A 72,089-nucleotide genomic window follows, 5' to 3' on the forward strand; every position below is an offset into this window, starting at 1 on the left:
CCATTTCTACAGGGACTTCTCAGACGCTTTACACACACACCTTCACAACAACAGAGTTGACAGAGAATGCAATGTCAGGGAAGCTTGATTGACATGTACAGTATAATGCAATGATCATTTGCAGGATGAATGCCAAGACAAATCATCCAAACCTAGCAATCGATCATATTCATCTATTTGCACAAAAAGTGAGTCAATGTATGGTGAGTCCATGGATGCATTTTCTTTTAATGCTGCAGGATTGGGATCAACGTGTTTGACCTACTAGGATCAACAACACATAACTAACCCTTGTTTCTTCTGAATACATCAATATAGTATGTAGAGAGAGAAGTTGCTAGTTGAGATGACTGGCTCTCGCTGGTCTCTTACGCGCACACAGTCCAGTCTCAGTCTCAGTGTGGCAGGAGCCGGCTGCTGTCCCTGTTATGCGGGTGAATGAGGACCCAAAAGCGACTTGGCGAAAACAGAGTCTTTAATCCAGTAAAGTAACTTTACAATCAAAAGGCATAATTCTACTCGTAATGACGAGAACAGACTGGAGACTTGATCAAGAACTGCAGGTTTCCTCGGGAAGGCACGTAGCAGACTCAGACACCTGCTCACCACGCAGCATCTGAGGGAAACACGACACGACAGGGCGATACATAGACACAGCACGGTGAACAATAGACAAGAATCCGACAAGGACAGAAGTGGAAAACAAGGGGAGAAATAGGGACTCTAATCAGAAGACAAAATAGGGAACAGGTGTAAAAAGACTAAATGAGTGAGTTAGGAGAATGAGGAACAGCTGGGAGCAGGAACGGAACGATAGAGAGAGGAGAGAGAGGGAGGGGGAGAGAGAGGGATAGAAAAAGGGAACGAACCTAATAAGACCAGCAGGGGGAAACGAACAGAAGGGAAAGCATAATGACAAGACAATATATGACAAAACATGACAGTACCCCCCCACTCACCGAGCGCCTCCTGGCGCTCTCGAGGAGGAACACTGGCGGCAACGGAGGAAATCATAGATCACAAACGGTCCAGCACGTCCCGAGAAAGAACCCAACTCCTCTCCTCAGGACCGTAACGGAAAAACGAAAAAAAAAAAGAAACTAGGGTACTACTCTAAAAAAAAAATGAGACACGGGTAGAGAACTGAAAGCTTTAGAGCAAACAGGACCAAACAGGCCAGGAGAGTAACAACTAGGGACAGACTGAGACCCAGCAAGACCAGGAGCAGAAGCAGAAAAAAAATTACCAGACTTCTGCGCGCAGTCCGAACACGCAGCCACGAAACGGCGCGTGTCACGCTCCTGAGTAGGCCACCAAAACCGCTGGCGAATAGAAGCAAGCGTACCCCGAACGCTGGGATGGCCAGCTAACTTGGCAGAGTGAGCCCACTGAAGAACAGCCAGACGAGTAGAAACAGGAACGAAAAGAAGGTTACTAGGACAAGCGCGCGGCGACGCAGTGTGCGTGAGTGCTTGCTTAACCTGTCTCTCAATTCCCCAGACAGTCAACCCGACAACACGCCCAACAGGAAGGATCCCCTCGGGATCGGTAGAAGCCACAGCAGAACTAAAGAGACGGGATAAAGCATGAGGCTTGGTGTTCTTAGTACCCGGGCAATAAGAAATAACGAACTCGAAACGAGCGAAAAACAACGCCCAACGAGCATGACGCGCATTCAGTCGTTTAGCAGAACGGATGTACTCAAGGTTCCTTTGGTCAGTCCAAACGACAAAAGGAACGGTCGCCCCCTCCAACCACTGTCGCCATTTGCCTAGGGCTAAACGGATGGCGAGCAGTTCGCGGTTAGCCACATCATAGTTACGTTCCGACGGTGACAGGCGATGAGAAAATACACAAGGGTGGACCCCATCGTCAGTATCGGAGCGCTGGGACAGAATGGCTCCCACGCCCACCCCCGCGTCAACCTCAACAATAAACTGTTTAGTGACGTCAGGTGCAACAAGGATAGGAGCGGATGCAAAACGCTGAGATCAGAACAACAATCATACGACCGGTGAGGAGGAAGGGAGTTGGTTCTGGACCGACTGAAGACCGTGCGCAGACCATGATATTCCTCCGGCACTCCTGTCAAATCACCAGGTTCCTCCTGAGAAGAGGGGACAGAACAAACAGGAGAAATAGCAGACATTAAACACTTCACATGACAAGAAACGTTCCAGGAAAGGATAGAATTACTAGACCAATCAAAAGAAGGATTATGACACACTAGCCAGGGATGACCCAAAACAACAGGTGTAAAGGTGAACAAAAAATCAAAAAAGAAATGGTCTCACTATGGTTACCAGATACAGTGAGGGTTAAAGGTAGTGTTTCATATAATATACTGGGAGAGGACTACCATCCAAGGCAAACATGACCGTGGGCTCCCTAACTGTCTGAGAGGAATGTCATGTTCCCGCGCCCAGGCTTCGTCCATAAAACAGCCCTCTGCCCCAGAGTCTATTAATGCACTGCAGGAAGCTGCCGATCCGGTCCAGCGTAGATGGACCGGTAAGGTAGTACATGTACTTGACGGAGAGGACCGTCTAGTAGCGCTTATCAGTCGCCCTCCGCTTACTGATGAGCTCTGGCCTTTAACTGGACATGAAATGACAAAATGACCAGCGGAACCGCAATAGAGACAGAGGCGGTTGGTGATTCTCCGTTCCCTCTCCTTAGTCGAGATGCGAATACCCCCAGCTGCATGGGCTCAACACCTGAGTCAGTGGGGAAAGACGGTAGTGTCGGAGAGAGGGGAGACACAGTTAACCAGCTCTCTTCTATGAGCTCGGTGACGAAGATCTACCCGTCGTTCAATGCGAATAGCAGTTCAATCAAAGAATCCACGCTGGATGGAACCTCCCGAGAGAGAATCTCATCCTTAACCTTAGCGTGGAGTCCCTCCAGAAAACGAAACGCCTGCTCGTTCCAGTTACTGGAGGCAGCAAGAGTGCGAAACTCTATAGAGTAATCCGTTATGGATCGATTACCTTGACATAGGGAAGACAGGGACCAGGAAGCTTCTTTCCCAAAAACTGAGCGATCAAAAACCCTTATCATCTCCTCTTTAAAGTTCAGATAATTGTTAGTACACTCAGCGCTTGCCTCCCAGATAGCTGTACCCCACTGCCGAGCCCGACCAGTAAGGAGTGATATGACGTAGGCAATCCGAGCTCTCTCTCTTGAGTATGTGTTGGGTTGGAGAGAGAACACTATATCACACTGGGTGAGAAAGGAGCGGCACTCAGTGGGCTGCCCAGAATAACATGGTGGGTTATTAACCCTAGGTTCCGGAGGCTCGGAAGAACCGGAAGTAGCTGGTGACACGAGACGAAGACTCTGATACTGTCCTGAGAGGTCGGAGACCTGAGCGGCCAGGGTTTCAACGGCATGCCGAGCAGCAGACAATTCCTGCTCGTGTCTGCCGAGCATCGCTCCCTGGAACTCGAGAGTAGAGTAGAGAGAATCCATAGTCGCTGGGTCCATTCTTGGTCGGATCCTTCTGTTATGCGGGTGAATGAGGACCCAAAAGCGACTTGGCGAAAACAGAGTCTTTAATCCAGTAAAGTAACTTTACAATCAAAAGGCATAATTCTACTCGTAATGACGAGAACAGACTGGAGACTTGATCAAGAACTGCAGGTTTCCTCGGGAAGGCACTTGAACGTAGCAGACTCAGACACCTGCTCACCACGCAGCATCTGAGGGAAACACGACACGACAGGGCGATACATAGACACAGCACGGTGAACAATAGACAAGGATCCGACAAGGACAGAAGTGGAAAACAAGGGGAGAAATAGGGACTCTAATCAGAAGACAAAATAGGGAACAGGTGTAAAAAGACTAAATGAGTGAGTTAGGAGAATGAGGAACAGCTGGGAGCAGGAACGGAACGATAGAGAGAGGAGAGAGAGGGAGGGGGAGAGAGAGGGATAGAAAAAGGGGAACGAACCTAATAAGACCAGCAGAGGGAAACGAACAGAAGGGAAAGCATAATGACAAGACAATATATGACAAAACATGACAGTCCCCATGGTAACACGTTTTCGAACTCCAAGAGAGCTCCATAACCATGACTGGATTTTGTGAGAAAACAGAGAGGGGAGAGGGGGGGGAGAAACAGAGAGAATTTGTAGGCGAAGGTCGAGAACCATCCATCCTCCAAAACACAACCCTGCCAAGTCGCACAACTGGCAACCGAAATCAGCGTGCATGCCCCTGGCCCGCCACAGGGTTCGCGAGAGCACATTGAGACAAGGACATCCCGGCTGGCCAAACGCTCCCCTGACCCGTATGACGCTGGGTCAGTTGTGCACCACCTCATGGGTTTCCCGTTCACGGCTGGCTGTGAGACAGCCTGGGATTGAACCCGGGTCTGTAGTGACACCTCAAGTACTGCGATGCAGTGCCTTAGACTGCTGCACCATTCGGTAGGCAGGTTCTGAGGTGCCCTCTTCCCCCTTCTGTTGGAGGAAAAAGTCAGTCACAATACTTTTTGGATACTTTTTCTAGTGTAAGATATGACCAAAGCACTTCTAACTTTCAGTGAACCTGACCCATCTTCCAATCTCTGCATAAGTTAGTTCTAAGTGGATAGTGGCAACAAGAATTGGAGGGCTCAGTGCAATGCTAGATGATTTCTAAAGAAACGGTTGCTTGATGTCCTCAATCTGCATTACATTCATTAATGGATGGGCTTAACAATATAATTGCTCACATTGTTGAGGTTAAACCCTGCACTGGTTAGCACATCGTCAATTGATGAATCATATTTCCGGAATGTAAGCAATGCTCTGTAATTTCCCTTTTCCATTCACCACTGAGCCTCAAGACTTCCACGTGTACTTGACTGAATAATGGGGATCAGGGGAAGAATGAGAGCGTCCTTCAGACTTATTCTGACTCAGCCTGCACACTCTGTACTGTAATAGCACTCAGTCCTGAGACTGAAAAGGTAGACCAATTAATAAACGCTGAGGTCATTTGCTCACTCATTGGCCCACTGGCTTAATCTGGTTGAAAACTGGCTGCAATTTTTACCATGGAGGCTCCAGCGTCATTTACAGTAGAACTATATCCGGCCCTGTTAGTTATTGTGTGCTAGCCTGGGACAGAACAGTTCGGGCAAAATGCCCTAGTCCTTGTGTAATGACTTCACTATGTTTCCATCATTGAGATATATTGCCATCTGTGTGTATATGTAACAATTGGTTTCCTGAGGGTTATTTTTGGCACCCACACCAATCAGTATGACCGAGAACCATGAATAGGTCGCCCACACCCCGTTGGGCGGATCCCATTCAGACACAAACAACTTGGTAGGGGAGAGAATGAAAAGAAATCCACCCATTTAGCTAAATTAACACAGCTACACAGACCAAAAATAGATTTCTTGCTTGTTAAGAAGTCTACAATCACCAGTGTATTTTTCTTAAAGATCCCGAACAGTCATTCTGAAAAGCACTTTTTCTGTCATGGCTAACTACCAGGATGTTTGAAAAGACAGGCAGATTGGGCGGGGAGCTTATATTCATGAGCTCGCTTTGACTGACAGCTCTTTGAAACGCCTATGTCAAGTAACTTGGATGCAGTGTTGCAGTAAAATTATCAAGTGAATTTGGTGATATACAAACCAATATTGAAATTGCATCAATGCATCATTTGCATCAATGTAATGTTATTTTTTTCTCCCTTACACATCTCCCATTTGGCATGTTTCTTGTGATGCGGTTCACAGCAGTGCTAACAGATGTGTTGACAACTCCCCCCCCCCCTTTTGTTCCATGCTGGATGAAGATCTAGCTAGCTAACACCAGACATAAATGAAATGTGAAACATAATTAAATTTGCTGACACAGTCACGTTTTAGCACCAGCAGAGTAGATATCTAGCTATGTAAACCACACCCCTCTGCAATCACACCTTCTCTGATGTTGGTTACAACAAGGCAGTACTTATTTAAATGAGTTAAGAGAATATCATGTCACCATTGATGTAATAAAATGAGACTTAAGTTAATAATGAATCCAAGCATTTGCCATGGGGGAGGGGACCAGTAACTTTATCAATGTAGAAGCAAAAGTCATTTTCATACTTTGATCTGGTTTCCTAAAAATATCATCAAATTGCATGAAAAACACGATTGACTGTTCATGACCCTTTTAGAGGTGTCATCCAAATGGAATCTCCAACAACACGGCAAAAGGACAGGTGCCCAAAATCAATACATTTACAGATTGGGTAAAGCAATAATGGTAGTAATGATACAAAAATACACTTGTTAACTTGTAATACACCAGTAGTCTGGCTAACATCTAACTCTCGAAGTCCTGACTTCTGGAATGGCTCTTTGATGTTGTCGACACAATGTGCAATAATGAAGGGGGCTCTGCATTTACTGGTTGGCTCGCCGCTGTGTCTTTCTCAAACTCAAACAGCCAAACAGCACCTGAGCGCCGCCCCTTCCATTACAACAGTTGGATTTTCAAATCCAAACAATGACAGGTCTCAACCCCTAAGGAAACAAATACATTTGAGATAACCAATCAAACCCGTTGCTCAATTCCTGAGCAACTAATACAAATGGCCGTCTTTCCAGACTATTGTGTCACAGCTCTCCCTGCACTGTGAGTCACGTGGGTCTCATCAGCCACCAGCAGCCCACGTAAAATGTCCCTGGACTTGGTATTTATCAAAGCACAATGCAAGACCCAGATGCAAACACAGGAAGTCTTACAATGTTTAATAATCCAAAGGGGTAGGCAAGAGAATGGTCGTGGACATCCAAAAGGTCAAAACCAGATCAGAGAAAATAAGCGACACCTAGAGGGGGTGGAGGCAATCACAGGAACAGGTGAAACAGATCAGGGCATGACAGTAACCCCCCCACTCCAGGGACGCCACCTGGTGTCTTACGCCACCTGGTGTCTTACCTGGGCGCATACCCATACCTGGGCTGACCGGGCTGTTGGCGGTGAAAATCAGCGATGAGGGCCTGGTCCAACATGTCTGTAGCAGGGACCCAGCACCTCTCCTCCAGACCATAACCCTCCCAGTCAACCAGGTACTGGAAACCCCTGCCCCGTGATCGAACCTTCAAGAGGCATCTCACCGTTTACGCTGGCTGGCCACCGATACGTTTGGGGCAAAGATGGGCCTGGAAACAGAAGACAAAGGACAGTGAGACACAGACTTAATCCTAGACACATGAAAGGTAGGGTGAATACGGAGGGTACAGGGTAACACAAGACAGACAGCAGTGGAACTCAGGACTCTGGAGATGGGGAAAAGGACCAATGAACTGGGGAGACAGCTTGCAGGACTCTACCCGAAGGGGCAGATACTGAGTGGAAAGCCATACCCTCTGCACAATGCGGTAGCGGGGAGCTGGGGTCCGGCGGCGGTCGGCGATACCTGGAGTTGGTCTTGAGAAAAGCCACCCTGGCTCTTCTCTAGGTACGTCGACAGCGACAAACAAACATCTGGGCCGAGGGTACGCTGACCCCCTGCTCAGGGAAAATTGGAGGCTGATACCCCATGGTGCACTCGAAAGGGGAGAGTCCCGTGGCAGAACTGGGAAGAGTGTTCCGGGCATACTCAACCCAGGCCGGCCAGTTGATGGCTCCAGGTAGTGGGGTTGGTTGAGCCTGGGCATCTCAAGGTGGTTTCCAGGTCTTGATTGGCCCGCTCAGACAGGCTGGCCGACAACCCAATAAGGGTGCAGAATGCCTTCCAGAACTGAGAGGAGAACCCCAATCGGAGACCATGTCTACCGGGAGTCCATGGATCCGGAAGACATGCTGCACCATAAGGAGAGCCGTCTCCTTGGCAGAAGGTAGTTTGGGGAGAGGGATGAACTGGGCGGCCTTGGAGAACTGATTGACTACCGTCAGAATGACAGTGCTGCCATCAGACGGAGGGAGCCCAGTGACAAAGTCCAGAGGTACATGACACCTGGGACAATGAGGAACCGGTAGTGACTGCAGGCCACAAGGAGCGTGCCGTGGGGTCTTGTTCTGAGCACACACTGTGCATGTGGTGACAAAGGCAGAGAAGTCAGGGACCATTGTGGGCCACCAGAAACGTTGTCGGAGGAAGGCTAGTGTATGACGGGACCCTGGATGACAGGTCAGCCTGGAGGAATGATCCCATTCCAGGACCAGACTAGGGACAAACAGCCGGTTATCCGGGCCCCCTTCAGGTCAAGGCTGGGAGCATTGTGCCTCGTGGACCAGGTTCTCAATACCCCAATCCACAGTGGCAGCAAGGCATGAGGTAGGGAGAATGGTTTCAGAGGTAAAGGGTGTGGCAGAGGAACTGTATAGGCAGGAGAGTGTGTCAGGTTTCACATTCTTTGACCCTGGGCGGTAGGAGATTGTGAAGTAAAATCTCGTGAACAGGAGGGCCCACCGGGCCTGCCTGGAGTTGAGGCGCTTGGCTGTACGGAGATATTCCAGGTATTTATGGTCGATCACCAGGAATGACTGTCCTGCTCCTTCCAGCCAGTGCCTCCAGTCTTCCAACCCCATCTTCACCTCCAAGCATTCTCAGTTGCCAACATTGTAGTTCCTTTCAGCAGGATTGAGACGGTGGGACAGGAAGGCACAGGGATGAAGCTTTTGGTCCTGAGCAGATCGCTAGGACAAGATGGCTCCCACTCCAACATCTGAAGCATCCACTTCCACCACAAATTGACGAGAGGGGTCCGGATGGATGAGGATGGGTGCTGTTGTGAACCGATGCTTCAGGTTCACAAAGGCTTTGTCGACAGCTGGAGACCATTTGAACGGTACCTTGGGAGAGGAGTGCCGGGAGGAGGGCCGCCAAGGTGCTGTAGTCCCGAATGAAACGGTAGAAGTTTGCAAACCCAAGGAACCGTTGCAACTGCACCCTGGACGTTGATTGAGGCCAATCCACCACTGCTTTCACCTTTCCAGAATCCATCTGAACACTGCCCTCAGCAATGACATATCCCAGAAAGGTGATTGTAGAGTGGTGGAACTCACTTCTCGGCTTTCACGAACTTCACGCTGAAGGACCTGTCTGACATGAAGAACATGTTCTTGTGCAGATCAGGAAAAAAAACAGGATGTTGTCAAGGTACACGAACGCAAACCGGTTTAGCATGTCCCGAAGCACATCTTTGATCAAAGCCATGAAAACAGCGTTGGTGAGTCCAAATGGCATGACCTGGTACTCATAATGTCCACTGCCTGTGTTGAAGGCTATCTTCCACACACCCCCTCACATTTCCGAACCAGGTGGTAGGCATTTCGAAGGTCCAACTTGGAAAATATGGTGGCCCCCTGGAGAGGTTCAAACGCCGAGGAGAGGTAGGGGGGGTAACGATTCTTGACAGTAACGTTATTAAGTCCCCGGCAGTCAGTGCACGAACTCAGGGTCTTGTCCTGAGAAAAACCCTGCCTGGAAGAAGATGAATGGCACAATCATAAGGATGGTGCGGGGGAAGGGAAGTAGCACGTGCCTTACTGAACAATTCCAGGAGGTCATGGTATTCTGTTGGGATAGCAGAGACATACACAGTCTTGCTAACATCCAGAGGAGATGACTTGAGGAAGGCTGTGCTGCTTGAAGGCAGTGGGAATGGCAAAATGGGCTCCAACCCAGGATGGAGCTTGTGGTCCAATCATGTATGTATACCATGCTCCGAAGCTATCGTGGCCTAAAACTCATCAGCCCCAGAGTCAATGAGCAGTCGGAGAGACTTAGATTGGTCTCCCCACATCACAAGAGCAAAAAGGGGTGTGCGGGTGATGGGAATTAGAGAATTCACCTGACTCACCATAGTACTGGTACCCACTAGAGACAAGGGTTTCCTAATAGGGCAGGTAGCTATTTAATGTCCTGCCCCTCCAGAGTACAAACAACAGTTATTATTCATTCTTCATGAGCGTTCCCCAACTGACAACCTAGCTCTTCCCAATTTCATAGGCTCAGGAGTATCCAACTCACCTGTCGTAGATTCCCAGAAGAGGGCTCGGGTGGCTTCGAATCCTCTTAGAAGAGCTGCCTTCTGAAACTTCCGGATTCCCTTGGAGGTGAACGCGCCATAGCGGGTGCACGAGTGTGCCCGAGACCAGACCTTCCCTCACTCTTGCATTCCCTTAGGCGTCCATCAATTTTAATGGTAAGGGTGATAAGGGAGTCGAGATCCATCAGCAATTCTCAAGCAGCTAGCTCACCCTCACCTCCTCAGATACTCTGTGCAAAAAAGTATCGAAAAGAGGTTCCGGATTCCAGGCACTCTCGGCGGCCAACGTGCAAAAATCAACCGCGTAGTCTGCAACACTACGTGAGTTTTGAAGTCAAACAGTTTACTGGCCGACTTTCTCTCGGAAACTGGAGACTCAAATAACTTTCTCACTTCTGCCATGAATCCTTCCAGATGACCACAAATGGCAGATTGTTGCTCCCAAACTGCCATAGCCCAGGAGATCGCCCTTCCCGACATTAGCGTAATAATACATTCTATCTTCAATCTGTCTGAAGGAAACAAAGATGGCTGTAGGTCAAAAATAAGCACAGAGAAAGAAAACCCCGGCAGGTACCAGGACTCCCAGAATATCGCTCCGGAGGAGGCGAGCGGGGTTCTCGGGGAGCGGGATAGGCAGTACAAATTCACCACAGATAGGGGGGGAAAATACTGGGTGATTGGAGTTTTTCCAGTGGTGGCAGGCAGCCTCTAAGCCAACTCCCTGATTTGCTCCATAATAGCCTTTGACCCATAGTCGTGGCGTTCTGTCAAGGACCTGAGCCCTTCCAAAAGGCCCTGTAGCAAATCCTCATGTCTGCCAATGGTGGCTCCCTGCAGGGAGACAGCTTGGTGGAGTTGGTCCAAGTCTGTCATGGCCAGTTCGTACTATCAAGGCACACGGCAAGACCCAGATGCAGACACAGGAGGCAGATGGTTGGAGTCTTACAATGTTTATTAATCCAAAGTGGTAGGCAAGAGAATGGTCGTGCATAGGCAAAAGGTCAAACCAGATCAGAGTCTAGGGGGTACAGAGTGGCAGACAGGCTCGTGGTCAAGGCAGGCAGAATGGACAGGCAGGCAGGTACAGAGTCCAGAAACAGGCAAGGGTCAAAACCAGGAGGACTAGAAAAAGGAGTACGGAAGAAACACACTGGTTGACTTGACTAAACATACAAGACGAACTGGCACAGAGAGACAGGAAACACAGGGATAAATAAACTGGGGAAAATAAGCGACACCTGGAGGGGGTGGAGACAATCACAGGGACAGGTGAAACAGATCAGGGCGTGACAGTATTACATAATTGTACTCCTAAAGCAACCTGGCACCAGTTATCCCTCTTGTTTTGTTTTCCATTCATACAATGTTCGGTTCTCTGACAGACAATGCTGATATCCAGTCCCTGTTCCAGACACTGCTTCATTCCGCTGCTCAAAACTTTTCCCCCTCTGCTGTCATACCCACATCAACCCACCAGAAGACAAAAATGTCAGACACATCAACCCACCAGAAGATAAAAATGCCACGACTGTAAACACAAAGACGTTTTGTTGTGTGGGAGGTTTGCAGTCAGAGCAACCCACCGGTAGTGAAATTCTCCCCCTGTTGAGTCTGTTGTTTGGATAAGGCCGAGCATGAATGGCAGGAAGAACGAGGCAGGCATGTCAGCACCATCAAAGGAGGAATGACTGTTCATTCATAAAAAACAAACACGTCAAGTGCTGAGAATGTATTTTGATGTTCCATCCATCTTTTGTCAAAACAAACCACACTTGGATCATCCAGCAACCCAAGCATGGTTTGCCTTGACAAAGGATGAGCGATAAACGAGTGAAGTGAAAAGTGTTTGTGTTTAGTTTAAAAGGTTTCACCACAGTGAGGGCATTAATGAGTGGCGCATTAAATATGTGTTGTATTTGAATAACAAGGAGTCGGTTGCGTGTTTCTATGACAACGCAGGTCAAGATTCAAGTTAATCAAAATGTTGTTTGAGTACCGTACCTAGGCCTACTTAGTCTTCATTCACCTGAGACATGAGAGAAGAGACAGGTTGTCTACTGTCCCACTAAGCAAAGTCTGTTGAATTAACAAAAGTCTCTACTTCTCAGGTCCTCTGTGTCTACAATTAGTTTAATTGGAGATCCAGCCAGACATAGTGTTGAATTGTGTCCAGCTGCTGCACGTACAGATAATTGTGTAGCCTAGAACGATTTTCTAGGTTAGCTAGCCAGCTATTGTCGTTCTTTTAACGCAACGTAACGTAAACAACACTACTAGCTAGCCAGCAGCACTGTAGAAACTATTACACTCAACGGAACGACTTGATTAGTGTAGTGTCAACAACGCACCCACTGCCAGCTAGCCTACTTCAGCAGTACTGTATAATTTTAATCATTTTAGTCAATAAGATTCTTGCTACGTAGCTTAACTTTCTGAACATTCGAGATGTGTAGTCCACTTGTCATTCCAATCTCCTTTGCATTAGCGTAGCCTCTTCTGTAGCCTGTTAACTATGTGTCTGTTTATCCCTGTTCTCTCCTCTCTGCACAGACCATACAAACGCTCCACACCGCGTGGCCGCGGCCACCCTAATCTGGTGGTCCCAGCGCGCACGACCCACGTGGAGTTCCAGGTCTCCGGTAGCCTCTGGAATTGCCGATCTGCGGTCAACAAGGCAGAGTTCATCTCAGCCTATGCCTCCCTCCAGTCCCTCGACTTCTTGGCACTAACGGAAACATGGATCACCACAGACAACACTGCTACTCCTACTGCTCTCTCTTCGTCCGCCCACGTGTTCTCGCACACCCCGAGAGCTTCTGGTCAGCGGGGTGGTGGCACCGGGATCCTCATCTCTCCCAAGTGGTCATTCTCTCTTTCTCCCCTTACCCATCTGTCTATCGCCTCCTTTGAATTCCATGCTGTCACAGTTACCAGCACTTTCAAGCTTAACATCCTTATCATTTATCGCCCTCCAGGTTCCCTCGGAGAGTTCATCAATGAGCTTGATGCCTTGATAAGCTCCTTTCCTGAGGACGGCTCACCTCTCACAGTTCTGGGCGACTTTAACCTCCCCACGTCTACCTTTGACTCATTCCTCTCTGCCTCCTTCTTTCCACTCCTCTCCTCTTTTGACCTCACCCTCTCACCCTCCCCCCTACTCACAAGGCAGGCAATACGCTCGACCTCATCTTTACTAGATGCTGTTCTTCCACTAACCTCATTGCAACTCCCCTCCAAGTCTCCGACCACTACCTTGTATCCTTTTCCCTCTCGCTCTCATCCAACACTTCCCACACTGCCCCTACTCGGATGGTATCGCGCTGTCCCAACCTTCGCTCTCTCTCCCCCGCTACTCTCTCCTCTTCCATCCTATCATCTCTTCCCTCCGCTCAAACCTTCTCCAACCTATCTCCTGATTCTGCCTCCTCAACCCTCCTCTCCTCCCTCTCTGCATCCTAATAATATAATAATATATGCCATTTAGCAGACGCTTTTATCCAAAGCGACTTACAGTCATGTGTGCATACATTCTACGTATGGGTGGTCCCGGGGATCGAACCCACTATCCTGGCGTTACAAGCGCCATGCTCTACCAACTGAGCTACAGAAGGACCACATCCACATCCGCATCCGCATCCTTTGACTCTCTATGTCCCCTATCCTCCAGGCCGGCTCGGTCCTCCCCTCCCGCTCCGTGGCTCGATGACTCATTGCGAGCTCACAGAACAGGGCTCCGGGCAGCCGAGCGGAAATGGAGGAAAACTCGCCTCCCTGCGGACCTGGCATCCTTTCACTCCCTCCTCTCTACATTTTCCTCCTCTGTCTCTGCTGCTAAAGCCACTTTCTACCACGCTAAATTCCAAGCATCTGCCTCTAACCCTAGGAAGCTCTTTGCCACCTTCTCCTCCCTCCTGTATCCTCCTCCCCCTCCCCCCTCCTCCCTCTCTGCAGACGACTTCGTCAACCATTTTGAAAAGAAGGTCGACGACATCCGATCCTCGTTTGCTAAGTCAAACGACACCGCTGGTTCTGCTCACACTGCCCTACCCTGTGCTCTGACCTCTTTCTCCCTCTCTCTCCAGATGAAATCTCGCGTCTTGTGACGGCCGGCCGCCCAACAACCTGCCGCTTGACCCTATCCCCTCCCCTCTTCTCCAGACCATTTCCGGAGACCTCCTCCCTTACCTCACCTCGCTCATCAACTCATCACTGACCGCTGGCTACGTCCCTTCCGTCTTCAAGAGAGCGAGAGTTGCACCCCTTCTGAAAAAACCTACACTCGATCCCTCCGATGTCAACAATTACAGACCAGTATCCCTTCTTTCTTTTCTCTCCAAAACTCTTGAACGTGCCGTCCTTGGCCAGCTCTCCCGCTATCTCTCTCAGAATGACCTTCTTGATCCAAATCAGTCAGGTTTCAAGACCAGTCATTCAACTGAGACTGCTCTCCTCTGTATCACGGAGGCGCTCCGCACTGCTAAAGCTAACTCTCTCTCCTCTGCTCTCATCCTTCTAGATCTATCGGCTGCCTTCGATACTGTGAACCATCAGATCCTCCTCTCCACCCTCTCCGAGTTGGGCATCTCCGGCGCAGCTCACGCTTGGATTGCGTCCTACCTGACAGGTCGCTCCTACCAGGTGGCGTGGCGAGAATCTGTCTCCTCACCACGCGCTCTCACCACTGGTGTCCCCCAGGGCTCTGTTCTAGGCCCTCTCCTATTCTCGCTATACACCAAGTCACTTGGCTCTGTCATAACCTCACATGGTCTCTCCTATCATTGCTACGCAGACGACACACAACTAATCTTCTCCTTTCCCCCTTCTGACGACCAGGTGGCGAATCGCATCTCTGCATGTCTGGCAGACATATCAGTGTGGATGACGGATCACCACCTCAAGCTGAACCTCGGCAAGACGGAGCTGCTCTTCCTCCCGGAGAAGGACTGCCCGTTCCATGATCTTGCCATCACGGTTGACAACTCCATTGTGTCCTCCTCCCAGAGCGCTAAGAACCTTGGTGTGATCCTGGACAACACCCTGTCGTTCTCAACCAACATCAAGGCGGTGGCCCGTTCCTGTAGGTTCATGCTCTACAACATCCGCAGAGTACGACCCTGCCTCACACAGGAAGCGGCGCAGGTCCTAATCCAGGCACTTGTCATCTCCCGTCTGGATTACTGCAACTCGCTGTTGGCTGGGCTCCCTGCCTGTGCCATTAAACCCCTTCAACTCATCCAGAACGCCGCAGCCCGTCTGGTGTTCAACCTTCCCAAGTTCTCTCACGTCACCCCGCTCCTCCGTTCTCTCCACTGGCTTCCAGTTGAAGCTCGCACCCGCTACAAGACCATGGTGCTTGCCTACGGAGCTGTGAGGGGAACGGCACCTCAGTACCTCCAGGCTCTGATCAGGCCCTACACCCAAACAAGGGCACTGCGTTCATCCACCTCTGTCCTGCTCGCCTCCCTACCACTGAGGAAGTACAGCTCCCGCTCAGCCCAGTCAAAACTGTTCGCTGCTCTGGCCCCCCCAATGGTGGAACAAACTCCCTCACGACGCCAGGACAGCGGAGTCAATCACCACCTTCCGGAGACACCTGAAACCCCACCTCTTTAAGGAATACCTAGGATAGGATAAGTATTCCCTCTTCCCCCCCCCCCCCCCCTTTAAGATTTAGATGCACTATTGTAAGTGACTGTTCCACTGGATGTCATAAGGTGAATGCACCAATTTGTAAGTCGCTCTGGATAAGAGCGTCTGCTAAATGACTTAAATGTAATGTAAATGTACAGTACGATCATTGGGCTCCCGAGTGGCACAGCGGTCTAAGTCACGGCGTCCCAGTGCTAGAGGTGTCACTACAGACCCTGGTTCGATTCCAGGCTGTATCACAACCGGCCCTATGGGATTGGGAGTCCCATAGGGCGGCGCACGATTGGCCCAGCGACGTCTGGGTTAGGTTTTGGCCGGGGTAGGCCGTCATTGTGAATAAGTTCTTAACTGACTTGCCTAGTTAAATAAAATAAAAAAACATTAATTGACTAATTTGCACCTGGTTTTTCGGCAGGCTGTGGGATTTGATGGAAAATGTGTAATCATTCCAGTGCACTGGTTGTGTGTCACATATATGGCGAATCACGATTTTCCAGGGGGTGCATCGAGACCTGGCTGTTTGAATTTCAGAAAGCTTGGCGATAGACTTGCTTTTTAGTCATCTTATCCAGAGCGACTTACAGTTAGTGCATTCATTTTAAGATAGCTAGGTAGGACAACCACATATCACAGGCATAGAAAGTACGGGTTTCCTCAATAATGTAGCTGTCAGTGCTATGGGGGAGGGGGAAGGGGGGTCAAGTGGAAGTGCTGGTTAGGTGTTTTAAAAAAAAGGTTGAGGTGAGGAGGATTATTTAAGACAATGTTTGAAGAGGTAGGGTTTCAGAGAGGAGGGGTTAGAATTAGCTACCAGAGAGGATCCGTGCTGGTTCTGCCACTCTAGTCCAACATCTCAACCTCTCCCCCCAGAACGATGCAAGATATGGTTCTGGGAAACATATCAATGACGCATTGCACCTAAAGTAAACTTGTTTGAATAATGATTCAGACTTATACATCATTCATTGGAAACATTAGCACATTGCCAAGGTTCTTTCAACAAACAAAGTGGCCGCTAATCAAATAAACAAAATAGCCAAATAATGGGATACTTTTCTGTAAACACCTCCACAATTTGTTCCTTTGTCATTATGTCCTCTATAGATTGTGTCAGTTGAGTTCATTCTTTCCATGAACGGCTCACCTGAAAGGGACATGCTCTTGAGCTCTGGGTCCATAAGTGTCAAGCGTCTCAAAGTAGCAGTGTTGATCTAGGTGTAAGGAGTGCGTACTGGCGGAAGAGAAGTCAGACGCAGGAGAGGGTTTCAAACGGCGTGGTTTAATAACAACAACAAAAACACTGGAAAACAGAACAATCAAATAATTGGTACATAACCTGCCGCACACCAGGACAGAAGTGCACAAGCACTTACAACAAACAATCGCCGACATGGACATGAGGGGGAACAGAGGGTTAAATACACAACATGTAATTGATGGGATAGGAACCAGGTGTGATGGAAGACAAGACAAAACCAAAGGAAAATGAAAAAGAGGATCAGCGATGGCAGAAGGTCGGTTACTTCGACCGCCGAACTCCGCCGGAACAAAGAGAGGGACCAACTTCGGCGTGACACTAGGATCAGGTCCCTCCTGTAAATTTGATGTTAATAATTATTACCTAAAAGTGATCCTAAAATCAGCACTCTTTCTCGGAGACACTTGATAAATACGGCCCCTGGACTATCAGTATCCAAGATGTCCACGGAAAAGTATGTTGTTTGGTATCTATGCGACCACACAGTCTTCACACAGACGTTGGAATACTTTATGAGAGGGTGCATAATTCATTGATTCATAGGCTGCACAGGTCACAAAACAATGCAGGAGATGAATGGGGGTGGGCTCGGCCCCTAGAACTTTCCCTCACCTGTGCCAATCATGTCTCTCCTGACAACAGGCCTTTACCTCTTGTTCAGTTTACAGTCCTGCAATGAGCGTGTGAACTGCTTCTTGTGTTCGGACAGATGCCAGCAGTATGGTTGCTGTCATTTGTGAACTACAAAATCAACCCTCCCCAATTGCAATCTCTATTGTTCATTAATTCTGTATACTCATTGTCTTAGCCTTGTTATTTCTAAATAAATCTTATTTGTTTCGTAAAATATATTCTGTCTCCAATAACGCATGCCTTATTTTTAGAACTGAATTGACTTCAGAATGATAAAATAACCGTAGTTATTATTATGAACTATTTCACAGTTTCTTCCTGACTTTTAAGTAGTGCCCCATTATTCATTTCATAGTATTAAGTGTACACACTCCCTTACTCCAAGGACTACTGTCTGTACCACTATTGTAGTTATGAATTCAACGCCATGCTCTCATGTCCCCAGAGGGCACAGCGCTTCCTGTTGCTTGGGGGCGCTAATTGGGCCATTGGCATTCTGTAAAGGGCAGCCGGAAGCTGAGGCAGCACCAGACGGAAATTGTTAATATGAGCCGTTGTAATCATAATGTAACAGGGACCCTGTGAACTCCTGTCGTCTGAGTTTAGGATTACGCCACGTCCATTCAGAATGTATTTCTCTCTTCCTTCTCTACTCCTTCCCTTCATGAATTAGGGTTGTTTAACAAATATTGCATCTGGTTAGGGTCATTTCATCTCTCTTACAAACGGATAAATAGGTAGTAACTTTTGACATGTACATTGAGTATACACTATGTTTACAAAATATGAAGAACAACTCTTTCCATGACAGACTGACCAGGTGGAAGCTATGATCCCTTATTGACGTCACTTGTTAAATCCACTTGAATCCGTGTAGATGAAGGGGAGGAGAAAAGTTAAAGAAGGATTTTTAAGCCTTGAGACAATTGTGAAATGGACTGTATGTGTGCCATTCAGAGGGTGAATGGGCAAGACAAAATATTTAGGTGCTTTTGAAAGGGGTATAGTTGTAGGTGCCAGGCACACCGGTTTGTGTCAAGAACTGCAACGCTGCTGGGTTTTTCACACTCAACAGTTTTCTGTGTGTATCAAGAATTGTCCACCAATTTCAGTTTAATCCACCAGAATAGACAGAACAAATAATACAAATGTTATTAACAAATGTTATGGCTAAACTCAAATATACTAATTGATTAAAAACATTTTTTTAAAGGTATAATCTTTTAAATCAAATATACTAATTGATAAAAAAATATTTATGATAACATAAATACGACTGGTGGAGTTATGTCACACATACAGCTAAGAAAAGCCCTACCCCAAATTACAACCAACTAATTGCGCCACTACTGCAAAAATGGAAGAGGCAAGTGGAAGGGTGAAAAAGTAAGGAACTTGTCTGTCGGCCCTCCGTTAAAGACCAAAATTGTTTAAAGAAAATTGCGATAAATAAAAAAGTATACCAGTTTTATTTAATAACTTCTACGGGATCGGTGTCCCTCCACCGGGACGGTTGAGCTAACGTGCGCCAATGTGATTACCATTACGTTGTAAGTAACAAGAACATTTCCCAAGAGATAGACATTTCTTATATGGGCAGAAAGCTTAAAGTCTTGTTAATCTAACTGCACTGTCCAATTTACAGTAGATATTACAGTGAAAAAAATACCATGCTATTGTTTGAGAGTGCACAATAACAAAACACTTTTCACGGCAACTGGTTTGATACATTCACCTCTAAAGGTAATGTACTTACATTCAGTAATCTTGCTCTGATTTGCACACTGAGGGTCGCAGGGATAAAATTTAGAATAATATTTTTGATAAAACCAATTTTTATAATCAAATGTAGGAACTGGGTCCTAAAGTTTGAAACCCTGCAGGTTCTGGCCCCACAACCACCCCGCCCGGCCATCTAGATGTCTGAAGGTTAGTTTATTTTCTGTAGAGAAGCTAATTTTCTAATTAGTACTTCTAATTAATACTTATTTTCCACCATAATTTGCACAAAAAAATCATTAAAAATCCTACAATGTGATTTTCTGGATTTATTTTAATTTTGTCTGTCATAGTTGAAGTGTACCTATGATGAAAATTACATCTTTTTAAGTGGGAGAACTTGCACAATTGGTGGCTGACTAAATACTTTTTAATGTTTGGTATATTCCATGTATTGGTTCTGTCATTGAAATGTAATACAGTATCATGCGGCAAAGAAATGTTCCCTTAGATTCACCTACAATTTACACTGCCTTTATGTAAGTAGTAAGACTAAGCACTGTGTAGCCTGTATTGAGAATAGAGTTGGGTGATGTCCAATGACAATATTATAGCCTAGATGTGACTGGGACACAATAATCCAGGTTTTCTAAGGTACAGCCCAAGCCTCCTCAAGTACCTCTCTACCCATTTGTGCTCACTTTACCTGGTGAGAAAATATGTTGCTGCATAAAGGAAGTTCATTACATTTAAAGTGATTACATATTGATTACAAACGTATCCACAACCCTGAATCAATACATGTCAGAATCACATTGACAGCATTTACAGCTGTGAGTCTTTCTGTGTATGTCTCTAAGAGCTTTGCACACCTGGATTGTATAATATTTGCACATTGTTCTTTAAGCTCTGTCATGTTGGTTGTTGATCAGTGCTAAACAGACATTTTCAAGTCTTGCCATAGATTTTCAAGCTGATTTAAGTCAAAACTGTAACTAGGCAACTCAGGAACATTCAATGTCATCTTGGTGTATATTTGGCCTTGTGTTTTAGGTTATTTTCCCGGTGAAAGGTGAACTTGTCTCCCAGTGTCTGTTGGAAAGCAGACAACCAGGTTTTTCTCTATTTTTTTTGCCTGTGCTTAGCTCTATTCTGTTTCTTACTATCCTAAAAAACTCCATAGTCCTTGCTAATGACAAGCATACCCATAACATGATGCAGCCACCACCATGCTTGAAAATGTGAGTGTTGTGTTGGATTTGCCCCAAACATAACGCTTTGTATTCAGGACATATAGTTAATTTCTTTGTCACATTTCTTTTACAGTTTTACTTTAATGCCTTATTGCAAACAGGATTGATGTTTTGGAATATTTTTATATCCTGTACAGGCTTCCTTTTCAATCTGTAATTTATGTTAGTATTGTTGAGTAATTACAATGTTTTTGATCCATCCTCAATTTTCTCCGATCACAGCCATTAAACTCTAAGTGTATTAAAAACACAATTGACCTTTTTGTAAAATCCCTGAGCAGATCCTTTCCTTTTTGGCAACTGAGTTAGGAAGCACGTCTTTATCTTTGTAGTGACTGGATGCATTGATACACAATCGAAAGTGCAATTAATAACTTCACATTGCTCAAAAGGATAGTCAATGTCTGCTTTTTATTTGTTTACCCATCTACCAATAGGTAAAACCTCCCTGGTCTTTGTGGTTGAATTGGTGTTTGAAATTCTGTGCTTGACTTTGACAAGCCATATTATGTCAAAGTGGAATTTTGTTTTTCGAGATATTTACAAATGAATTAAAAGTAATCCATTTTAAATTCAGGCTGTAACACAACAAAATGGGGAAAAAGTCAACAGGTGAGAATCTAGTGGACAGTAATATTTATCATGTATGATATTATAAATGAGCTGGAAAATTAAGAACTTTGAAAGTTTCTTCAAGTGCAGTCGCAAAAACCATGAAGTGCTATGATGAAACTGGCTCTCATGAGGACCGCCACAGGAAAGGAAGACCCAGAGTTACCTCTGCTGCAGAGGATAAATTCATTAGAGTTTACTGCACCTCGGATGGTAGCCCAAATAAATGCTTCGCAGAGTTCAAGTAACAGACACATCTGTACATCAGCTGGTCGAATTTCTGCAAAGAAACCACTAATAAAGGATACCAATAATAAAAAGAAGAGTCTTGCTTGGGCCAAGAAACACGAGCAATGGACATTAGACCAGTGGAAATCTATCCTTTGGTTTGAGTCCAAATTTGAGATTTTTGGTACCAACCACTGTCTCTTTGTGAGTTGCAGAGGAGGTGAACGGATGATCTCTGCATGTGTGGTTCCCACCATGAAGCATGGAGGAGGATGTGTGATGGTGTGGGAGTGCTTTGCTGGTGACACTGTCTGGGATTTATTTAGAATTCAAGGCACACTTAACTAGCATGGCTACCACAGCATTCTGCAGCGATATCCCATCTGGTTTGCGTTTTGTGGGACTGTCATTTGTTTTTCAAAAGGACAATGACCCAACACACCTCCAGGCTGTGTAAGGGATATTTGACCAAGAAGAGTGATGGAGAGGCCTCCACATTCACCCGACCTCAACCGAATTGAGATGGTTTTGGGTGAGTTGTACCACAGAGTGAAGGAAAAGCAGCCAACAAGTGCTCAGCATATCTGAGAACTCCTTCAAGACTGTTGAAAAAGCATTCCAGGTGAAGCTGGTTGAGAGAATGCCAAGAGCGTGCAATGTTGTCATCAAGTCAAAGGGTGGCTACTTTGAAGAATCTCAAATATATTTTGATTTGTTTAACACTTTTTTGGTTACTACATGATTCCATATATGTTATATCATAGTTTTTATATGCCCAAACGGTTTTGGATGGGAAGCACGCGTATGACTTAAGCCCTTTCTTTGCTGGCTGAACTGTGAGTTGTGTGGTGGACAAGACATAGCAATACAGGACTTCTAGTTAGGATACTATGACCAAAAACATTTATTATTCCAGAGTTCTTTTTGGAGGACTGAGCAAAAATACTATTCATGTGAAATGACTCATGCTCTCCGTTTCTTTTACTCTTTCTCGGGCGAGAGAGGGTGGAACGGGACAAGAAACTGTTAGATATCTGAGGGTCCGCATTAGATCCCAGTCTAAAAGCAGATATGGCATTTCCTTGTGTGAACTGTAGTTCTATATTAATGTTGTGTTCATTTTTTCAACATGGCAAGCTATTACTGTGCTTTGTACCTTCTAGCAGGTGCCACATCAAGGTTCTACTTCCTTTCACAGTCCCTTATGAGACACTATTACCAGCTGTTACCAGAGTCCAGCTGTTCTCCTGCCTCTGTGGTCCCGGTGTTCTTTCCTCTCCGTTGTGCGTCATTCGAAAGTGTGTGCCTTTAGCGTCGACCACTCCTAAGCTTCTGCCGTCCTTGATTTGCAGCATCTGTAATCATAGTGGACAGGCTCGTATTCAGGCCTCACACATGGGCTGGCTCTAAAATAAAGGGAACGATTTATGTTTTGGACATGCCATTGATGGCCAAAGACAGTACAGTTGATTGGGGTGAACAATTTGTCATCTATCTATATTTAGTTAGCCACCAATTGTGCAAGTTCTCCCACTTAAAAAGATGAGAGAGGCCTGTAATTTTCATCATAGGTATACTTCAACTATGGCAGACAAAATGAGAGGAAATAAAATCCAGAAAATCACATTGTAGGATTTTGAATTAATTTATTTGCAAATTATAGTGGAAAATAAGTATTTGGTCACCTAAAAACAAGCAAGATTTCTGGCTCTCACAGACTTGTAACTTCTTCTTTAAGAGTCTCCTCTGTCCTCCACTCGTTACCTGTATTAATGGCACCTGTTTAAACTTGTTATCAGTATAAAAGACACCTGACCACAACCACAAACAGTCACACTCCAAACTTCACTATGGCCAAGATCAAAGAGCTGTCAAAGGACACCAGAAACAAAGTTGTAGACCTGCACCAGGCTGGGATGACTGAATCTGCAATAGGTAAGCAGCTTGGTTTGAAGAAATAAACTGTGGGAGCAATTATTAGGAAATGGAAGACATACAAGACCACTGATAATCTCCCTCGATCTGGGGCTCCACGCAAGATCTCACCCCGTGGGGTCAAAATGATCACAAGAACGGTGAGCAAAAATCCAGGACGGGGGGACCTAGTGAATGACCTGCAGAGAGCAGGTAACAAAGCCTACCATCAGTAACACACTACGCCGCCAGGGACTCAAATCCTGCAGTGCCAGACGTGTCCCCCTGCTTAAGCCAGTACATGTCCAGGCCCGTCTGAAGTTTGCTAGAGAGCATTTGGATGATCCAGCAGAAGATTGGGAGAATGTCATATGGTCAGATGAAACCAAAATATAACTTTTTGGTAAAAACTAAACTCGTGGTGTTTGGAGGACAAAGAATGCTGAGTTGCATCCAAAGACCACCATACCCACTGTGAAGCATGGGGGTGGAAACATCATGCTTTGGGGCTGTTTTCTGCAAAGGGACCAGGACGACTGATCCGTGTAAAGGAAAGAATGAATGGGGCCATGTATCGTGAGATTTTGAGTGAAAACCTCCTTCCATCAGCAAGGGCATTGAAGATGAAACGTGGCTTGGTCTTTCAGCATGACAATGATCCCAAACACACTGCCCGGGCAATGAAGGAGTGGCTTCGTAAGAAGCATTTCAAGGTCCTGGAGTGGTCTAGCCAGTCTCCAGATCTCAACCCCATAGAAAATCTGCTCTAGAGGAGATCTGCATGGAAGAATGGGCCAAAATACCAGCAACAGTGTGTGAATACCTTGTGAAGACTTACAGAAAACTTTTGACCCCTGTCATTGCCAACAAAGGGTATATAACAAAGTATTGAGATAAACTTTTGTTATTGACCAAATACTTATTTTCAACCATAATTTGCAAATAAATATATAAAAAATCCTACAATGTGATTTTCTGGATTTTTTTTCTCATTTTGTCTGTCATAGTTGAAGTGTACCTATGATGACAATTGCAGGCCTCTCTCATCTTTTTAAGTGGGAGAACTTGCACAATTGGTGGCTGACTAAATACTTTTTTCCCCCCACTGTATATAGGGCAGCAGCCTCTAAGGTGCAGGGTTACGTAACCGGGTCGAACCGCGTAGTGACGGCTATTTAACAGTCTGATGGCCTTGAGAGAGAGAAGCTGTTTTTCAATCTCTCGGTCCAAGGTTTGATGTACCTGTACTGACCTTGCCTTATGGATGATAGCGGGGTGAACAGGCAGTGGCTCGGGTGGTTGTTGTCCTTGACGATATTTTTGTCCTTCCTGTGACATTGGGTGCTGTAGGTGTCCTGGAGGGCAGGGAGTTTGCTCCTGATGATGCGTTGGGCAGACCTCACTACCCTCTGGAGAGCCTTACGGTTGATGGCGGTGCAGATGCCATAAAACTACAGTGTTTATCAGTGCCCAAAATCACCAGCTAGTTCCATCTCTGTTTGTCAATAAGGCTAGCTAGTAGCTAGCAGGCACATTGAGTAGGCAGTCCACGTTAGCTAAATCAGCTTATTGTTTTTACAACTTTCTCACTACCTATTACCAGAGTGTGCGTCTGTCTGACAGTCTTTCATAACAAATCATGTTACATAACAGGTCTGGGTGATTGCACAGAATTTGTACATTTCAATATCATTGCACCTGTTGACTCACATGACTGCATAGTGCTTAGCTGTCCGATGGGACTTATTTCCCTGTGATGACGCACTCAGGTGACACAGAGCTGGTAACTCTAGTTGGAGAGATTGGGGATGAATCAGGACTTTCTTTCTGTCAATACTGAAGTAAACTTTTTTTTCTCTTTTTAAAGAAGTGGGACAGGATAGATAGGAGAGGAAAGATAAATGCTGAAATAGCAGTGGGACAGATTCAAACCCATGTTGTAGTGGTTTATGTGTCCCAGAGACCGCAGCTTAGACCACTAGACCACCCTAGGCTGTCATGTTTTGTCTTATATTGTCTTGTCATTTTGCTTTTCCCTCTGTTCGTTTTCCCCCTGCTGGTCTTTTTAGGTTTGTTCCCCTTTTTCTCTCTCCCTTCCTCTCTCTCTTCTCTCTATCATTCCGTTCCTGCTCCCAGCTGTTCCTATTCCCCTAATCAATCATTTAGTCTTCCCACACCTGTTCCCTATCTTTTTCCCTGATTAGAGTCCCTATTTCTCCCCTTGTTTTCCGTTTCTGCCCTGTCGGATCCTTGTCTATTGTTCACCGTGCTGTGTCTGTGTATCGCCCTGTCGTGTCGTGTTTCCCTCAGATGCTGCGTGGTGAGCAGGTGTCTGAGTCTGCTACGGTCAAGTGCCTTCCCGAGGCAACCTGCAGTACATGATCGAGTCTCCAGTCTGTTCTCGTCATTACGAGTGGAATTGTGCTTTATGATTGTATATTTACTTTACTGGATTAAAGACTCTGTTTTCGCCAAGTCGCTTTTGGGTCCTCATTCACCTGCATAACAGAAGGATCCGACCAAAGAATGGACCCAGCGACTACAGACGCTCGTAACACTGCCGTCGAGATCCAAGGAGCCATGCTCGGCAGACACGAGCAGGAATTGTCTGCTGCTCGCCATGCCGTGGAGAACCTGGCCGCTCAGGTTTCCGACCTCTCTGGACAGTTCCAGAGTCTTCGTCTCGTGCCACCTGTTACTTCCTGGCCTGCCGAGCCTCCGGAACCTAGGGTTAATAACCCACCTTGCTACTCCGGGCAGCCCACGGAGTGCCGCTCCTTTCTCACCCAGTGTGATATTGTGTTCTCTCTCCAACCCAACACATACTCTAGAGAGAGAGCTCGGGTTGCTTACGTCATTTCACTCCTTACTGGCCGGGCTCGAGAGTGGGGCACAGCTATCTGGGAGGCAAGGGCTGATTGCTCTAACAATTACCAGAACTTTAAAGAGGAGATGATTCGGGTTTTTGACCGTTCAGTTTTTGGTAGGGAGGCTTCTAGGGCCCTGGCTTCCCTATGCCAAGGTGATCGATCCATAACGGATTACTCTATTGAGTTTCGCACTCTTGCTGCCTCTAGTGAGTGGAACGAGCCGGCGCTGCTCGCTCGTTTTCTGGAGGGACTCCACGCAGTGGTTAAGGATGAGATTCTCTCCCGGGAGGTTCCTTCAAGTGTGGACTCTTTGATTGCTCTCGCCATCCGCATAGAACGACGGGTAGATCTTCGTCACCAGGCTCGTGGTAGAGAGCTCGCGTCAACGGTGTTTCCCTGCTCCGCATCGCAACCATCTCCCTCCTCTGGCTCAGAGACTGAGCCCATGCAGCTGGGAGGTATTCGCATCTCGACTAAGGAGAGGGAACGGAGGATCACCAACCACCTGTGCCTCTATTGCGGACTTGCTGGACATTTTGTTAATTCATGTCCAGTAAAAGCCAGAGCTCATCAGTAAGCGGAGGGCTACTGGTGAGCGCTACTACTCAGGTCTCTCCATCTAGATCCTGTACTACTTTGTCGGTCCATCTACGCTGGACCGGTTCGGGTGCTACATGCAGTGCCTTGATAGACTCTGGGGCTGAGGGTTGTTTCATGGACGAAGCATGGGCTCGGAAACATGACATTCCTTTCAGAGAGTTAGACAAGCCTACGCCCATGTTCGCCTTAGATGGTAGTCATCTTCCCAGTATCAGATTTGAGACACTACCTTTAACCCTCACAGTATCTGGTAACCACAGTGAGACTATTTCTTTTTTGATTTTTCGTTCACCTTTTACACCTGTTGTTTTGGGTCATCCCTGGCTAGTATGTCATAATCCTTCTATTAATTGGTCTAGTAATTCTATCCTATCCTGGAACGTTTCTTGTCATGTGAAGTGTTTAATGTCTGCCATCCCTCCCGTTTCTTCTGTCCCCACTTCTCAGGAGGAACCTGGCGATTTGACAGGAGTGCCGGAGGAATATCATGATCTGCGCACGGTCTTCAGTCGGTCCCGAGCCAACTCCCTTCCTCCTCACCGGTCGTATGATTGTAGTATTGATCTCCTTCCGGGGACCACTCCTCCTCGGGGTAGACTATACTCTCTGTCGGCTCCCGAACGTAAGGCTCTCGAGGATTATTTGTCTGTGTCTCTTGACGCCGGTACCATAGTGCCTTCTTCCTCTCCGGCCGGGGCGGGGTTTTTTTTTGTTAAGAAGAAGGACGGTACTCTGCGCCCCTGCGTGGATTATCGAAGGCTGAATGACATAACGGTTAAGAATCGTTATCCGCTTCCCCTTATGTCATCAGCCTTCGAGATTCTGCAGGGAGCTAGGTGCTTTACTAAGTTGGACCTTCGTAACGCTTACCATCTCGTGCGCATCAGAGAGGGGAACGAGTGGAAAACGGCGTTTAACACTCCGTTAGGGCATTTTGAGTACCGGGTTCTGCCGTTTGGTCTCGCCAATGCGCCAGCTGTTTTTCAGGCATTAGTTAATGATGTTCTGAGAGACATGCTGAACATCTTTGTTTTTGTCTATCTTGACGATATCCTGATTTTTTCACCGTCACTCGAGATTCATGTTCAGCACGTTCCACGTGTTCTACAGCGCCTTTTAGAGAATTGTCTCTACGTGAAGGCTGAGAAGTGCTCTTTTCATGTCTCCTCCGTTACTTTTCTCGGTTCCGTTATTTCCGCTGAAGGCATTCAGATGGATTCCGCTAAGGTCCAAGCTATCAGTGATTGGCCCGTTCCAAGGTCACGTGTCGAGTTGCAGCGCTTTCTAGGTTTCGCTAATTTCTATCGGCGTTTCATTCGTAATTTCGGTCAAGTTGCTGCCCCTCTCACAGCTCTTACTTCTGTCAAGACGTGTTTTAAGTGGTCCGGTTCCGCCCAGGGAGCTTTTGATCTTCTAAAAGAACGTTTTACGTCCGCTCCTATCCTCGTTACTCCTGACGTCACTAGACAATTCATTGTCGAGGTTGACGCTTCAGAGGTAGGCGTGGGAGCCATTCTATCCCAGCGCTTCCAGTCTGACGATAAGGTTCATCCTTGCGCTTATTTTTCTCATCGCCTGTCGCCATCTAAACGCAACTATGATGTGGGTAACCGCGAACTGCTCGCCATCCGCTTAGCCCTAGGCGAATGGCGACAGTGGTTGGAGGGGGCGACCGTTCCTTTGTCGTTTGGACAGACCATAAGAACCTTGAGTACATCCGTTCTGCCAAACGACTTAATGCTCGTCAAGCTCGTTGGGCGTTGTTTTTCGCTCGTTTCGAGTTTGTGATTTCTTACCGTCCGGGTAGCAAGAACACCAAGCCTGATGCCTTATCCCGTCTTTTTTAGTTCTTCTGTGGCTTCTACTGATCCCGAGGGGATTCTTCCTTATGGGCGTGTTGTCGGGTTGACAGTCTGGGGAATTGAAAGACAGGTTAAGCAAGCACTCACGCACACTGCGTCGCCGCGCGCTTGTCCTAGTAACCTTCTTTTCGTTCCTGTTTCCACTCGTTTGGCTGTTCTTCAGTGGGCTCACTCTGCCAAGTTAGCTGGTCATCCCGGTGTTCGAGGCACCCTTGCGTCTATTCGCCAGCGCTTTTGGTGGCCGACTCAGGAGCGTGACACGCGCCGTTTCGTGGCTGCTTGTTCGGACTGCGCGCAGACTAAGTCAGGTAACTCTCCTCCTGCCGGTCGTCTCAGACCGCTCCCCATTCCTTCTCGACCATGGTCTCACATCGCCCTAGACTTCATTACCGGTCTGCCTTTGTCTGCGGGGAAGACTGTGATTCTTACGGTTGTCGATAGGTTCTCTAAGGCGGCACATTTCATTCCCCTCGCTAAACTTCCTTCCGCTAAGGAGACGGCACAAATCATCATCGAGAATGTGTTCAGAATTCATGGCCTCCCGTTAGACGCCGTTTCAGACAGAGGCCCGCAATTCACGTCACAGTTTTGGAGGGAGTTCTGTCGTTTGATTGGTGCGTCCGTCAGTCTCTCTTCCGGGTTTCATCCCCAGTCTAACGGTCAAGCAGAGAGGGCCAATCAGACGATTGGTCGCATACTACGCAGCCTTTCTTTCAGAAACCCTGCGTCTTGGGCAGAACAGCTCCCCTGGGCAGAATACGCTCACAACTCGCTTCCTTCGTCTGCTACCGGGTTATCTACGTTTCAGAGTAGTCTGGGTTACCAGCCTCCTCTGTTCTCATCCCAGCTTGCCGAGTCCAGCGTTCCCTCCGCTCAAGCGTTTGTCCAACGTTGTGAGCGCACCTGGAGGAGGGTGAGGTCTGCACTTTGCCGTTACAGGGCACAGACTGTGAGAGCCGCCAATAAACGTAGGATTAAGAGTCCAAGGTATTGTTGCGGCCAGAGAGTGTGGCTTTCCACTCGCAACCTTCCTCTTACGACAGCTTCTCGTAAATTGACTCCGCGGTTCATTGGTCCGTTCCGTGTCTCCCAGGTCGTCAATCCTGTCGCTGTGCGACTGCTTCTTCCGCGACATCTTCGTCGCGTCCATCCTGTCTTCCATGTCTCCTGTGTCAAGCCCTTTCTTCGCACCCCCGTTCGTCTTCCCTCCCCCTCCCGTCCTTGTCGAGAGCGCACCTATTTACAAGGTACGTAGGATCATGGACATGCGTTCTCGGGGACGGGGTCACCAATACTTAGTGGATTGGGAGGGTTACGGTCATGAGGAGAGGAGTTGGGTTCCGTCTCGGGACGTGCTGGACCGTTCACTTATTGATGATTTCCTCCGTTGCCGCCAGGATTCCTCCTCGAGTGCGCCAGGAGGCGCTCGGTGAGTGGGGGTACTGTCATGTTTTGTCTTATATTGTCTTGTCATTTTGCTTTTCCCTCTGTTCGTTTTCCCCCTGCTGGTCTTTTTAGGTTCGTTCCCCTTTTTCTCTCTCCCTTCCTCTCTCTCTTCTCTCTATCGTTCCGTTCCTGCTCCCAGCTGTTCCTATTCCCCTAATCAATCATTTAGTCTTCCCACACCTGTTCCCTATCTTTTTCCCTGATTAGAGTCCCTATTTCTCCCCTTGTTTTCCGTTTCTGCCCTGTCGGATCCTTGTCTATTGTTCACCGTGCTGTGTCTGTGTATCGCCCTGTCGTGTCGTGTTTCCCTCAGATGCTGCGTGGTGAGCAGGTGTCTGAGTCTGCTACGGTCAAGTGCCTTCCCGAGGCAACCTGCAGTACATGATCGAGTCTCCAGTCTGTTCTCGTCATTACGAGTGGAATTGTGCTTTATGATTGTATATTTACTTTACTGGATTAAAGACTCTGTTTTCGCCAAGTCGCTTTTGGGTCCTCATTCACCTGCATAACATAGGCCACTTGAAGTGAAGCCTTGTTTTGTTTTGTCCCTCAATTCAGTTCTTCCCACCTAAAGGCCATTTTCGTTGTTTCGTCTTGTTTTTGTCTACTGACAAACATTCTATACTAAGAGTCTAGCTAGATTTACTCAAGCTTTTCTATAACTAGCTCGTGACATCTTTCTTACGCATACCATTGCTTCCCCCCACTCCTATCGATAAAATAGTATTAAGTCATACGAAAGTTTCACTGCATGGGAAGTTTCAAATAAATCCTGTAACATTACTAAATTTGATGTGTAATATGTATTTGAATGTGACTATTTTTAACACACAAAATTAATAAAATATTTATTCAATATTCTTCCTCAAACATGGTCCGGAGAATTAAGGAATGAGGTCTCTTTGCGAGAGGGAGGGAATCTAATTTGATTGGTCCTCGACTCACGGCTCAAACTGTCATGCCTGCTCCCGCTCCAAACTGTCATGCCTCTGCCGGTTAGCCGGGCTCCTACTCCTCTGCCGGTTAGCCGGGCTCCTACTCCTCTGCCGGTTAGCCGGGCTCCTACTCCTCTGCCGGTTCGCCGGGCTTCTACTCCTCTGCCGGTTCGTCGGGCTCCTACGCCTCTGCCGGTTCGTAGGGCTTCCAGCGCCCCTGCTCGGCCGGCCCGTCAGGCTAGTCCAGGTGGGACGCCGGTGGCACCCCTAGAGGGGGGGGGGGGTACTGTCACAACTGCTCCCGCTCTCCCTCCCTGGCACTATTAAATGTTCACTATCTGTACCTGCTTCTCTACTCCAGCGTTGGGTCTTACACAATCACTTCATTCAGGATATCTTGGGTTTGATTCCCGCTGGGACTTATGGACTATAAGTCGTTCTGGATAAAAATGTCTGCTAAATGGCATAGATTATTATTATTATATTAGATTCTCTTACCCTCACCCATGCCTCTACCAGATAACCTCTTATGCAACTATCGATCCATGAGACACCTGCATGAAAATATATTGTAAGACAGGTTTGTCTCTGTGTTGACATCAATCCTGTCTGGTAATATCATGCATATGCATTTGAGAAGCCAAGTGACGATCTCTTGTTTTAGATGAAAACCGACAGCTGCAATGGCTGCAGACATGGCTGCTATTTTATAGAATTTCAGCTTCTTATTAAATCCTAGATTTTCGGTTTACTTCCACCCTTCCATCTCTGTAGACCCTGTGTGTCGACACCTTCTGATCCAGCCTCACTTTCTCCCTGCTCCTATCATCTCTCACACACTGTCAAGATCAGTAGGCTTTATTTGTCTATCAGTCATTCATTCTCTCTCTCCCTTCACTCTCTATGCATCCTCGACCCTCTCTCTCACTCTATCTGGTCATTGACGTCTGTTTTTGTTCTGTCTGTTAATGTGCTGTCATTCAGACAGACGCAGTGCTCAATAACTGCAATCAGCCCACGCAGGGTTTTTCTGTGTGTGTGTGTGTGTGTGTGTGTGTGTGTGTGTGTGTGTGTGTGTGTGTGTGTGTGTGTGTGTGTGTGTGTGTGTGTGTGTGTGTGTGTGTGTGTGTGTGTGTGTGTGTGTGTGTGTGTGTGTGTTGGAATGGAATCGGTTCTCTGCGAAATCGGAGAGGCTAGCTCTCTGTTTTTTTTCTCTCCCAATGACGTCAATGAAACGTTAATGGAGGAGGAAGCTGCAGAGAATATAGGAGAAAATTAACACCTACGGGAATATCTTAAGCACCAGCTTACTGTGCAGGCAATTAAAGTGAAGAGTTGAGTGCCAGGACCTCTCCAAAGGTAACTTTTTTCCCCCATTCTAATCTCCTGGAGGTTCCTCCGGAAACCTGCACCTTTATGACACCCTGACTATGTAAGGCTTCCTCACCTACTGGGTGTCTGCTTCTGCAGTCTGCACAGTCTCAGAGTCTCTTCCCCCCCCCCCCCCCACCATCTGCAGTCTCCACAGGCACATGAATTGGTTCTCTCTTCTTTTGTCTCTTAAAAGCATTCCCTTGCCTCCTTGTCTACATAGTCCACATGCAAAGCCAGTCAATATAATGCATGCCATTCAGACAGAACGTTTGAGTTTTAACCTGTTAAGACTCTAGGGGCAGTATTTCATTTTTGGATAAAAAGACATGCCTGTTTTAAGCGCAATATTTTGTCACGAAAAGATGCTCGACTATGCTTGGAATTGATGGTTTTGGAAAGAAGACACTCTGACGTTTCCAGAACTGTAAAGATTTTCACTGTGAGTGCCATAGAACAGAATCTACAGGCAAAACCAAGATGTTTGAGTGACCAGGAAATCAACAGGATTTCTGGAGGCACGTTTTCCATGATCTCCTTATATGGCTGTGAATGCGACAGGAATGAACGGACACTTCCTATCGTTTCCCCCAGGTGTCTGCAGCATTGTGATGTATTTGTAGGCATATCATTGGAAGATTGACCATAAGAGCCTACAATTACCAAGTGTCCCGCACGGTGTCTGCGTGGAAATTGGTGCGCAAAAGTCAGGTACCAGTATTTTTCCATCCGAATCAGAGAAGAATGCACGCTTCCAGGGAAGGGATTTCAATGAAGAGATATATGACAAAACACCTTGAGGATTGATTCAAACAACGTTTTCCATGTTTCAGTCGATATTATGGAGTTAATTCGGAAAAAAGTTTGACGTTTAGGTGACTGAATTTTCGGTTAGTTTCGGTAGCCAAATGCATAGTAACAAAACGGAACGTTGTGTCCTACACAAGCATCTTTCAGGAACAACTGGACATCTGCTATGTAACTGAGAGTCTCCTCATTGAAACATCTGAAGTTCTTCAAAGGTAAATTATTTTATTTGATCCCTTTGCTGGTTTTTGTGAATGTTGCGTGCTAAATGCTAACGCTAAATGCTAAGCTAGCTATCACCACTCTTACACAAATTATTGATTTTCTCTGGTTCTAAAGCATATTTTGAAAATCTGAGACGACAGGATTGTTAAGAAAAGGATAAGCTTGAGGATAGGCATATTTATTTCATTTAATTTGCAATTTTCAGAAATCGCTAATTTTGCGTTATGGTAATGAGCTTGAGGTTGTAGTCACGATCCCGGATCCGGGATGGGGCGGACTAAGAGGTTAACGAGTGCTATTAGCATTTAGCGTAGCATATTTGCATTTCCAGATGTCTAGATGGGACGACAGCGTGTCGGGTGGAGGTAAGAGGTTAAAGTGTAATCCTAGCTCATCTTTCTTTCCTGGAAGCGGAAATGACCAAAGAGGCTTAAGGGAAATGCTGAGTCACTTGGACTGTTCAGGTGCCACAGCACAAGGTCTGAGATATTCAGTGCAGATGGTGCAGGAAGTAGGACCTTGAGTCTTTGCTGACATAACAGAGACCTTGCACTGCATGTAACAAAAGGAATGTTAAGCCCCTTGGTTTTACCCTTTTGTCTTGGCAATTTTGTGAAGACAGAACATCCGCGCAAAGCACATGAAGAAATATGACAATTTCATGGAGAGCTGTAAGCCTGTGCCTGTGTGCCTCCCATGCCTGTGACTTCCTCCCTCTCAGGGTAATGTTATTGGTTGAACCGAAAACTGGAGTGTCACGTAGAGTAGGCCAGAAGGCTAAACTGGAAAACCTAACCTCTATCAAAATATAAAAAAGATGGCGGAGCCACAAAGGTTCTTCTGTGCTTCAGGGTGTTTATTTACATAGTGATTCCAGAACAAAAACAACAGTACTGCCATCAAACGTATACCTTATGGGACAGCTAAAAACAATGCTGCCCCATCCACAGCTCAATCCAAAATGCCTCTCCATGAACTGAAAGAGAGGCTCCTTTTGTAGGGCTAGCCCCTCCCCTCAGAACAATTAACACAAATTAATTAAGCAATTACCTAGTCAGACCTACATTTTCCATTTAACTAAACATACTAAAGTATATAGATTGCAACATGTTTTTTATGAAACAATATCACAATATAACATTTACACAATTACATCACTACTGACAGTGTCTTTCAATATGCCCATTTACATTAATGAACCATTCGGGACAGGCACTACAAAGTCAGCCCTGCTCCCTTAGCTCGGGTCCTTATCCAGCAGACCCGGAAGCTACAGAGATGGAGAGAGAGAGGAACAGAACAAACAAACAAACAACGCGCTCATCCACAACATCGATAAGTATAATAAATATTGCTTATATTAAATTTGAACACTTGTCTGTTTATTTCTTTATCTCACAACCGGTTACTGACGTAAGAGTGAAATGTATGTACTAAGATTTAGAAGTTAACTTGTGTGTCGACCCACATTGTTAACTTATCTGATAACGGAGCAGGGAGGAGTGATGAATGTGTGCGTGCGTTAAAGTACCAAATGCTGCCTGCGGCCAGTGACGGACTTCTACGTCACATTACCTTCCTCCTCTCCTGAAGCGACCAGGTTCGGGAGCCTTGATAGGTAGTCCGCCGTGACGTTTTCTTTTCCTGCCTTGTGACGGACACAGAACCTGAAGGGCTGGAGCTCCAGATACCACCTGGTCACACGAGAATTCCGGTCCTTCATGGTCTGGATCCAGGTCAGTGCTCTGTAGTCCGTGTGCAGGTCAAATTCCCTCCCAAGAAGGTAGTAACGGAGGCTATCTAGGGCCCACTTTATAGCCAGCCACTCCTTCTCGATTGTCGAATACCTGGTTTCCCTGGGCAACAGCTTCCGACTCAGGTACAGCACGAGCCCATCCGTTTGGGGATGGTAGGGAGAGGTCATCAAGCCTTTAATGCTCAGCTGTCGGTGGAGTTGAACCATCAGTCGTGAGGTGAAGTTTGTCCCTTGGTCCGTCAGAATTTAATCTGGGATTCCTACATGAGAGAAGAGCTGAACAATAGCACTGATTATTTTTGGAGTGGTTATGGAACGGAGTGGGAAGGCTTCTGGGAACTGGGTGGCATAGTCACAGATCACCAATATATACCTGCGCTACTCTTCTCCAAGGGTCCAACAATGTCCATTGCAATTCTCTTGAATGGGGTAGAGATAACTGGCAGTGAACATAGAGGAGCCCAGTCAGACCTATGGACAGCACTGATTTTCTGGCACGTGGGGCATAATTTTCAGTATGTTTGTACATCAGTATACATGGAGGGCCAAAAGAAACGGGAGCCTAAGATAGGTCTTATGTTGCCCTAGATGACCTGCCCATGGAACTGTATGTGCAAGGTTGAGAACAAGTGGTCTACAGGTAGATGGCACCACCAACTTCCTGCTATCTGCCCAAGGTAGAGTATGTGGTTGTCTACCGTGTAAATACCCCCACATGAAGATTGACTGTCCCCAGGTAAGGCCTTGTTTGTTTGACATTTCAAGGTTGTGTCAGACTTCTGCAGTGTAGCAAAATTTTGCGGAACATCCCATTGCTCCTCTAACCCAGACACATCAGCAACAGGTACAGGGGTTCCCACATACTTCTCAAGACGGCGCTGGTGGCGTGACTTTCTGGGCCCTTTGGTTCCCCCCTCGCACAGACTATCACACAAGTCAGGCAGAGGTTGTAAACCAGCTTTGTGTGTTAATGTTAGCAAGAATGTACATTTTTGTTGGAGGATAACGACGCCATTTCCAGTCACAACTTGCAGACTTGTTTACGTGTTGCTCTTGTTGCCAACCTTACTTTGCTACCTGACAACTTTACGGTTTTTACTTTTTAATTACCATTTATATTTTTGGTTTTCCCCTCACTCAACTTTTCTTTTTCATTCAACTTTTTCACTCCAGACATTTTATCTGGACATGGTTCGTCAGGACCTCCAACAGCCGAAGGTAAGTAGTAACATTAACATGATGCCTTCTAATTGCAGTTGCTGTACTCATAATATACAGGAGAACGACCGCCTTACGGCGAGGATAGCTGTGCTACAAGCCCAGCTTCAGACGCAATCGTTAGGCAAGGGTAATTTCAGTGTAGGAAAGGATGAAACAGCGTTTGTGCCACCAGTAAGTACAGATAGTAACGTTAGTATAAATCACCTCGCACGTTCCCCACAGCCAGTCAACTTTCACACGGTTTCTGGAGGGAAATGCTGTAGGAATACTCAATCGGTGTCGCTCATTCAGCCGACAGAAACTTTCAACCGGTTTTCCCCATTAAACAATGAGTCGGATTTAGAGGCCGAGCTTGTCTCTACTCCTCCCGTTATGGGATCTGAGACGCAGAAGCCTCCCACCATTAGCTCTGACAAATTGAAAACTCTAGTCATTGGCGACTCCATTACCCGCAGTATTAGACTTAAAACGAATCATCCAGCGATCATACACTGTTTACCAGGGGGCAGGGCTACCGACGTTAAGGCTAATCTGAAGATGGTGCTGGCTAAAGCTAAAACTGGCGAGTGTAGAGAGTATAGAGATATTGTTATCCACGTCGGCACCACCGATGTTAGGATGAAACAGTCAGAGATCACTAAGCGCAACATAGCTTCAGCGTGTAAATCAGCTAGAAAGATGTGTCGGCATCGAGTAATTGTCTCTGGCCCCCTCCCAGTTAGGGGGAGTGATGAGTTCTACAGCAGAGTTTCACAACGCAATCGCTGGTTGAAGACTGTTTTCTGCCCCTCACAAAATATATAATTTGTAGATAATTAGCCCTCTTTCTGGGACTCACCCACAAACAGGACCAAGCCTGACCTGCTGAAGAGTGACGGACTCCATCCTATCTGGAGCGGTGCTCTCATCTTATCTACCAACATAGACAGGGCTCTAACTCCTCTAGCTCCATAATGAAATAGGATGCAGGCCAGGCAGCAGGCTGTTAGCCAAGCCTGCCAGCATAGTGGAGTCTGCCACTAGCACAGTCAGTGTAGTCAGCTCAGCTATCCCCATTGAGATGCCTCGACCTAGGTTGGGCAGAGGCGGAGGTGTTGCTAACATTTACAATAGCAAATTTCAATTTACAAACAAAGTGACGTTTTTGTCTTTTGAGCTTCTAGTCATGAAATCTATGCAGCCTACTCAATCACTTTTTATAGCTACTGTTTACAGGCCCCAACCAAGGAACATCAAAAGCTATAAATTCACAGACAACACAAAGATTCCTTGATGTCCTTCCAGACTCCCTCTGTCTACCCAAGGACGTCAGAGGACAAAAATCAGTTAACCACCTAACTGAGGAACTCAATTTAACCTTGCGCAATACCCTAGATGCAGTTGCACCCCTAAAAACCAAAAATATTTCTCATAAGAAACTAGCTCCCTGGTATATAGAAAATACCCGAGCTCTGAAGCAAGCTTCCAGAAAATTGGAACGGAAATGGTGCCACACCAAACTGGAAGTCTTCCGACTAGCTTGGGAAGACAGCACCGTGCAATATCGAAGAGCCCTTACTGCTGCTCGATCATCCTATTTTTCCAACTTAATTGAGGAAAATAAGAACAATCCAAAATTCCTTTTTGATACTGTTGCAAAGCTAACTAAAAAGCAGCATTCCCCAAGAAATGGATGACTTTCACTTCAGCAGTAATACATTCATGAACTTCTTTGAGGAAAAGATCATGATTATTTGAAAGCAAATTACGGACTCCTCTTTAAATCTGCGTATTCCTTCAAAGCTCAGTTGTCCTGAGTGTGCACAACTCTGCCAGGACCTAGGATCAAGAGAGACACTCAAGTGTTTAGTACTATATCTCTTGACACAATGATAAACATAATCATGGCCTCTAAACCTTCAAGCTGCATACTGGACCCTATTCCAACTAAACTACTGAAAGAGCTGCTTCCTGTGCTTGGCCCTCCTAAGTTGAACACAATAAATGGCTTTCTATCCACCGGATGTGTACCAAATTCACTAAAAGTGGAAGTAAGAAAGCCTCTCTTGAAAAAGCCAAACCTTGACCCAGAAAATATTTTAAAAACTATCGGCCTATGTCGAATCTTCCATTCCTCTCAAAAATGTTTGAAAAGGCTGTTGCGCAGCAACTCACTGCCTCTGTAACGGTTCTCTTCTTCCTCTTGCTCTGAAGAAGAGGTGTAGTAGGGATCGGACCAAGACGCAGCGTAGTTATCATTCATGGTTCGTTTAATGACGAAAACTATACATGAAATAGACTACAAAAAAAAATGAAAACCCGACAACCACCCACAAAACCCAACACAAAACAGGCTACCTAAATATGGTTCCCAATCAGAGACAATGACTAACACCTGCCTCTGATTGAGAACCATATCAGGCCAAACATAGAAATAGACAAACCAGACACACAACATAGAATGCCCACCGAGCTCACGTCCTGACCAAAACTAAAACAAGGAAAACACACAAGAACGATGGTCAGAACGTGACAGTACCCCCCCCCCTGTCCGCGGTGGCGGCTCTGGCGCTGGACGTGGACCCCACTCCATAATTGTCTTAGTCCACCTCCTTAGCGTCCCTTGAGTGGCGACCCTCACCGCTGACCTTGGCCTAGGAACCCTAACAACGGGCCCCACTGGACTGAGGGGCAGCTCCGGACTGAGGGGAAGCTCGGGACTGAGGTAGCTCAGGACTGAGGGGTAGCTCGGGACTGAGGGGTAGCTCGGGACTGAGGGGAAGCTCGGGACTGATGGGAAGCTCGGGACTGAGGGGAAGCTCAGGACTGAGAGGAAGCTCAGGACTGAGAGGAAGCTCAGGCAGGTTGATGGATCTGGCAGATCCTGGCTGGCAGTTCTGGCAGATCCTGTCTGACTGGCAGTTCTGGCAGATCCTGGCTGACTGGCAGATCCTGGCTGAATGGCAGATCCTGGCTGAATGGCGGATCCTGGCTGACTGGCGGATCTGGAAGATCCTGGATGACTGGCGGATCCTGGCAGACTGGCGGATCCTGGCAGACTGACGGCTCTGGCAGATCCTGGCCGACTGGCAGTTCTGGCAGATCCTGGCTGACTGGCAGTTCTGGCAGATCCTGGCTTACTGGCGGATCCTGGCTGAATGGCGGATCCTGGCTGAATGGCGGATCTGATGGATCCTGGCAGACTGGTGGCTCTGGGGGATCCTGGTTGACTGGCGGCACTGGCGGCTCCTGGCTGACTGGCGGCACTGCCGGCTCCTGGCTGACTGGCGGCACTGGCGGCTCCTTGCAGACTGGCGGCACTGGCGGCACTGGCGGCTCCTTGCAGACTGGCGGCACTGGCGGCGCTGGGCAGACTGGCGGCACAGGCGGTGCTGGGCAGACGGGTGGCTCAGGCGGCGCTGGGCAGACTGGCGACTCTAATGGTGCTGGGCAGACGGGAAGCTCTGGCAACGCTGGAGAGGAAGGCTCTGGCAGCGCTGGACTGAGGAGCTCTGGCGCCTCTGGAATGAGGGGCTCTGGCGCCTCTGGACTGAGGGGCCGGATCTCTGGCAGCGCCGGACAGGCGGGAGACTCCGGCTGTGCTGGAGAGGAGGAAGGCTCTAGCAGCGCTGGACAGGCGAGGTGCACTATGGGCCTGATGCGTGGTGCCGGCACTGGTGGTACTAGGCCAAGGACACGCACCTCAGGGTGAGTGCAGGGAGGAGAAACAGGGAGTACTGGGCTCTGGACACGCATAGGAAGCCTGGTGCGGGGGGGCTGCCACCGGAGGGCTGGTGCGTGTAGGTGGCACTGGATAGACCGGACCGTGCAGGTGCACTGGAGCTTTTGAGCATCGAGCCTGTCCAACCTTACCTGGCTCGATGCCCACTCTAGCCCGGCCGATAAGAGGAGCTGGTATGTACCGCACCGGGCTATGCACCCACAATGGAGACACCGTGCGCTCCACAGCATAACATGGTGCCTGCCCGGTCTGTCTCGCTCTCAGGTAAGCACAGGAAGTTGGCGCAGGTCTCCTACCTGGCTTCGCCATACTCCCTGTGTACCCCCCCCCCCCCCCCCCACAATAATTTTTGGGGGGCTGACTCTCGGGCTTCCGTGCTCGCTCGCTTCGCCAACCTCATTCTCCTGTAACCTTCCTCACACTGCTCCATCGAATCCCAGGCGGGCTCCGGCACAATCCCTGGGTCGACCGACCACCTGTCTATCTCTTCCCAAGCTGTGTAGTCCAGATTCTGCTCCCATGTCCCGAAATCCTGACATCGCTGCCTCTCCTGCTCCTCGTAATGCCGCCTCTCTGTTTTCGCTGCCTCCAGCTCTGCTTTGGGGCGGCGATATTCCCCAGCCTGTGCCCAGAGTCCCTCTCCGTTCAATATCTGTACCCAAGTCTATGAGTCTTTTGATGCTGGCTGCTTGGTCCTGTTGTGGTGGGTGGTTCTGTAACGGTTCTCTTCTTCCTCTTCCTCTGAAGAAGAGGTGTAGTAGGGATCGGACCAAGACGCAGCGTAGTTATCATTCATGGTTCTTTTAATGACAAAACTATACATGAAATAGACTACAAAAGAAGAAACATGGAAACCCGAAACAGTCCCGTGTGGTACAAACACTGACACAAGAGACAACCAGACACACAACATAGAATGCCCACCCAGCTCACGTCCTGACCAACACTAAAACAAGGAAAACACACAAGAACGATGGTCAGAACGTGACAGCCTCCATGAAGACAAACAATGTATACGAAATGCTTCAGTCTGGTTTTAGACCCCATCATAGCACTGAGACTGCACTTGTAAAGGTGGTAAATGACCTTTTAATGGCATCAGACCGAGGCTCTGTATCTGTCCGTGTGCTCCTAGACCTTAGTGCTGCTTTTGATACCATCGATCACCACATTCTTTTGGAGAGATTGGAAACCCAAATTGGTCTACACGGACAAGTTCTGGCCTGGTTTAGATCTTATCTGTCGGAAAGGTATCAGTTTTTCTCTGTGAATGGTTTGTCCTCTGACAATGAACTGTACATTTCGGTGTTGCTCAAGGTTTCGTTTTAGGACCACTATTGTTTTCACTATATATTTTACCTCTTGGGGATGTCATTCGAAAACATAATGTTAACTTTCACTGCTATGTGGATGACACACAGCTGTACATTTCGATGGAACATGGTGAAGCCCCAAAATTGCCCTCGCTAGAAGCCTATGTTTCAGACATAAGGAAGTGGATGGCTGCAAACTTTCTACTTTAAAACTCAGACAAAACAGAGATGCTTGTTCTAGGTCCCAAGAAACAAAGAGATCTTCTGTTGAATCTGACAATTAATCTTAATGGTTGTACAGTTGTCTCAAATAAAACTGTGAAGGACCTCGGCGTTACTCTGGACCCTGATCTCTCTTTTGACGAACATATCAAGACTGTTTCAAGGACAGCTTTTTTCCATCTACGTAACATTGCAAAAATCAGAACCTTTCTGTCCAAAAATGATGCAGAAAAATGAATACATGCTTTTGTTACTTCTAGGTTAGACTACTGCAATGCTCTACTTTCCGGCTACCCGGATAAAGCACTAAATAAACTTCAGTTAGTGCTAAATACGGCTGCTAGAATCCTGACTAGAACACATTTTTTAAAATCATATTACTCCAGTGCTAGCCTCCCTACACTGGCTTCCTGTCAAGGCAAGAGCTGATTTCAAAGTTTTACTGCTAACCTACAAAGCATTACATGGGCTTGCTCCTACCTATCTCTCTGATTTGGTCCTGCCGTACATACCTGCACGTACGCTATGGTCACAAGACGCAGGCCTCCTAATGTGTGGAGTGTGAAGGTGAACGGAAAGGCTATGGAGCAACGAACCACCCTTGCTGTCTCTGCCTGGCCGGTTCCCCTCTTTCCCTCGGGATTCTCTGCCTTTAAGCCTATTACAGGGGCTGAGTCACTGGCTTACTGGTGCTCTTTCATGCCATCCCTGGGAGGGGTGTGTCACTTGAGTGGGTTGAGTCACTGATGTGATCTTCCTGTCTGGGTTGGCGCCCCCTTGGGTTGTGCCGTGGCGGAGATCTTTGTGGGCTATACTCGGCCTTGTCTCAGGATGGTAAGTTGGTGGTTGAAGATATCCCTCTAGTGGTGTGGGGGCTGTGCTTTGGCAAAGTGTGTGGGTTTATATCCTTCTTGTTTGGCCCTGTCCGGGGGTATCATCGGAAGGGGCCACAGTGTCTCCTGACCCCTCCTGTCTCAGCTTCCAGTATTTATGCTGCAGTAGTTTATGTGTTGGGGGCTAGGGTCAGTTTGTTATATCTGGAATACTTCTCCTGTCCTATCCAGTGTCCTGTGAGAATTTAAGTATGCTCTCTCTAATTCTCTCTTTCTCTCTTTCTTTCTCTCTCTCTGAGGACCTGAGCCCTAGGACCATGCCTCAGGACTACCTGGCATGATGACTCCTTGCTGTCCCCAGTCCACCTGGCCGTGCTGCTGCTCCAGTTTCAGCTGTTCTGCCTGTGATTATTATTATTTGACCATACTGGTCATTTATGAACATTTGAACATCTTGGCCATGTTCTGTTACAATCTCCACCCGGCACAGCCAGAAGAGGACTGGCCACCCCTCATAGCCTGGTTCTTCCTAGGTTTTGGCCTTTCTAGGGAGTTTTTCCTAGCCACCGTGCTTCTACACCTGCATTGCTTGCTGTTTGGGGTTTTAGGCTGGGTTTCTGTACAGCACTTTGAGATATCAGCTGATGTACGAAGGGCTATATAAATACATTTGATTTGATTTGATTTGACTTTGGCCTGGGCACGAGTGACAACTGTACATGACACCTGAACATCAGACTGGCAAACTGACTGATCATATAGCTGACCCCCCACACTTCCCAACAGATCAGAGAGTACAGGCACATCCCTCTCCAAAATCATCTCAAAAGGTAGCTTCTCCATTACCCCAACTTTGAGGAGGTATTTCTGACCCTGAATCTCAACTGTATGCTCAGCTGTGGGCTGCAGTGACTGGTCACCATGGACACATTGGATCAGTGTCTGGTGAGCGTAATCAATGTCATTAACAGGTACATTACCTTTTCTGATCAACGACAGGGAACTGCCGGTGTCAATCATTGCAGTAAGACTTTTACCATTCACTTTTACAGGTACCAAGCCTGACCCTTCCCCACTGTCTATTCTGAACCCTTCTCCCTCTCTTGGAACATAACAGTAACCTGAGAGCTTAGATTTACGTAGCGGACACATTGAAGCTTTGTGCCCCTGCTGCCGGCAGTAAAAACAGGTCAGACCCCTCCCATCAGAGCGAACTGTATGATCCCTTACCTCCCTCCTCCCAGACACATAACCCCCAGAGTTGCCTCCACCATCTCTGGCGTCTCTGATGTCCCTTGTGTCTCTGAGACTCCATGGAGCGGGTCGTGGTGGGCCCTCTTTATGTGCATTAAGGTACTGCAGTGCAAGCTTGGCCGCCATAAGCCCGTCCTTGTTGCTCGTGCTCTCACACCCAGGTTCGAATGTCGTGTGGTAGAACTTGTAGAAGATGCTCGAGGATGATGACCTCACAGATCTCGTCCTGTGTCTTCTCCTCCGGTCGAACCCATCGTCAGTAGAGACCCTTGAGGCGTTGGTAGGTCTCTGTCTGCGACTCACCCGATGGCGTTGATGCAGCTCTGAAGCGTTGCCCGAGAGCAATGGGACAAGCCTGCTGGCCCACTCTACCTCCGGCCACTGCCACGTCTTGGCCATGCGCTCAAACCTCAGCAGGTAGTTTTCAATGTCCTCCCCCTGCTGGTATGAGGGCATCTTTGGCTCCTTCCTCAGGAATGCTGGAAGATGGACGTTAACACTGCTGGACTGGTCTCCTGGTGCTGGGGCTGGCCTCATTACTGCTTGGGGAGCCTGCTGTTGAGTTGAAGTCCCTGCTGCGTCGAGCCTTTGTCGTCTTGGTGTTGACTGACCCAATCTTGGGCTCTCACTGACAAGTTCCGCTTGGTAAGGAGCTATGAGGATAGATTGGCGTAGGCCCCGGAACTCCTGCTTGAGGTCTTCGTCCCTCCTCTCAAGGCAGGTGAAAGGTTGCTGGAAAAGGGCTACCATGGTTGGGTGTGGTTCTGGTCCCCCAACTGCTCCTTCAGTCAGCTGGTCTTTTATGGCTGTATCTGCTGGTTCAACTGGTAGCTCAAACGGTTCTGGTTGTGTTTGGCCCCTTGGTCGGGTTCCTAGTTTCTCATACTTGACCTCTTCTTCACCAGACAATTCCATGGTATTCCAGCCCGTTTCAACTTGAGGTACCTTTTCTGACAAGTTGATGCTGCTGCTGAGAACGCAATCCTCTACGCATTCCTTTACCTCTCTTGTTGGAATTCACTGATTTGCGGTGCGCCATCCCACCACTGCCACCATATGTCACAGAGAGAAATTAACAATTCCAACCCCTGGCTGTTAAGGAGTGCAAAAGGACAACACGTGCAGAAGGACGACAGTACAGTAGTCAAGGACAGAGTGTGTGGTGTTCATTGTAGGACATCCTCAGCCTCATACCTCACCCCTTCTTGAGTCAACCCTCACCCTTTGTTGAGTCAATCATCACCCTTTGAGTCAATTCCCAGCCCTTTTTGATTAAATTCTTACCTATTCTTGAGTCAATGCTCCTCACCCCTTTTTGAATCAATCATCACTCTTTACATGGATTACCAATGGGACTATACGCTTGATGTATTGATCATCAGCCAATCAATTGACCAGTGCCCCCTTCACTTTAAGATGCTACTTTCTCTATCCTGTATGCATAGAACTAGGGAGCAATTCAGGTCAATGAAATTGCTAATGCACCCATTAGGGCAGAGCGTTACCATTGTGTTTGAAAGAGCAGACGGTGAGTGTCTGTTCTTCCGTGTCTGGAATATTAACCAGGTACACCACCACCAAGGACAGGCTTTTATGCAGCGAAGTCATGTTAACCCAGTGTAATATTTTCCATAAGGGAAATTATGCATTCACTATCTGTGGAGGGGCTTTTAATTATGTTGGTTATTAAATTAAACAGGGGTCTGCATCCCAAATGGCACCCTATGCACTACAAAGTGCACTACTTTTGAACAGAGCCCTATTTTGGTCGCCTATGGACTCTGGCCAAAAGTAGTGTACTATAGTGTACTATATAGGAACTAGGTTGCCATGTGGGAGGCCGATAGTTTACATACTCATCTCTTTACCTACTCATCTCATATGTATATACTGTACTCGATACCATCTACTGCATCTTGCCTATGCCTGTCATGTTTTGTCATTGATTATCATGTCTTGTCCCTGTGCTTCCCCTTCTATTCGTTTCCCTCTGCTGGTCTTATTAGGTTCTTTCCCTCTTTCTATCCCTCTCTCTCCCCCTCCCTCTCTCACTCTCTCGCTCTCTCTTCTCTCTATCGTTCCGTTCCTGCTCCCAGCTGTTCCTATTCCCCTAATCAATCATTTAGTCTTCCCACACCTGTTCCCGATCCTTTTCCCTGATTAGAGTCCCTATTTCTCTCCTTGTTTTCCGTTCCTGCCCTGTCGGATCCTTGTCTATAATTCACCGTGCTGTGTCTATGTATTGCCCTGTCGTGTCGTGTTTCCCTCAGATGCTGCATGGTGAGCAGGTGTCTGAGTCTGCTAGGTTCAAGTGCCTTCCCGAGGCAACCTGCAGTTCTTGATCAAGTCTCCAGTCTGTTCTCGTCTTTACGAGTAGTATTATGCCTTTTGTTTTGTAAAGTATCTTTACTGGATTAAAGACTCTGTTTTCGCCAAGTCGCTTTTGGGTCCTCATTCACCTGCATAACAGAAGGATCCGACCAAGGAATGGACCCAGCGACTACAGATGCTCGTAACACTGCCGTCGAGATCCAAGGAGCCATGCTCGGCAGACACGAGCAGGAATTCTGCTGCTCGCCATGCCGTGGAGAACCTGGCCGCTCAGGTTTCCGACCTCTCTGGACAGTTCCAGAGTCTTCGTCTCGTGCCACCTGTTACTTCCTGGCCTGCCGAGCCTCCGGAACCTAGGGTTAATAACCCACCTTGCTACTCCGGGCAGCCCACGGAGTGCCGCTCCTTTCTCACCCAGTGTGATATTGTGTTCTCTCTCCAACCCAACACATACTCTAGCGAGAGAGCTCGGGTTGCTTACGTCATTTCACTCCTTACTGGCCGGGCTCGAGAGTGGGGCACAGCTATCTGGGAGGCAAGGGCTGATTGTTCTAACAATTACCAGAACTTTAAAGAGGAGATGATTCGGGTTTTTGACCGTTCAGTTTTTGGTGGGGAGGCTTCTAGGGTCCTGGCTTCCCTATGCCAAGGTGATCGATCCATAACGGATTACTCTATAGAGTTTCGCACTCTTGCTGCCTCTAGTGACTGGAACGAGCCGGCGCTGCTCGCTCGTTTTCTGGAGGGACTCCACGCAGTGGTCAAAGATGAGATTCTCTCTCGGGAGGTTCCTTCCAGTGTGGACTCTTTGATTGCTCTCGCCATCCGCATAGAACGACGGGTAGATCTTCGTCACCAAGCTCGTGGAAGAGAGCTCGCGTCAACGGTGTTTCCCTGCTCCGCATCGCAACCATCTCCCTCCTCTGGCTCAGAGACTGAGCCCATGCAGCTGGGAGGTATTCGCATCTCGACCAAGGAGAGGGAACGGAGGATCACCAACCGCCTGTGCCTCTATTGCGGATTTGATGGACATTTTGTCAATTCATGTCCAGTAAAGGCCAGAGCTCATCAGTAAGCGGAGGGCTACTGGTGAGCGCTACTACTCAGGTCTCTTCATCTAGATCCTGTACTACTATGTCGGTCCATCTACGCTGGACCGGTTCGGGTGCTACATGCAGTGCCTTGATTGACTCTGGGGCTGAGGGTTGTTTCATGGACGAAGCATGGGCTCGGAAACATGACATTCCTTTCAGACAGTTAGACAAGCCTACGCCCATGTTTGCCTTAGATGGTAGTCATCTTCCCAGTATCAGATTTGAGACACTACCTTTAACTCTCACAGTATCTGGTAACCACAGTGAGACTATTTCTTTTTTGATTTTTCGTTCACCTTTTACACCTGTTGTTTTGGGTCATCCCTGGCTAGTATGTCATAATCCTTCTATTAATTGGTCTAGTAATTCTATCCTATCCTGGAACGTTTCTTGTCATGTGAAGTGTTTAATGTCTGCCATCCCTCCCATTTCTTCTGTCCCCACTTCTCAGGAGGAACCTGGCGATTTGACAGGAGTGCCGGAGGAATATCATGATCTGCGCACGGTCTTCAGTCGGTCCCGAGCCAACTCCCTTCCTCCTCACCGGTCGTATGATTGTAGTATTGATCTCCTTCCGGGGACCACTCCTCCTCGGGGTAGACTATACTCTCTGTCGGCTCCCGAACGTAAGGCTCTCGAGGATTATTTATCTGTGTCTCTTGACGCCGGTACCATAGTGCCTTCTTCCTCTCCGGCCGGGGCGGGGTTCTTTTTTGTTAAGAAGAAGGACGGTACTCTGCGCCCCTGCGTGGATTATCGAGGGCTGAATGACATAACGGTTAAGAATCGTTATCCGCTTCTCCGTATGTCATCAGCCTTCGAGATTCTGCAGGGAGCCAGGTGCTTTACTAAGTTGGACCTTCGTAACGCTTACCATCTCGTGCGCATCAGAGAGGGGGACGAGTGGAAAACGGTGTTTAACACTCCGTTAGGGCATTTTGAGTACCGGGTTCTGCCGTTTGGTCTCGCCAATGCGCCAGCTGTTTTTCAGGCATTAGTTAATGATGTTCTGAGAGACATGCTGAACATCTTTGTTTTTGTCTATCTTGACGATATCCTGATTTTTTCACCGTCACTCGAGATTCATGTTCAGCACGTTCGACGTGTTCTACAGCGCCTTTTAGAGAATTGTCTCTACGTAAAGGCTGAGAAGTGCTCTTTTCATGTCTCCTCCGTTACTTTTCTCGGTTCCGTTATTTCCGCTGAAGGCATTCAGATGGATTCCGCTAAGGTCCAAGCTGTCAGTGATTGGCCCGTTCCAAGGTCACGTGTCGAGTTGCAGCGCTTTTTAGGTTTCGCTAATTTCTATCGGCGTTTCATTCGTAATTTCGGTCAAGTTGCTGCCCCTCTCACAGCTCTTACTTCTGTCAAGACGTGTTTTAAGTGGTCCGGTTCCGCCCAGGGAGCTTTTGATCTTCTAAAAGAACGTTTTACGTCCGCTCCTATCCTCGTTACTCCTGACGTCACTAGACAATTCATTGTCGAGGTTGACGCTTCAGAGGTAGGCGTGGGAGCCATTCTATCCCAGCGCTTCCAGTCTGACGATAAGGTTCATCCTTGCGCTTATTTTTCTCATCGCCTGTCGCCATCTGAGCGCAACTATGATGTGGGTAACCGTGAACTGCTCGCCATCCGCTTAGCCCTAGGCGAATGGCGACAGTGGTTGGAGGGGGCGACCGTTCCTTTTGTCGTTTGGACAGACCATAAGAACCTTGAGTACATCCGTTCTGCCAAACGACTTAATGCCCGTCAAGCTCGTTGGGCGTTGTTTTTCGCTCGTTTCGAGTTTGTGATTTCTTACCGTCCGGGTAGCAAAAACACCAAGCCTGATGCCTTATCCCGTCTGTTTAGTTCTTCTGTGGCTTCTACTGATCCCGAGGGGATTCTTCCTTATGGGCGTGTTGTCGGGTTAACAGTCTGGGGAATTGAAAGACAGGTTAAGCAAGCACTCACGCACACTGCGTCGCCGCGCGCTTGTCCTAGTAACCTCCTTTTCGTTCCTGTTTCCACTCGTCTGGCTGTTCTTCAGTGGGCTCACTCTGCCAAGTTAGCTGGTCATCCCGGTGTTCGAGGCACTCTTGCGTCTATTCGCCAGCGCTTTTGGTGGCCGACTCAGGAGCGTGACACGCGCCGTTTCGTGGCTGCTTGTTCGGACTGCGCGCAGACTAAGTCGGGTAACTCTCCTCCTGCCGGTCGTCTCAGACCGCTCCCCATTCCTTCTCGACCATGGTCTCACATCGCCCTAGACTTCATTACCGGTCTGCCTTTGTCTGCGGGGAAGACTGTGATTCTTACGGTTGTCGATAGGTTCTCTAAGGCGGCACATTTCATTCCCCTCGCTAAACTTCCTTCCGCTAAGGAGACGGCACAAATCATCATCGAGAATGTGTTCAGAATTCATGGCCTCCCGTTAGACGCCGTTTCAGACAGAGGCCCGCAATTCACGTCACAGTTTTGGAGGGAGTTCTGTCGTTTGATTGGTGCGTCCGTCAGTCTCTCTTCCGGGTTTCATCCCCAGTCTAACGGTCAAGCAGAGAGGGCCAATCAGACGATTGGTCGCATACTACGCAGCCTTTCTTTCAGAAACCCTGCGTCTTGGGCAGAACAGCTCCCCTGGGCAGAATACGCTCACAACTCGCTTCCTTCGTCTGCTACCGGGTTATCTCCGTTTCAGAGTAGTCTGGGTTACCAGCCTCCTCTGTTCTCATCCCAGCTTGCCGAGTCCAGCGTTCCCTCCGCTCAAGCGTTTGTCCAACGTTGTGAGCGCACCTGGAGGAGGGTGAGGTCTGCACTTTGCCGTTACAGGGCACAGACTGTGAGAGCCGCCAATAAACGCAGGATTAAGAGTCCAAGGTATTGTTGCGGCCAGAGAGTGTGGCTTTCCACTCGCAACCTTCCTCTTACGACAGCTTCTCGTAAGTTGACTCCGCGGTTCATTGGTCCGTTCCGTGTCTCCCAGGTCGTCAATCCTGTCGCTGTGCGACTGCTTCTTCCGCGACATCTTCGTCGCGTCCATCCTGTCTTCCATGTCTCCTGTGTCAAGCCCTTTCTTCGCACCCCCGTTCGTCTTCCCTCCCCCTCCCGTCCTTGTCGAGAGCGCACCTATTTACAAGGTACGTAAGATCATGGACATGCGTTCTCGGGGACGGGGTCACCAATACTTAGTGGATTGGGAGGGTTACGGTCCTGAGGAGAGGAGTTGGGTTCCGTCTCGGGACGTGCTGGACCGTTCGCTTATTGATGATTTCCTCCGTTGCCGCCAGGGTTCCTCCTCGAGTGCGCCAGGAGGCGCTCGGTGAGTGGGGGGTACTGTCATGTTTTGTCATTGATTATCATGTCTTGTCCCTGTGCTTCCCCTTCTATTCGTTTCCCTCTGCTGGTCTTATTAGGTTCTTTCCCTCTTTCTATCCCTCTCTCTCCCCCTCCCTCTCTCACTCTCTCGCTCTCTCTTCTCTCTATCGTTCCGTTCCTGCTCCCAGCTGTTCCTATTCCCCTAATCAATCATTTAGTCTTCCCACACCTGTTCCCGATCCTTTTCCCTGATTAGAGTCCCTATTTCTCTCCTTGTTTTCCGTTCCTGCCCTGTCGGATCCTTGTCTATAATTCACCGTGCTGTGTCTATGTATTGCCCTGTCGTGTCGTGTTTCCCTCAGATGCTGCGTGGTGAGCAGGTGTCTGAGTCTGCTAGGTTCAAGTGCCTTCCCGAGGCAACCTGCAGTTCTTGATCAAGTCTCCAGTCTGTTCTCGTCTTTACGAGTAGTATTATGCCTTTTGTTTTGTAAAGTATCTTTACTGGATTAAAGACTCTGTTTTCGCCAAGTCGCTTTTGGGTCCTCATTCACCTGCATAACAATGCCGCTCTGTACCATCACTCATTCATATATCTTTATGTACATATTCTTTATCCCCTTACACTTGTGTGTATAAGACAGTAGTTTTGGAATGGTTAGTTAGATTACTTGTTGGTTATTACTGCATTGTCGGAACAAGAAGCACAAGCATTTCGCTACACTCGCATTAACATCTGCTAACCATGTGTACGTGACAAATAAAATGTGACTTGATTTGATTTAGTGGAAGCCACTTCACCCATCAGTCTTTAAATGAGATGGCCCTCATTGTCAGGACCCGGTTACAAACCCGGGTCTCCAGAGTGAGAAACAGTCACTTAACCAACTGAGCCACGAATAGTCGGCAGAACCCAGAAGATGAGGCAGACACAGCAGTACTTGAGACTGTGTATTTAATTAAGTAAAAAGTGAAGTTCTTCAGGAAAACATGTAACTCCACAACCTCAAAAGGAATTCCATAAGAACAAAGGTAATCCTCCAAAACAAAAAGGTAAATCCACAAGGTGGAAGGTATAGCACAAAAAGCCTCAAAAGATACTCAAAAAAACACAAAAAAAACAAACAAGAACAAAAAAACAGGATTCCTCAAGAGAGTCCACCGGGATCAACAAGAGTACACAGAGTACTAGGGCTGGGTGCTAACATACAAACACAGAGCACAGAACTGAGGAAAACAAAGGGTTTAAATACAATCAGGGGAAACGAGGCACAGGTGCAAATAATAATGGGGATCAAGGGAAAACAAAAGGTCAAAAGGCACAATGGGGGCATCTAGTGACCAAAAACCGGAACAATCCTGGCCAAATCCTGACACTCATAGGGCACATTAGGACTTACCATGGCTCTGTATATGTAACTATTGCTTGTACCAATGTTTACACCATGATGCCAAGTTTCAACCTTTTGTTTGTTATATATGCAATCTCTTATAACTGTTTCATAACTTTCCATCTGGTGCAAACCCTTCACAGGTCCAGGCTCCAGAACTGAGAACTTGCTATGCATACAGTGCCTTGCGAAAGTATTCGGCCCCCTTGAACTTTGCGACCTTTTGCCACATTTCAGGCTTCAAACATAAAGATATAAAACTGTATTTTTTTGTGAAGAATCAACAACAAGTGGGACACAATCATGAAGTGGAACGACATTTATTGGATATTTCAAACTTTTTTAACAAATGAAAAACTGAAAAATTGGGCGTGCAAAATTATTCAACCCCCTTAAGTTAATACTTTGTAGCGCCACCTTTTGCTGCGATTACAGCTGTAAGTCGCTTGGGGTATGTCTCTATCAGTTTTGCACATCGAGAGACTGAATTTTTTTCCCATTCCTCCTTGCAAAACAGTGGAGGAAACCAGGGGAGAATCTGACCTTCTCAGCCAATCGGTTTTGAGAAGGAAATGAGGAGAGAGGATGCAACGAATTAAGAAAATGCAATTGAGATTTTCCCAAGGACAGAGGAAGCAAGTATTTGACCACTTTTATTTTTATTTTGACAGTGGCAGACTGACTGAGCTACCATAGTAGTCATGGCCTGTCCAGAAACAACTCCTAGCCCCTACTTGCTCAGAGTCTTGACATTTGTAGAAATCGGAGAGGAATTGATGGGTGGTGACATTGTGAGATCTCCATGTTATGCAGATGAATGAGGACCCAAAAGCGACTTAGCGAAAACAGAGTCTTTATTCCAGTAACTGGCAAAAGTATACTCCTGGACAATATAAGAAGAAAACAAAACATGAAAAAACTAAAATCCACTCGTAGTGACGAGGACAGACTGGAGACTCGACCATTGACTGCAGGTTGCCTCGGGAAGGCACCGACCGTAGCAGACTTAGACACCTGCTCACACGCAGCATCTGAAGGAGACAAGACACGACAGGGCGCGACAATGACACAGCACAGCGAACATCATATAAGGATCCGACAAGGACAGAAGCGGAAAACAAGGGGAGAAATAGGGACTCTAATCAGACGACAAAATAGGGGACAGGTGTGAAAAGACTAAATGAGTGAGTTAGGAGAATGAGGAACAGCTGGGAGCAGGAACGGAACGATAGAGAGAGGAGAGAGAGGGAGGGGGAGAGAGAGGGATAGAAAAAGGGAACGAACCTAATAAGACCAGCAGGGGGAAACGAACAGAAGGGAAAGCATAATGACAAGACAATATAAGACAAAACATGACAGTACCCCCCCACTCACCGAGCGCCTCCTGGCGCACTCGAGGAGGAATCCTGGCGGCAACGGAGGAAATCATCAATCAGCGAACGGTCCAGCACGTCCCGAGATGGAACCCAACTCCTCTCCTCAGGACCGTAACCCTCCCAATCCACTAAGTACTGGTGACCACGTCCCCGAGAACGCATGTCCATGATCCTACGTAACTTGTAAATAGGTGCGCCCTCGACAAGGACGGGGGGAGACGAACGGGGTGCGAAGAAAGGGCTTGACACAGGAGACATGGAAGACAGGATGGACGCGACGAAGATGTCGCGGAAGAAGCAGTCGCACAGCGACAGGATTGACGACCTGGGAGACACGGAACGGACCAATGAACCGCAGAGTCAACTTACGAGAAGCTGTCGTAAGGGGAAGGTTACGAGTGGAAAGCCACACTCTCTGGCCGCGACAATACCTAGGACTCTTAATCCTACGTTTATTGGCGGCTCTCACAGTCTGCGCCCTGTAACGGCAAAGTGCAGACCTCACCCTCCTCGAGGTGCGCTCACAACATTGGACAAACGCCTGAGCGGAGGGAACGCTGGACTCGGCGAGCTGGGACGAGAACAGAGGAGGCTGGTAACCCAGACTACTCTGAAACGGAGATAGCCCGGTAGCAGACGAAGGAAGCGAGTTGTGAGAGTATTCTGCCCAGGGGAGCTGTTCTGCCCAAGACGCAGGGTTTCTAAAAGAAAGGCTGCGTAGTATGCGACCAATCGTCTGATTGGCCCTTTCTGCTTGACCGTTAGACTGGGGATGAAAACTGGAAGAGAGACTGACGGAAGCACCAATCAAACGACAGAACTCCCTCCAAAACTGTGACGTGAATTGCGGACCTCTGTCTGAAACGGCGTCTAACGGGAGGCCATGAATTCTGAACACATTCTCGATGATGATTTGTGCCGTCTCCTTAGCGGAAGGAAGCTTAGCGAGGGGAATGAAATGTGCCGCCTTAGAGAACCTATCGACAACCGTAAGAATCACAGTCTTCCCCGCAGACGAAGGCAGACCGGTAATGAAGTCTAAGGCGATGTGAGACCATGGTCGAGAAGGAATGGGAAGCGGTCTGAGACGACCGGCAGGAGGAGAGTTACCTGACTTAGTCTGCGCGCAGTCCGAACAAGCAGCCACGAAACAGCGCGTGTCACGCTCCTGAGTAGGCCACCAAAAGCGCTGGCGAATAGAAGCAAGAGTACCTCGAACGCCGGGATGGCCAGCTAACTTGGCAGAGTGAGCCCACTGAAGAACAGCCAGACGAGTAGAAACAGGAACGAAAAGAAGGTTACTAGGACAAGCGCGCGGCGACGCAGTGTGAGTGAGTGCTTGCTTAACCTGTCTCTCAATTCCCCAGACTGTCAACCCGACAACACGCCCATAAGGAAGAATCCCCTCGGGATCAGTAGAAGCCACAGAAGAACTAAAGAGACGGATAAGGCATCAGGCTTGGTGTTCTTATTACCCGGGCGATAAGAAATCACAAACTCGAAACGAGCGAAAAACAACGCCCAACGAGCTTGACGTGCATTAAGTCGTTTGGCAGAACGGATGTACTCAAGGTTCTTATGGTCAGTCCAAACGACAAAAGGAACGGTCGCCCCCTCCAACCACTGTCGCCATTCGCCTAGGGCTAAGCGGATGGCGAGCAGTTCGCGGTTACCCACATCATAGTTGCGTTCCGATGGCGACAGGCGATGAGAAAAATAAGAGCAAGGATGAACCTTATCGTCAGACTGGAAGCGCTGGGATAGAATGGCTCCCACGCCCACCTCTGAAGCGTCAACCTCGACAATGAATTGTTTAGTGACGTCAGGAGTAACGAGGATAGGAGCGGACGTAAAACGCTTCTTGAGGAGATCAAAAGCTCCCTGGGCGGAACCGGACCACTTAAAGCACGTCTTGACAGAAGTAAGAGCTGTGAGAGGGGCAGCAACTTGACCGAAATTACGAATGAAATGCCGATAGAAATTAGCGAAACCTAGAAAGCGCTGCAACTCGACACGTGACCTTGGAACGGGCCAATCACTGACAGCCTGGACCTTAGCGGGATCCATCTGAATGCATTCAGCGGAAATAACAGAACCGAGAAAAGTGACGGAGGAGACATGAAAGGCGCACTTCTCAGCCTTCACGTAGAGACAATTCTCTAAAAGGCGCTGGAGTACACGTCGAACGTGCTGAACATGAATCTCGAGTGACGGTGAAAAAATCAGGATATCGTCAAGGTAGACAAAAACAAAGATGTTCAGCATGTCTCTCAGTACATCATTAACTAATGCCTGAAAAACAGCTGGAGCATTAGCGAGACCAAACGGCAGAACCCGGTACTCAAAATGCCCTAACGGAGTGTTAAACGCCGTTTTCCACTCGTCCCCCTCTCTGATGCGCACGAGATGGTAAGCATTACGAAGGTCCAACTTAGTAAAGAACCTGGCTCCCTGCAGAATCTCGAAGGCTGATGACATAAGGGGAAGCGGATAACGATTCTTAACCGTTATGTCATTCAGCCCTCGATAATCCACGCAGGGGCGCAGAGTACCGTCTTTCTTCTTAACAAAAAAAAACCCCGCCCCGGCAGGAGAGGAAGAAGGCACTACGGTGCCGGCGTCAAGAGAAACAGACAAATAATCCTCGAGAGCCTTACGTTCGGGAGCCGACAGAGAGTATAGTCTACCCCGAGGGGGAGTGGTCCCCGGAAGGAGATCAATACTACAATCATACGACCGGTGAGGAGGAAGGGAGATGGCTCTGGACCGACTGAAGACCGTGCGCAGATCATGATATTCCTCCGGCACTCCTGTCAAATCACCAGGTTCCTCCTGAGAAGAGGGGACAGAAGAAACAGGAGGGATAGCAGACATTAAACACTTCACATGACAAGAAACGTTCCAGGATAGGATAGAATTACTAGACCAATTAATAGAAGGATTATGACATACTAGCCAGGGATGACCCAAAACAACAGGTGTAAAAGGTGAACGAAAAATCAAAAAGGAAATAGTCTCACTGTGGTTACCAGATACTGTGAGGGTTAAAGATAGTGTCTCATATCTGATACTGGGGAGATGACTACCATCTAAGGCAAACATAGGCATGGGCTTCCCTAACTGTCTGAGAGGAATGTCATGTTTCCGAGCCCATGCTTCGTCCATAAAACAACCCTCAGCCCCAGAGTCTATCAAGGCACTGCATGAAGCAGCCGAACCGGTCCAGCGTAGATGGACCGACATAGTAGTACAGGATCTTGATGGAGAGACCTGAGTAGTAGCGCTCACCAGTAGCCCTCCGCTTACTGATGAGCTCTCTTTTACTGGACATGAATTGACAAAATGTCCAGCAATACCGCAATAGAGGCACAGGCGGTTGGTGATCCTCCGTTCCCTCTCCTTAGTCGAGATGCGAATACCTCCCAGCTGCATGGGCTCAGTCTCTGAGCCGGAGGAAGGAGATGGTTGCGATGCGGAGAGGGAAACACCGTTAACGCGAGCTCTCTTCCACGAGCTCGGTGACGAAGATCTACCCGTCGTTCTATGCGGATGGCGAGTGCAATCAAAGAGTCCACACTGGAAGGAACCTCCCGGGAGAGAATCTCATCCTTAACCTCTGCGTGGAGTCCCTCCAGAAAACGAGCGAGCAGCGCCGGCTCGTTCCAGTCACTAGAGGCAGCAAGAGTGCGAAACTCTATAGAGTAATCCGTTATGGATCGATCACCTTGACATAGGGAAGCCAGGGCCCTAGAAGCCTCCCTACCAAAAACTGAACGATCAAAAACCCGTATCATCTCCTCTTTAAAGTTCAGGTAATTGTTAGAACAATCAGCCCTTGCCTCCCAGATAGCTGTGCCCCACTCTCGAGCCCGGCCAGTAAGGAGTGATATGACGTAAGCAACCCGAGCTCTCTCTCTCTTGAGTATGTGTTGGGTTGGAGAGAGAACACAATATCACACTGGGTGAGAAAGGAGCGGCACTCAGTGGGCTGCCCGGAGTAACAAGGTGGGTTATTAACCCTAGGTTCCGGAGACTCGGCAGACCAGGAAGTAGCTGGTGGCACGAGACGAAGACTCTGGAACTGTCCAGAGAGGTCGGAAACCTGAGCGGCCAGGGTCTCAACGGCATGACGAGCAGCAGACAATTCCTGCTCGTGTCTGCCGAGCATAGCTCCCTGGATCTCAACGGCAGTGTTACGAGAATCCGTAGTCGCTGGGTCCATTCTTGGTCGGATCCTTCTGTTATGCAGGAGAATGAGGACCCAAAAGCGACTTAGCGAAAACAGAGTCTTTATTCCAGTAACTGGCAAAAGTATACTCCTGGACAATATAAGAAGAAAACAAAACATGAAAAAACTAAAATCCACTCGTAGTGACGAGGACAGACTGGAGACTCGACCATTGACTGCAGGTTGCCTCGGGAAGGCACCGACCGTAGCAGACTTAGACACCTGCTCACACGCAGCATCTGAAGGAGACAAGACACGATAGGGCGCGACAATGACACAGCACAGCGAACATCATATAAGGATCCGACAAGGACAGAAGCGGAAAACAAGGGGAGAAATAGGGACTCTAATCAGACGACAAAATAGGGGACAGGTGTGAAAAGACTAAATGAGTGAGTTAGGAGAATGAGGAACAGCTGGGAGCAGGAACGGAACGATAGAGAGAGGAGAGAGAGGGAGGGGGAGAGAGAGGGATAGAAAAAGGGAACGAACCTAATAAGACCAGCAGGGGGAAACGAACAGAAGGGAAAGCATAATGACAAGACAATATAAGACAAAACATGACACTCCACCTTACCCTCTGATAGACTTGGTTGAATGTTGGTGGTATTTCCCAATTCTCTCAGATCTCCACAAGTGTCTAGGGGAAGGGGCTAGGGTTTGTTTCTGGACAGAACGACACTTGAGGCACTGGTTAGATGTTTATTCATTCCTTTGCTATACACACACAGATTTGAACAGGTGTAAGCTGGACACAACCACGGCGCCCTAGCAGGTTGATCAGACAGGTCTGGGTAGCTGGAGACCTGCTGTAAACAGTGAAATATATATTTACATTTCACACATTTACTATTCACACACTTGCTTCATTTCAGCTAGTTAGATGTGCAACCACTGACTAACTATAGCCAGGGCATATCTTTAGTTTAACAATAGATAAGGTTGTTTTTTTCTATATAGCATAATTGAATAAGATTACCAATGGTTAACTGGGTAGCTACGCTATAACAGTCAGCTAACCGTTTACAGTAACAGCAGTTCATTAATAAGTCAATACACACTAAATCTTATGCAGAAATGTGGAAATCGTACCTCATCTTGGCACTGTGGCACGATATTAATACATTTATTTAGAGATAAGAGATTACTAGAATGGCGTTAGAAGGGTAACCTCCTACTTTGAAAGGACAGGAAGTGTTGGCTGTGCACTTGACCAGGCATTCCACATTTAACCTCACCCACATTTGGACATCAAAATATCAAGTTGGCCGTTGTTAAATCGTGTGCAGTATCACACAAGCTCTTTATCACTTGACTGTCATTCAGAAAGTCCTTTCTTGAATCAGCTGATGTTGTGTGATAATGTCCCCACATAACTAAACAGCTGGACAGAAAAACATTAAACAACTATTATGCGTAATTATTGAAAACATTTACATTACATTTAAGTCATTTAGCAGACACTCTTATCCAGAGCGACTTACAAATTGATGCGTTCACCTTATGACATCCAGTGGAGCAGCCACTTTACAATAGTGCATCTAAATCTTTTAAGGGGGGGGGGGGTGAGAATTACTTTACTTACTTTACTTTATCCTATCCTAGGTATTCCTTAAAGAGGTGGGGTTTCAGGTGTCTCCGGAAGGTGGTGATTGACTCCGCTGTCCTGGCGTCGTGAGGGAGTTTGTTCCACCATTGGGGGGGCCAGAGTAGCGAACAGTTTAGACTGGGCTGAGCGGGAACTGTACTTCCTCAGTGGTAGGGAGGCGAGCAGGCCAGAGGTGGATGAACGCAGTGCCCTTGTTTGGGTGTAGGGCCTGATCAGAGCCTGGAGGTACTGAGGTGCCGTTCCCCTCACAGCTCCGTAGGCAAGCACCATGGTCTTGTAGCGGATGCGAGCTTCAACTGGAAGCCAATGGAGAGAGCGGAGGAGCGGGGTGACGTGAGAGAACATGGGAAGGTTGAACACCAGACGGGCTGCGGCGTTCTGGATGAGTTTAATGGCACAGGCAGGGAGCCCAGCCAACAGCGAGTTGCAGTAATCCAGACAGGAGATGACAAGTGCCTGGATTAGGACCTGCGCCGCTTCCTGTGTGAGGCAGGGTCGTACTCTGCGGATGTTGTAGAGCATGAACCTACAGGAACGGGCCACCGCCTTGATGTTAGTTGAGAACGAATGGGTGTTGTCCAGGATCACGCCAAGGTTCTTAGCGCTCTGGGAGGAGGACACAATGGAGTTGTCAACCGTGATGGCGAGATCATGGAACGGGCAGTCCTTCCCCGGGAGGAAGAGCAGCTCCGTCTTGCCGAGGTTCAGCTTGAGGTGGTGATCCGTCATCCACACTGATATGTCTGCCAGACATGCAGAGATGCGATTCGCCACCTGGTCATCAGAAGGGGGAAAGGAGAAGATTAATTGTGTGTCGTCTGCATAGCAATGATAGGAGAGATCATGTGAGGTTATGACAGAGCCAAGTGACTTGGTGTATAGCGAGAATAGGAGAGGGCCTAGAACAGAGCCCTGGGGGACACCAGTGGTGAGAGCGCGTGGTGAGGAGACAGATTCTCGCCACGCCACCTGGTAGGAGCGACCTGTCAGGTAGGACGCAATCCAAGCGTGAGCTGCGCCGGAGATGCCCAACTCGGAGAGGGTGGAGAGGAGGATCTGATGGTTCACAGTATCGAAGGCAGCCGATAGGTCTAGAAGGATGAGAGCAGAGGAGAGAGAGTTAGCTTTAGCAGTGCGGAGCGCCTCCGTGATACAGAGAAGAGCAGTCTCAGTTGAATGACTAGTCTTGAAACCTGACTGATTTGGATCAAGAAGGTCATTCTGAGAGAGATAGAGGGAGAGCTGGCCAAGGACGGCACGTTCAAGAGTTTTGGAGAGAAAAGAAAGAAGGGGTACTGGTCTGTAGTTGTTGACATTGGAGGGATCGAGTGTAGGTTTTTTCAGAAGGGGTGCAACTCTCGCTCTCTTGAAGACGGAAGGGACGTAGCCAGCGGTCAGGGAAGAGTTGATGAGCGAGGTGAGGTAAGGGAGAAGGTCTCCGGAAATGGTCTGGAGAAGAGAGGAGGGGATAGGGTCAAGCGGGCAGGTTGTTGGGCGGCCGGCCGTCACAAGACGCGAGATTTAATCTGGAGAGAGAGGGGAGAAAGAGGTCAGAGCACAGGGTAGGGCAGTGTGAGCAGAACCAGCGGTGTCGTTTGACTTAGCAAACGAGGATCGGATGTCGTCGACCTTCTTTTCAAAATGGTTGACGAAGTCATCTGCAGAGAGGGAGGAGGGGAGGGGGAGGAGGATTCAGGAGGGAGGAGAAGGTGGCAAAGAGCTTCCTAGGGTTAGAGGCAGATGCTTGGAATTTAGAGTGGTAGAAAGTGGCTTTCGCAGCAGAGACAGAGGAGGAAAATGTAGAGAGGAGGGAGTGAAAGGATGCCAGGTCCGCAGGGAGGCGAGTTTTCCTCCATTTCCGCTCGGCTGCCCGGAGCCCTGTTCTGTGAGCTCGCAATGAGTCGTCGAGCCACGGAGCGGGAGGGGAGGACCGAGCCGGCCTGGAGGATAGGGGACATAGAGAGTCAAAGGATGCAGAAAGGGAGGAGAGGAGGGTTGAGGAGGCAGAATCAGGAGATAGGTTGGAGAAGGTTTGAGCAGAGGGAAGAGATGATAGGATGGAAGAGGAGAGAGTAGCGGGGGAGAGAGAGCGAAGGTTGGGACGGCGCGATACCATCCGAGTAGGGGCAGTGTGGGAAGTGTTGGATGAGAGCGAGAGGGAAAAGGATACAAGGTAGTGGTCGGAGACTTGGAGGGGAGTTGCAATGAGGTTAGTGGAAGAACAGCATCTAGTAAAGATGAGGTCGAGCGTATTGCCTGCCTTGTGAGTAGGGGGAAGGTGAGAGGGTGAGGTCAAAAGAGGAGAGGAGTGGAAAGAAGGAGGCAGAGAGGAATGAGTCAAAGGTAGACGTGGGGAGGTTAAAGTCGCCCAGAACTGTGAGAGGTGAGCCGTCCTCAGGAAAGGAGCTTATCAAGGCATCAAGCTCATTGATGAACTCTCCGAGGGAACCTGGAGGGCGATAAATGATAAGGATGTTAAGCTTGAAAGGGCTGGTAACTGTGACAGCATGGAATTCAAAGGAGGCGATAGACAGATGGGTAAGGGGAGAAAGAGAGAATGACCACTTGGGAGAGATGAGGATCCCGGTGCCACCACCCCGCTGACCAGAAGCTCTCGGGGTTTGCGAGAACACGTGGGCGGACGAAGAGAGAGCAGTGGTAGTAGCAGTGTTATCTGTGGTGATCCATGTTTCCGTCAGTGCCAAGAAGTCGAGGGACTGGAGGGAGGCATAGGCTGAGATGAACTCTGCCTTGTTGGCCGCAGATCGGCAGTTCCAGAGGCTACCGGAGACCTGGAACTCCACGTGGGTCGTGCGCGCTGGGACCACCAGATTAGGGTGGCCGCGACCACGCGGTGTGGAGCGTTTGTATGGTCTGTGCAGAGAGGAGAGAACAGGGATAGACAGACACATAGGTGACAGGCTACAGAAGAGGCTACGCTAATGCAAAGGAGATTGGAATGACAAGTGGACTACACGTCTCGAATGTTCAGAAAGTTAAGCTTACGTAGCAAGAATCTTATTGACTAAAATGATTAAAATGATACAGTACTGCTGAAGTAAGCTAGCTGGCAGTGGCTGCGTTGTTGACTTTGTAGGCTAGCTGGCAGTGGCTGCGTTGTTGACACTACACTTATCAAGTCGTTCCGTTGAGTGTAATAGTTTCTACAGTGCTGCTATTCGGGGGCTAGCTGGCTAACTAGCAGTGTTGATTACGTTACGTTGCGTTAAAAGAACGACAATAGCTGGCTAGCTAACCTAGAAAATCGCTCTAGACTACACAATTATCTTCGATACAAAGACGGCTATGTAGCTAGCTATGTAGCTAGCTACGATCAAACAAATCAAACCGTTGTACTGTAATGAGATGAAGTGAAAATGTGATACTACCTGTGGAGCGAAGCGGAATGCGACCGGGTTGTTGAGTGGGGAAGTTCTATTCGGAAGACGTTGGCTAGCTGTTGGCTAGCTAGCAGTGTCTCCTACGTTAAGGACGACAAATAGCTGGCTAGCTAACCTCAGTAAATTAAGATAATCACTCTAAGACTACACACTCTAAACTACACAATTATCTTGGATACGAAGACAGCAAAGACAACTATGTAGCTAGCTAACACTACACTAATCAAGTCGTTCAGTTGAGTGTAATAGTTTCTACAGTGCTGTTATTCGGTAGACGGTAGACGGTGGACGTAAGCTAGCTGGCTAGCTGCCGGGCAGATAGCAGTGTAGACTACGTTAGGACGACGAAATACGATAATTACGCAATTATCTTTGATACAAAGACGGCTATGTAGCTAGCTAAGAAGAAATTGCTAAGATTAGACAAATCAAACCGTTGTACTATAATGAAATGTAATGAAATGTAATGAAAAGTTAAATGTAATGAAAAGCCCTGTTAATGACAATATCAATTTGTTTTTATTAATCATACTAAAGTTACTCTTTCTGTTTGAATCATTGGATTTTGCAATCACATACATTATTGTGGATGTGTGTGCCCATTACATTGTTTTCAAACTGTAGCATAGGGAGATAAGATTGATTTAATTCATACATTAGATTGAATGTATCTATGTTACCTCTTTATATCTTAATGTATTCACATGAAGACACATTATTATGAATGACTTTGTAATAGCTCCTACAAGAAATGCTCACTAGTACCCTATTTTTTAGAAAGACCCGTATACTGCTTTTTGATACCATTAATCATTTCTGAACTATAACAGTTCTAAATGTTCATACAATCTGATTGGGATAACCCCAAACATTTGGATATGTCACTGTTCTTGAACTGTTAAAGTTACCAACACCAAAACAAGACTGGCACTGGTACTGTTGCTTAAAACACCATTCAAACTTTAAATGTGCAGACTGGTCTGGAATAGTGTGCTTGAGTACCGACCAGAACCACACAACTACTGACTACAACTATAACTACTGACCACAACCACCCACATACTGACCACACTACTAACTGAAATCCCCCAACGACTGACCACACAAGTGCTGGCCACAACAAAAAAACTACTGACCACTACTACTGACCACAACCACTGACTATAACTACCAACCATAACCACACAACTACTGACCACAACTACTGATCATACTACTGACCACAACTACTGACCACCGTAACACAACTACTGACCACCGTAACACAACTACTGACCACACAACTACTGCCCACAACTACCGGCCACAACTACTGATCACTACTACTGACTACACTACTACTGAACCACACAACTACTGACCACAACTACTGATCATACTACTGACAACAACTACTGACCACAACTACTGACCACCGTAACACAACTACTAACCACATAACTACTGCCCACACCACTACTGACCACAACCACATAAATACTGACCATAACCACACAACTACTGACCAGAACTACTGACCAGAACTACTGACCACTACTAATGACCATATCTACTGACCGCAACTACTGACCACATCCATACTTTAGGGCCACAATACCCAGCAACACAACTACTGACCACAGCTACTGACCACAACTACCGTCCACAACTACTGATCACTACTACTGACTACACAACTACTGAACCACACAACTACTGACAACAACTACTGATCAGAACTACTGACCACATCCATACTTTAGGGCCCCAATACCCAGCAACACAACTACTAACCACAACTACTGACCACATCTACTGACCACAACTACTGACCATGTCCATACTGTAGGGCCCAAAGAACCAGCAACACAACCACTCAACTACTAACCACAACTACCTACTTAATAGATGAGATAAAAATAGCTTTAATTAGCGAACCGTGTACTTAGTTGGGCAGGTATACTACATAGCCAAAGGAATGTGGACACATGCTTGTCAAATATAGAATTCTAAGATCATGGGCATTAATATGGAGTTGGTCCCCCCTTTGCTGATATAACAGCCTCCACTCTTCTGGGAAGGCTTTCCTCTAGATGTTGCAACATTGCTGCAGGAACTTGCTTCCATTCAGCCACAAGAGCATTAGTGAGGTCGGGCACTGATGTTGGGCAATTAGGCCTGGCTCGCAGTTGGCATTCCAATTCATCCCTATGCTGTTCGATGGGGTTGAGGTCAGGGCTCTGTGCAGACCAGTTAAGTTCTTCCACACCGATCTGAACAAACAATTTCTGTATGAACCTCGCTTTGTGTACGGGGGAATTATCATGCTGAAACAGGAAAGGGCCTTCCCCAAACTGTTGCCAAGCACAGAATCGTCTAGAATATCATTGTTTGCTATAGCATTTCCCTTCACTGGAACTAAGGGGCATAGCCCGAACCATGAAAAACAGCCCCAGACCATTATTCCTCCTCCACCAAACTTTACAGCTGACACTATGCATTGGGGCAGGTAGCGTTCTCGTTGAATACGCCAAACCCAGATTAGTCCGTCGGACTACCAGATGGGGTAGTGTGATTCATCACTCCAGAGAACGCAGTTGCACTGCTTGAGAGTCTAATGGCAGTGAGCTTTACACCACTCCAGCCAAAGCTGGGCATTTTGTATGGTGATCTTAGGCTTGTGTGTGGCTGCTTGGCCATGGAAAACCCATTTCAGGAAGGTCCTGACGAACAGTTTTTGTGCTGATGTTGCTTCTAGAGGCAGTTTGGAACTCGGTAGTGAGTGTTGCAGACTATTTTTATGCACTACACACGCTTCAGCACTCGGCTGTCCAGTGTGGCCTACCACTTCATGGCTGGGCCGTTGTTGCTTCCATGACGCGCTAGCAGGGGAACTAACCTTCCACAGAGTTGCATTATTGTCCAGAGAACTTATAGAGCCCCGAGTTGATTATCCCTTTTATACCATGGCAATAAATGGTATAGTACTTGCCTTGGTAACCAAATAAACAGATTTCCTAGTTTAGCTAACCAAACCAACAGTCCTAGCTTGCTATTATGAAAATCAAATTCAACAATGCCAATAATGTTTTCACTTCAACGTTTGCTTTCAAAAGCAGCTCGAACATAGAACGTGTAAGAATTAGCCATTGAATTCTACCGTGCTGATATACCGTGCGTTATAGGGAAATAATGCATGCTCTAGAATCCCTTAAAGGCAATTATAAACGAGTATTCAACAATATCATGGTATAAATCAATTATCAGAAGAGTAATTTTGTACTCTGCTGAGGAATGGACATTGGAGGATCATGATCATAATGGGGAGATAATTGTGTCTGCAAAATAACAAACAGTAATCACCATCTGTAGGAGGCCTCCTATCCTACTAAATCTATTGCGTGTAACATTTAAAACTGTGAAATGTTTACCTGTGTGTAGAGAGTGAATCAGTAGGTGGTAGTCATGGTGACGAAGATGATGATAGATAGGCAACCTGCCGGCCCACCATTCAACCCTCCCCACCTCAACCCCCAAGGGTTCAGTCTACAGTGAGAGCATGACGCACAGGCTTTCCCCAACACCCTCTGCCGCATATTCAACAGCAGTGATCTTCTGACTGCATGCAAAAGAGTGAATGAGTGAGTGAAATTAGCATGTTCATTTATGCAGCTCGATTAGAATATGTTTAAGAAATAAGTGCATTTCCGGTCGCCAGCTGAATATTCCCAGAGGAGTTGTATTTCTAAGGGTGTGACTTGGGTTATTCATTTGTTGTTTATCTGTGTGTGTGTGTGTGTGTGTGTGTGTGTGTGTGTGTGTGTGTGTGTGTGTGTGTGTGTGTGTGTGTGTGTGTGTGTGTGTGTGTGTGTGTGTGTGTGTGTGTGTGTGTGTGTGTGTGTGTGTGTGTGTGTGTGTGTGTGTCATGTAGCCCTCTGGCTACTTCAGAGACACATTTTTCTCAATGTTGCAAGATATCTGACAGATAAGAAACAGTATTCCAAAAGCACAAGCTTTTGTAGATCAGTGTGTTCTTCATTTGATGCAACTAACACTACTTTTGCACAAGACCGAGCAGGTAGCCTAGTGCAGGAGGTAGAAGAGGAGGGACAACTGTCTGTGCTGCATAGGTGAGGTCAATTGCAGCCAGAACTACAGTACAATCCAATACCAACATAATAGCATACATTAGGATATCATTTTTTGGAAGCTCTTTCTGCTGAATAAATGAATTCAGGGCTCTTGAGCGAGACAAACATCCTGTCTCAATGTACAGTTCTGTAATGACAAGCTGCTTCAAACACCATTAAATCAATCTCCATTGCTCATTAGACCCCTCTTTTCTCCCCTTGCAACTCTTCACTACCTCATTTTTGTAAATGAGGATGTGTTCTAACAGATGTAGGATCTTAATTTGAGACAGTTTACTGCATCAGGAAAATAATCTTGAAGCAACAGGAAATGCAAATTACATTTACATTACATTTTTACATTTAAGTCATTTAGCAGACGCTCTTATCCAGAGCGACTTACAAATTGGTGCATTCACCTTATGACATCCAGTGGAACAGCCACTTTACAATAGTGCATCTAAATATTTTAAGGAGGGGAGGGGGGGTGAGAAGGATTACTTTATCCTATCCTAAGTATTCCTTAAAGAGATGGGGTTTCAGGTGTCTCCGGAAGGTGGTGATTGACTCCGCTGTCCTGGCGTCGTGAGGGAGTTTGTTCCACCATTGGGGAGCCAGAGCAGCGAACAGTTTTGACTGGGCTGAGCGGGAACTGTACTTCCTCAGTGGTAGGGAGGCGAGCAGGCCAGAGGTGGATGAACGCAGTGCCCTTATTTGAGTGTAGGGCCTGATCAGAGCCTGGAGGTACTGAGGTGCCGTTCCCCTCACAGCTCCGTAGGCAAGCACCATGGTCTTGTAGCGGATGCGAGCTTCAACTGGAAGCCAGTGGAGAGAGCGGAGGAGCGGGGTGACGTGAGAGAACTTGGGAAGGTTGAACACTAGACGGGCTGCGGCGTTCTGGATGAGTTGTAGGGGTTTAATGGCACAGGCAGGGAGCCCAGCCAACAGCGAGTTGCAGTAATCCAGACGGGAGATGACAAGTGCCTGGATTAGGACCTGCGCCGCTTCCTGTGTGAGGCAGGGTCGTACTCTGCGGATGTTGTAGAGCATGAACCTACAGGAACGGGCCACCGCCTTGATGTTAGTTGAGAACGACAGGGTGTTGTCCAGGATCACGCCAAGGTTCTTAGCGCTCTGGGAGGAGGACACAATGGAGTTGTCAACCGTGATGGCGAGATCATGGAACGGGCAGTCCTTCCCCGGGATGAAGAGCAGCTCCGTCTTGCCGAAGTTCAGCTTGAGGTGGTGATCCGTCATCCACACTGATATGTCTGCCAGACATGCAGAGATGCGATTCGCCACCTGGTCATCAGAAGGGGGAAAGGAGAAGATTAATTGTGTGTCGTCTGCATAGCAATGATAGGAGAGACCATGTGAGGTTATGACAGAGCCAAGTGACTTGGTGTATAGCGAGAATAGGAGAGGGCCTAGAACAGAGCCCTGGGGGACACCAGTGGTGAGAGCGCGTGGTGAGGAGACAGATTCTCGCCACGCCACCTGGTAGGAGCGACCTGTCAGGTAGGACGCAATCCAAGCGTGGGCCGCGCCAGAGATGCCCAACTCGGAGAGGGTGGAGAGGAGGATCTGATGGTTCACAGTATCGAAGGCAGCCGATAGGTCTAGAAGGATGAGAGCAGAGGAGAGAGAGTTAGCTTTAGCGGTGCGGAGCGCCTCCGTGATACAGAGAAGAGCAGTCTCAGTTGAATGACTAGTCTTGAAACCTGACTGATTTGGATCAAGAAGGTCATTCTGAGAGAGATAGCGGATTAATATGTGGATTATAATTAATAGAAATGTTTTGTGGGGGTTGATATGTTTTTTTATAAGGGCAAACCAAGTCTGACAAGTGAAACTTGACAAGCCTTTTTAAACCTCAAATACATTACAAGTTTGCATTTCCTGTTGTGCTGAAAAATTCTAAGTGATCAAAAGAAGATCCTACACCTGAAGGTGAACTTACCAGGTAAAGTACAGTGCCTTCAGAAAGTATTAATACTTCTTGACTTATTCCACATTTGTTGTGTTACAGCCTGAATTCAAAATGTATTAAATCAACAACAAAAAATCTCACAAATTTATTGAAATTGAAATACTGAAATATCTCATTTACATAAGTATTTACACCCCATTTGCTGTCAGACTCCAAATGAATGAAACATACCTGAATGAAACATACCTGCTTATATAAGGCCCCAGGGAACACCCATACATCCAGGCTGTATCACAACCCGGCCGTTATTGGGAGTCCCATAGTGTACGTTGTCATTGTAAATAAGAATTTGTTCTTAACTGACTTGCCTAGTTAAAGGTTAAATAAAAAATATACATATTGTTTTACATAAAATGTATGCATGCATGACTGTAAGTCGCTTTGGATAAAGTGTCTGCTAAATGGCATATATTATATAGAGTGTTGATATTTTCCAAGAGCACAGTGGTCTCAATCATTGGGAAATGGACTCTGCCTAGAGCTGGCCATCTGTCCAATCTGAGCAACCGGGCAAGAAGGACCTTGGTGAGGGAGGTGACCAAGAACCCAATGACCACTCTGACAGAACTACACTCCTGAGAAAAAGGCACATGACGGCATGCCTGGAGTTTGCAAAATATTCTGTTGTCTGATGAGATAAACATTGTACTCTTTGGCCTGAATGCAAAGCGCTATTTCTGGAGAAAACCAGGCACAGCTCATCACCCGTCTAACACCGTCCCTACCATGAAGCACGATGGTGGCAGCATCATGCTATGGGAATGCTTTTCAGCGGCAGGGAATGAGAGACTAGTAAGGATAAAGGGAACATTGAATGGAGCCAAATATAGGCAAATCCTTAACCTTTTTGGGATAGGGGGCAGCATTTTCACTTTTGGATGAATAGCATGCCCAGAGTGAACTGCCTCCTACTCTGTCCCAGATACTAATATATGCATATTATTATTAGTATTGGATAGAAAGCACTATGAAGTTTCCAAAACTGTGTGAATGATGTCTGTGAGTATAACAGAGCTCATATGGCAGTCGAAAACCTGAGTAAAATCCAACCCGGAAGTAGGACATCTGAGGTGTCGTTTTTTGAGATATGGATAAAGTTGCACTTCCTATGGCTTCCACTAGATGTCAACCGTCTTTAGAAACTGGTTTGAGGATTCTACTATAAAGGAGGGGCTCATAAGAGCTCTTTGAGTCAGTGGTCTGGCAGAGTACCTCTCATTCCAGTGCTTTTCTGAAGACAAAGGAATTCTCCGGTCAGAACATTATTGATGTTTTATGTTAAAAATATCCTAAAGATTGATTCCATACATCATTTGGCTTATTTCTACGACCTATAACGGAACTTTTTGAGTTTTTGTCTGGACGAAATGCTCGCGCCTCATGAAGATGGATTACTGGGTTGAACACACTAACAACAAGTGGCTATTTGGACATACATGGTGGACTTTATGGAACTCTATGGAACAAATCAGTAATTTATTGTCGAACTGCGATTCCTGGGAGTGCCTTCTGATGAAAAACATCAAAGGTAAGTGAATATTTATGGTGTAATCAACTTCTGTTGATTCCAAAATGGCGGATATTCCTCTGGCTGGTTTGGGTTCTGAGCGTCATTCTCAGATTATGCTTTTTCTGTAAAGTTTTCTGGCTGGTTTTGTCATGTTTTGTCTTATATCATCTTGTCATTTTGCTTTTCCTTCTGTTCGTTTTCCCCCTGCTGGTCTTTTTAGGTTCGTTCCCCTTTTTCTCTCTCCCTTCCTCTCTCTCTTCTCTCTATCGTTCCGTTCCTGCTCCCAGCTGTTCCTATTCCCCTAATCAATCATTTAGTCTTCCCACACCTGTTCCTTATCTTTTCCCCTGATTAGAGTCCCTATTTCTTCCCTTGTTTTCCGTTCCTGTCCTGTCGGATCCTTGTCTATTGTTCACCGTGCTGTGTCTATGTATCGCCCTGTCGTGTCGTGTTTCCCTCAGATGCTGCGTGGTGAGCAGGTGTCTGAGTCTGCTACGTTCAAGTGCCTTCCCGAGGCAACCTGCAGTTCTTGATCAAGTCTCCAGTCTGTTCTCGTCATTACGAGTAGAATTATGCCTTTTGATTGTAAAGTTACTTTACTGGATTAAAGACTCTGTTTTCGCCAAGTCGCTTTTGGGTCCTCATTCACCTGCATAACAGAAGGATCCGACCAAGAATGGACCCAGCGACTATGGATTCTCTCTACTCTACTCTCGAGTTCCAGGGAGCGATGCTCGGCAGACACGAGCAGGAATTGTCTGCTGCTCGGCATGCCGTTGAGACCCTGGCCGCTCAGGTCTCCGACCTCTCAGGACAGTATCAGAGTCTTCGTCTCGTGTCACCAGCTACTTCCGGTTCTTCCGAGCCTCCGGAACCTAGGGTTAATAACCCACCATGTTATTCTGGGCAGCCCACTGAGTGCCGCTCCTTTCTCACCCAGTGTGATATCGTGTTCTCTCTCCAACCCAACACATACTCAAGAGAGAGCTCGGATTGCCTACGTCATATCACTCCTTACTGGTCGGGCTCGGCAGTGGGGCACAGCTATCTGGGAGGCAAGCGCTGAGTGTACTAACAATTATCTGAACTTTAAAGAGGAGATGATAAGGGTTTTGATCGCTCAGTTTTTGGGAAAGAAGCTTCCTGGTCCCTGTCTTCCCTATGTCAAGGTAATCGATCCATAACGGATTACTCTATAGAGTTTCGCACTCTTGCTGCCTCCAGTAACTGGAACGAGCAGGCGTTGCTCGCTCGTTTTCTGGAGGGACTCCACGCTAAGGTTAAGGATGAGATTCTCTCTCGGGAGGTTCCATCCAGCGTGGATTCTTTGATTGAACTCGCTATTCGCATTGAACGACGGGTAGATCTTCGTCACCGAGCTCATAGAAGAGAGCTCGCGTTAACTGTGTCTCCCCTCTCTCCGACACTACCGTCTTTCCCCACTGACTCAGGTGTTGAGCCCATGCAGCTGGGGGGTATTCGCATCTCGACTAAGGAGAGGGAACGGAGAATCACCAACCGCCTCTGTCTCTATTGCGGTTCCGCTGGTCATTTTGTCATTTCATGTCCAGTTAAAGGCCAGAGCTCATCAGTAAGCGGAGGGCGACTGATAAGCGCTACTAGACGGTCCTCTCCGTCAAGTACATGTACAACTTTACCGGTCCATCTACGCTGGACCGGATCGGCAGCTTCCTGCAGTGCATTAATAGACTCTGGGGCAGAGGGCTGTTTTATGGACGAAGCCTGGGCGCGGGAACATGACATTCCTCTCAGACAGTTAGGGAGCCCACGGTCATGTTTGCCTTGGATGGTAGTCCTCTCCCCAGTATATTATGTGAAACACTACCTTTAACCCTCACTGTATCTGGTAACCATAGTGAGACCATTTCTTTTTTGATTTTTTGTTCACCTTTTACACCTGTTGTTTTGGGTCATCCCTGGCTAGTGTGTCATAATCCATCTTTTGATTGGTCTAGTAATTCTATCCTTTCCTGGAACGTTTCTTGTCATGTGAAGTGTTTAATGTCTGCTATTTCTCCTGTTTGTTCTGTCCCCTCTTCTCA

Source organism: Oncorhynchus gorbuscha, linkage group LG09 (assembly GCF_021184085.1).
Source record: "Oncorhynchus gorbuscha isolate QuinsamMale2020 ecotype Even-year linkage group LG09, OgorEven_v1.0, whole genome shotgun sequence".
Classification (NCBI taxonomy): domain Eukaryota; kingdom Metazoa; phylum Chordata; class Actinopteri; order Salmoniformes; family Salmonidae; genus Oncorhynchus; species Oncorhynchus gorbuscha.